The 72,089-nt window shown below is 33.8% G+C and overlaps 1 protein-coding gene and 1 long non-coding RNA gene across 5 annotated transcripts; both read right to left on the bottom strand.

Annotated features, from left to right (window-relative positions):
• Window positions 1–12,262: 12,262 nt before the first annotated feature.
• spin (lysolipid transporter protein spinster) lies at window positions 12,263–45,271 on the bottom strand. Of its 4 annotated transcripts, none has more exons than XM_073992374.1 (8): window positions 44,404–45,271; window positions 22,110–22,467; window positions 20,609–20,935; window positions 19,722–19,983; window positions 16,488–16,586; window positions 15,168–15,380; window positions 14,960–15,101; window positions 12,263–13,660 (listed from the first exon to the last, which is right to left on the bottom strand). In XM_073992374.1, exons 1-8 carry the CDS (start codon window positions 44,729–44,731, stop codon window positions 13,605–13,607), a joined length of 1,785 nt encoding a protein of 594 aa, XP_073848475.1. In that variant the 5' UTR covers window positions 44,732–45,271; the 3' UTR covers window positions 12,263–13,604. The 4 variants fall into 4 exon arrangements, with proteins under 4 accessions (XP_073848475.1, XP_073848476.1, XP_073848477.1 ...); XM_073992375.1 differs by lacking the exon at window positions 19,722–19,983 and adding an exon at window positions 20,252–20,513 and having other exon boundaries at window positions 44,404–45,269; XM_073992376.1 differs by lacking the exon at window positions 44,404–45,271 and adding an exon at window positions 43,667–43,935.
• LOC141406605 (uncharacterized) lies at window positions 27,954–41,037 on the bottom strand. The gene is made up of 2 exons (XR_012413446.1): window positions 39,236–41,037; window positions 27,954–37,616 (listed from the first exon to the last, which is right to left on the bottom strand). It is a non-coding gene; the product is annotated as an uncharacterized lncRNA (long non-coding RNA).
• Window positions 45,272–72,089: the final 26,818 nt, after the last annotated feature.

The raw sequence follows: 72,089 nt of genomic DNA on the forward strand, positions 1-72,089 counted from the left end.
ATAAGGCAAGAACATTTCAATCGGCTGGTAAGGTTATGGCAACGGTTTTTTGGGACTTCAAAGGTATTTTATTGATTGACTATCTGCAAAAGGGTAAAACAATAAATTCAAAGTACTATAGCAACCTTTTGGATCAATTAAATGTACAAATTCGAGAAAAACGTCCTGGCTTACAACACAAAAAAATAATTTTTCATCAAGACAACGCACAAGCGCACAAGAGTGTTTTAAAAATGGCTAAAATCAACGAATTAAAGTACGAGTTGCTTGACCACCCACCTTATTCTCCTGATTTAGCTACCAGTGACTTTTACTTGTTCCCAAATCTAAAAAAATTCCTTGCTGGCAAGCGTTTTACCTCAAATGAAGATGCAATTACAGTTGTAAACCACTATTTTGAAGACCTTGAGGAAAACTATTTTAATCAAGGGGTAGAATTGATAGAAAAGCGTTGGACTAAGTGTATTGAAGTTTCAGGAGATTATATTGAAAAATTAAAATATTTTTGAAAAACTAACTATTCTTTCATTGGTAGGCTAAGAAGTTTCCGAACCACCCTCGTATACTGAAGAATGGTACAATGACATAAGGTAGACTCATGGTAAAATAAAGTAGAGGTAGGCCAGGTATGAAAATCACTGAGAAATGCTACCCTGCAGCCATGGCTTAAAACGTCAAATGGCATGGTACAATAATAATGGTAGATGTACCTGCATAGCTATCCCGTATTACAAAAACATATGGAACATAGAGCTCCACTTTTTATATGTTAAAAGTGCCATATAGTGCAAAAACATTTCTTTAGCTAAGCTCCAGAATATTCTTGTTGGAAAAGTGTTCTAAAAATAGCAAAAGTTATTCCCAAACTTATGACAGTGAAAAAATGTCATTCACTTATTTTCTACTTGACAAGTTTCGCTAATCTGACATCGTGATTGCTGGTATCCGATTTGCAGATAAATGTCAGCAGAATTTTTACAAAAATTGTATTTTTTACATTCCCGTACTTTTGGAGCAAATTTAAATTAATATCAATATTTGATAAATTGTTCATTCGTAAGTTTTGCTAAAAAATCAACAATTTTATTTTGCCACGCGAATACACATGTTTTGTCCTTGTTTTCAATTTTAAGATATAGTGTTACAGCAGAAGTTTTTTGTTGGAACAATTCAGCGATACATCTACCTTTATGATTGCATAATGTCAAAAACAGTACAAAATGTCAACCCTGATTTTGACAGATTAGGCCATAAAAAGAAAAAATTGTAATCAGCTGTTAGATGTGGCCTACCTTTACTTTATTCTACCATGGGTAGACTCATGGCACAATTACCCAGGTAGTGGCATCGTAAAATTTTGAATATGTTATGTCAAAACTTTCTTTATGTTGTTGGAACATTCCAACAAAAATAATTTTTTTTTTATAAAAGGATTTGACTTTTCATATTCGATCAGCTGGTGTGATACCACTACCTGATAGTTCTGCCATGGGTAGACTCTAGGTATATGAAACCGTACCGTAGACCATTGATGCTCGCGCCTTTACGCTACCGTAAATGCAAGATTCTCTTAAGTATTGTTAATCAATCGACACATAGAATCGGTTGAATTTTTTGTAAATAATTTATTTTAGAAAATAATAAAGATTACGTTAAGGTTTTAAAAATGTAAAATAACTTTTGAAAACTCAAGAAAAATGGCATTGCAGGTTTCTCTTAAATACAATTGTGAGCACCCCTGCCGTAGACCAGCTGATGGCAATATGAGACGTCAGAACAATTATTAAGAAATATAGGCCAACGTACATGTTCCACTGAGAACATGTATAAATGTATCCAAGTCCCGCTCCACACTAGAGTGATATCATTGAAAAATCATGAAATTATGCGTCCTTACAGGGATCTATAGATCGAGGTCCATAGTAGAGTAAGTCCCGGTCCACACTAGAGTGAATTTCATTAAAAATTAGTTTTTACAATTTTTACGACTTGTACACATTTTAACCGAAAACCCGTTCCCATACACAAAAAAGTTGTAAAATGTTCGCTTCCCTTTAAACAAAGAAGGCGCTGAATGACACTCTCTTTAAAAAGTTTTTACTCGAAGAATTTGAGCGTGTAAAAAATAGTAAAGTCGTTGCCGGCGTCTGATTGGCTTATACTTTGACATTTTTTCCAGTTATTTTGACATATTTTCAGTTCCCGAACTATTTAAAAAAACTTTTATGTGAGAAGATTTTTATGCTTGGTTTACATTCGGCGTCGTTTCGTGATTTCGAATGCGGGCGGAATCAAGTTAAATTTATCATGATTTCGCATACAAAAATGAAATCATCTCATTTCGTGATTAGAGATGTACAAACTGATTTATGTACATGTAGGGATCTCTAACAACTGCTAATAACATGTGCCGAACGGAGTGCCTTTTTCACGACTCCGTTTGGACTGCATCCGGATGCTGTTAAATTGTGAGGAATTGGAGTGCCTTTTTCACGACTCCGCTGAACTGCATCCGGATGTTGGTAAAATGTGACAAGTGGATGTGATTCTTTGGATTGCATCCAAATGCGGTTAAAATGTGAGGACTGGAGTGCCTTTTTCACGACTCCGGTTGAACTGCATCAAAACATGCCGTGACAGAACTAGTCCACATTGCACTACTTCCAATTTATTTTGCTGGGTAGGTTTTTTTCTGAACAAAAACCGGGTAAATGTCAAAAAAGACAATGAAAACGTGACAATATCGATTAGTTGTCAATGAGAACCGTACCTAAAATTCTCTGAGCAACATTTTTGTGGAATATTTGGATGCTGTAAAATCTCATCTTGTGGTACTTTTACTACGGTTCAAGAAAGAAAGGACGAAAGGGACATGAAAGGAATTGAGTTAGAAGAATGAAATGTTCTACAAAAAGATTCGCCAAAAGATTGACTGACGACGTGTAATCTTAAAACGAAGCTACAATAACCGCAAACAGAGATATAAAGCTATTTTCTCAAGAATAATAGGCGAAAATTCAAAAAATTCATCGCGCGATATCTCAGAAACTTGACCTATGGGGAAATTTTCCTTTTGGGTTCTTAATATACTCACTAAGGGCTTTCATCTCCAAAAGGAATTTTCCACCGCACAGAAACCTTGTTGCACAGTGTAATTGGACCTTTTAAGTAATTTAATCTTAAGTAATTTTCTGTTAACCGTGACTCTAGAATGGCTGCAGTATTACTGCCCAGTAAAAATTTGGATCCGGTAGTCATTACGTAACCCTTTACAAAGTAATGTAAACAAGCTTCTTTTCGCATTACAGGTAATCTGAAAAGTAATGGGTTACTTCTTAAAAATGTACAAGGTAAACCTACTTACTTTACTCCTCCCTAAGTCCCAATTTACATTAGGCGAGTTTACTTGCGGCAATTGTCAGTTTGTAGGTGAGAGAGGGTGCTGAGAGGCAAAGGGTTACCATATGCCTTACCTCTCTCTCCTACAAAATGACAATTGCCGCAAGTAAACTCGCCCAATGTAAATTGGGACTAAGTAATGACGACGGTGGCACAGTGAGTGTGTGTCCGACTATAAATCCTAGGGTTGTGTGTTTAACGCTCACCGTCGGCACGCGAGTTTTTTATTAAAAAATAACAGTTCGGTGAACATGTGCACTGCACATTTAAGTTCTTAAGTCGATGGTCAGACTAGCACGATTTCAACATGGCGACGTCAAGTTTATAGGCGAGGGGTATGAAGTAGTGAAACCCATGTACATGGTTTTCTGTGTTTGTTGTGTTGCCTCTTCTTGTTCTTCGTTGCAATATTTTTTCTTCAATTTTCTTTCATTTTTATTTTCTCAAGCAAACGTTAACAACAAAACAAACATAAATATATTTAATAAAAACATTTAATAAATGAAATAGTGAAAATTTAACTGTTAATATTAATTTAATTATTAATGTTAATTATTTTGTGTTGTTTTTTGGTTTATTTATGTCTTTTTTTGTTTTTATTAGTATGAGAAACACAACAAACGCGAATGGTAAAATAAAGAGGACACGCAAAGATCTTAAATTTCACGTTAACCTGTGTGGACATTAACGAAATTTGAAAAGAAACTTTAACGAAATTGGTTTCATGAAACCTTGCTAGTCTGACCATCGACTAAGCAACCCTTAATAATCGTGTGCCTGGCATAGTGTGTAGTGTCTTTGGCTAGAAATCAGAGGGTTCGTGGGTTCAATTCGGGCAGACAGCGAAATAAAATAAAGTAAAATAAAAGTAAGATGTGTGATGAAATTAAAAACAAATTCTCTACATCAACTGTCTAAAAATAGAATTTCTTTTCACCTTACTTTTGAACTTCTTGTGGCCACAGAATAACTAGTTATTCTAGTGGTCATAAAATATCTACAAACTGAGGGCGACATGCCCTTGTAAAAATAATGGGGAAGAAAGGGGGTTTGAGAGTATTTAGTCGATGGTCAGACTAGCACGATTTCAACATGGCGACGTCAAGTTTATAGGCGAGGGGTATGAAGTAGTGAAACCCATGTACATGGTTTTCTGTGTTTGTTGTGTTGCCCCTTCTTGTTATTCGTTGCAAGATTTTTTTTCCATTTTCTTTCATTTTTATTTTCTTAAGAAAACGTTAACAACAGAACAAGCATAAAGAATTTAATAAAAGCATTTAATTAATGAAATAGTGAAAATTTTACTATTAATATTAATTTAATTATTAATGTTAATTATTTTGTTTTTTTTTTTAGTTTATTTATGTTTGTTTTGTTTTTATTGGTATGAGAAACACAACAAACGCGAATTGTAATATAAAGAGGACACGCAAAAGTCTTAAATTTCATGTTAACGTGTGTGGACACTAACGAAACTTGAAAAGAAACTTTAACGAAATGGGTTTCAAGAAACCTCGCTAGTCTGACCATCGACATACGGCTGCCAAAAATCCCTTACGAAATCCATGATTTTGGGATGACTTTTTTGCTGGGTGTCATCAGAACATTTTTTTTGGTTTTTGAGATTTTCAAATTTTTGGAAAATTGCTGAAGATAAAATGATTGCTTAACTTAAGCGGGGTGCACACGATCAGTTTTGACTGTCGATTTTTCGGAAATATCGAAAAATGTCAAACTGTCCAGCAACTTCAATATATTTTGTGGTTGCCTGACGACTGACAAAAGTTAGCTGCTACACTGACAAGCAACCGATTATTTGAGCAAAACTGACAGTCAAAACTGATCGTGTGTACCCCAATTTAAATAGCACCGATATTTTTTGCGAGAAAACGTTTTAACAAAAATAAAACGGAATCGCGACTTCCTTTGAAAATACTGAAAATTTTGGGGGGTAATATGTATAGGGGTATAGATTTGATCTAATCCCTTGGTTTTAAAGTAAATATTCTCTACGCTCGCAAGCAGTGCAGTTAAAAAATCGATTTTTCAAACTGCTTATGTTTTAGGCCAAATTCTTGGAAGTACAAAAGCCAAATGAAACTTTTAAGATAAGATATATTACTGTTACGAATGTAACTGATAGGTTTAAGTTAGTTTAGTTTAATTTCCGTTAATTTAAAAATTTCAATTGTAACGTAAAGTTTTTATTACGCAGTTACTTTATTTAAGCAACAACAACAACTACCATGTAGAACTCTCTTCATCATTCTAGTTGTTACTTTACCTTTCATTTGATGTGCTTTTGTTTTGCCATAATCATCTAATTGTCGTTTAAGTCCAATTTACATATTCACATTAAATGATTTCGTTTTACGAAATCCTAGAATCAAATGAAGTGTATTTACATCTGTTTTTTGCGTCATTTGCTTACACACACAATCGCACATACACACTTATACAATAACACAAACACACGCACACAATATATTTAGCCAGAAAAATAGGAATTTCACAACACAAATGTGTATCAAATAACTTAAATTAATTCCAAAAACAAAAAAACATAATTTTTGCAAGTTTTTTAACCATTTATTTTCACGTTTGTCATCGTTTGAGTATTTTTGTTTTTCTACAACACAAACAAACAAAGGCATCATAAAACAGTTGCATTTTTTGGTAGTTTATGACGAAAAAGCAGGGTTGCGTATAATAGTATGGTGTTTTCGTGCGTTGTTTAGAATAAATGTCGCAGCTATCGTCATTTATTTTTGTATGGCAAATGACGTAAAATGTTGCCTGTTTTAGCAAATAAATGACAAATCAGCTCTAAATGACGAAGAAGTTGCTAATGTAAATTGGACATTAGTTTGCTACTTCTTTATTTCTTGCATTTGTTTGTTGTTGTAATTACGTCATTACTGTGCTTGTCCACTTGTATGTATGTGAGAATGGTTGTTCGCTTAGTCTGTGTTTAGACACACAAATTTCTCGGGAAAGTAAATTGAGTTTTTTGGGAGAGAGCAGAGAGGAAAGAGCTCCTCATTACTCTTTCCTACCTCCTATTGCCTAAAAACTGAATTTACTTTTCCGAGAAATTTGTGTGTCTAAACACGGACTTAGTGCGAATGTGCGTCTGTGTGTTCGCTGCACAGATTCGAGGTGTTGCCAGATTTTCTGGATAATTCTAGACCAAGGAGATTTTGGGTATAAATAGCGGTAGGAACGGCAACATTGAGTTAGTTGTGTTTTAAGCGTTGAACTGAACAGATCGGTTAAAGAATTGCTGCGTGCTAACTAGATACTTGCTGTGTGCTTAGTAATTAAAGTCGGTTCCGAATAAGTGTAATAAAGTAAATAAAGCATTGTAGAAACGTAATCTAAAACGAAACCTGTTTTATTTGGTACAAATCGTATCGGGGAATAAAACAACGTCTACACGGAAATTAGTTAAATCTAATTCCGTAACAATACTATAAGAGGTTTGCATTCTCTTATAGTATTGTTACGGAATTAGATTTAACTAATCTACGTGTAGACGTTGTTTTATTCCCCGGTAAAAGACCAGTAAAAACGTTTTTCATTTATAAAAATTGCGAACTCTGCCATTCTGATGTTCACGTCACTCCTCTTTTTTAATACTTCCTTTTTTATTTTACGGATATTATATCTTATACTTTGTTCGCGCTCAGTATAGTCTCTCTGTATAAAGATATTTTTCCCATTTAAACTTCTTTTGGCAGCCAATAATTTTTGAGCTTGAACGCATGAACCCAAACTAAAAACAAATAGTCTTCCTGCTCCAATCATTCTTACGTTGGTTACATCTACTTCTACTTTGATGTCTTTAGTACATAATTCCATAAATGTCTTTCTTGCAGTTCCTATTGACGTACACGATAAGCCACTAACAACAACATTGGATAATCGGGATCTTCTGTCGATTGTTTCGAGACGTGTTGTTAGCTTATTCAGATCTTCTTTTAGTTTGACGTTTTCTTGCCGCAATTCACATATTTCTTTTTTCATTTCTATTAAATCATCCTTTTTTGCGACATCTTGAAGTTTTTCATCTAAAAGTTCTCGCAACTTATTCCACGAAAAAACATCAGGGGAATTTGAATCCATTTTGTTATGGAGTTTACGCTTTGTCTGGGTGTTAACTGTAATTTCTGGCGATGTAGATGAAAGTGATCTCTTCGTACTCATTTGTTCGCAATATAAAGCATACTTTCAGGCATTAAGCAATTAAACCAGTGTTGTAAAACGCACTGAATGTATTTCGATTAATCGTAATAATCGTCAGCTGTTCTAAATATTATCGACGAATTGCAATCATAACAAGTTCGCTAGAGGAGTCCAGCTGTTGTTTATTGTAAACATTCTTTGGTGTTGGTATAAATTTTGTTTTCCAGTGACTTATCAGGAATTATGTTGATATTTATTTATAAAAAACATAAAATATATATGGTCTGTTCCAGTACTGCAAGAATCTACTAATTTTTACTATTTTTTCCGATAACATAAAGGAAAAAATGTTATCGTAGTAAAAAATAGTAGCTTCTTGCAGGTTCTGGAACATAGCAATAGTCACCCTCACTGAGAACGAGATATACTCCTTTTTTCCCGATGGCAGTATAAGATTTGCAAGCAGGTAAAACCAGATTCAGGAAGCTGCACACAGTAAGTAACTATTACCGGCTATTAACTTTGGAGCTCTATAGAAACGCTTTCAGTCGCGGCAACAACACAACACTTTTTTATATAAAGGAAATATTGTAGCTGTCAAAATTCTCTACAAGATTGACATTAATGATATTTTCGTAGGTTTTACAACTTTTGAGATATAGAAGTTGAAATTGGGACAATACAAATTCAATTCAATTCTGTATCGTCTCCTTATAAAACAATGTCAGGACTGCAATTTCCCAACATAAACTTGTATATCTAAAAAAAATGGTACAACCTAGGAAAAATTACATAAGCCAGTCTTGTAGAGAATTTTCACAGCTATAAGATTTGCTCACGTCCCATGCCGATAAGACTTGCCGTATTCAAGCAAAATCGCGAAACCCTAACAAACAAAACCTAAAAATGTAAACTGAGCTTCTTTATCTCAAAAATGGTATAGAACAAATCATAAGCGTCAATCCTGTAGAGAATTTTCACAGCTACAAGATTGTCCTTAGCTCCATTTCTATTGGACTTGCGGTTTCCTAGCAAAATCGTGAAAACCTAAAAAACACCTAAAAATGTGAATTTTGACCGCGATTTATTTTAAAATCCCTACAGCGATTTTTTCTTCTTTTTGGATTTTTCTCATCTATGAACATTGCTGTTTCAGAATTCACAAAAACTTCCCCTGTGTAAGCGGTTTTCATTAAAAATTAGTTAAGGCGCCCCCTTCATTACATTGCTTTATAAGGTGGCGATACAGTCAGTGCATTGTCCCAATTTGAACTTCAATATCTCAAAAATGGTAAAACCTACGAAAATAACGTGAATGTCAATCTGGTAGAGAATTTTCATAGCTACAACATTTTCTTCAGTCTCATTTAGACAGGACTTGCGGTTTCTTAGCAATATCGTGAAAACCTAAACAACCCCTAAAAATTTCAAATTGAATCGCGATTTATTTAAAAAGCGCTCCGACGATTTTTTTTGTTTTTTGACTTTTCTCATCTATGAAGATTGTAGTTTCAGAATCCGCAAAAACTTCCCAGGTGTAAGCACCTTTCATTTAAATTTGATTCAAGAGCACCGTGATGAGTATTGTGTCTTACGCATAGGAATTTAGGAAGACAAACGAAAAAAAGGGCTGAAACAGATTATTTTGCCTCAAAATGTCAAAAAAATTTACATTGGGCAAATTTGTGTTCGTGGGTTTTTACTAAAAGAATTCTTACCACTGCTTAGTCGAAGGTCACACTATAGTGACTTCATTGAAATTTTTAGGTGGTCTCAAATCGAATTCCCCACTACAGCAACTTCATCATATTACTCTAGTATGGAACTCGAATTAGGAACCCTTGGTTTCATGAAATTATTTCAAGGAAACCCTTTTGTGTGGCCAAGGACTTAAGAGTTCTTTTATTTTCATATTTTCTATCATTCTTTTAAGAATTATTTATGAACCAAATAAAATTGAAACCACTTCTTAAGACAGTCATTTCACAAAACTAGTATTTATTTTTGCTCATAAAGAATTAATTTATTATCATATCTAGAAATAATAATATAAATTACAGAAAGCGCTCAATGTAGAAGATGAATAGCTTCCGGATTATTGAGGTAAAAAATTTGCGGATTACAGATCCTACAGTGTAAATATTTTTAAAAGACATCAAGACTGGTTGCCAGAATTTTCCTTGCTCCTGAACATTTTTGACAAGATGAACGATAGGAAACCAGAATTTCTCTGAGAGAAGATCAACGATTGGACACCAGAATTGGGTTTTTAGTCAGCATTAGTTCTCTGTCAACAAAATTGCTATTGGCCTTAAAAATTCTTTGGGATAAAATCCCCGATTGACCACCAACATTTCATTATGATTTCCAGGAATGGCCACCAAAATGACTTTATGCAAATAAATACAATTGGAAATAACAAAATATCCATGATAGTTCTCTATGAAAATAACCTGTTTGAGTCCCAGAATTGTCTGTTAAAAGAAACACGATTGGAAGTCACAATTTTTCTATTAACAGATTCACGTTTTGTCAGCAGAATGTGTCTACTTAAAATACAATATTGGAAGTCAGAAATTGTCTACTAATAACACATGTCTTGGCGCAAGAACTTTTATAATAACAGGTCCTAGTGTGGGAACCCTAATAACACTGTGTGTAATTTTTGAGTCATGGAAATTTAGCCATTTTCTGACACCACAACGTTATAAAAAAGAAGATGTCTCACCATTTTTTCCCATCATTTTTATAACTCCTGAATCCTGCCTGTCAATTAAAAAATAACATATATGTATGTTCATATATTACATCCAAATCTGAACCGATTTCAATATGCACAAATAAATAAATAAATATGTCGAAGCTAAAAAAACATTAGCTCTGTTCCAGAACTAAAAAGTTTTTACAATTTTTACCACTTTTACACATTTTGCGTTCCCGTACACAAAATTTATATGAAAATCGTTTACGACTTTTACAACTTTTACGACTTTTACCACTTTATGAAGTACGGGAACAGGCCAATTATTTTAAATATTTTAAGATATTCCTATGGTTTTATGATTGCATTCGCTTTCTTGAGTTTCGGTCATTAAACTACGTTGGTCTTACCGAAGTGAATGGTACTTATATCATCTCGATGTGAGTTATAGCCTATTCCTGAAATTTACCGACGGCCTCTAATTTGCTAAATGATATGCTCAAAAATATATGTGACTATTATTGAATTGAACATTCATATATTAAAACCGATTTATGATTTTGCAAAGTGTTCTAAAAATAAAAAGAAAAAATTGGTGAATATCGTCATACATCGTCAGCAATAAAAGTCTAAAACAAGGTTTACATCATTATTAAATAACAAATTTTTGCTAACATGAACTTCAAAAATGTTGGTCCGGTGGTCGAGTTCCAAATTAGAGTAATTTTATGAAATTCCAGTAGTGGGGAACTCGATCTAAGAACCCCTAGTTTCATGCACGAATACAAAGCAACTGACGTTTCGGAAGTCAACCAATTTATCAATTAAGGGGTCGATTATGCATTGCCACTAAACTTGAGTTGCGTTGTCAATTGTCAGCACAACTGAGAAGAAATGTTGTATTATTGATATCAACCCAACTGGGTGTCGATAAACGTGTTATCGATCAGTGTTTTTTCAAACTTGTGAACTCTATATTAATGCAAAAGACACAATTCGCCAAAAAAATACTTTTTTAAAATGATAAGTTCAGTGGAATTATTTTTTGATTATGAAGAAAGTGTAAAGGACATCACATCTATTACAAGAAATTTGAGGGACGAGCCGAATCCATTGGAATTACCATCTGCACTGTAAGTTGAAGCTCATGTTGGAAAGATCTGTATAATCAGTAAATTATTTTAGCTTTAAGGCGTATTTTCGATTGAAAAGGATGGCGTAGTTTACATTGTGGAAACGTAAGGATGACTTCAAAGTTACAGATCAGCAGCAATACCCCCACTTTTAAAGTGTGCGCTGCGTTGAGACTTTTTGCTGAGGGAAGTTTCCAAAAGTCCCATCAATCTATATTGTCGAACGTATTGAAGGAAGTTGTCCACTTGATAGAGGGTAAATTGTGCCAAAATTAGATCGTTTCGAAGTTGACAGAGGAGGAAAAAATACAAAATAAAAATCATTTATTCAAAAACGAAATTCCCTTAGATGGAACATGTGCACATTGAATTTGCACTCAATGGCTGAATTCCGAAGCGTCAGTTGCTTTGTTTTCTTGCATGCAACTAGGGGTTCTTAGATCGAGTTCCAAACTAGAGTAATTTTATGAAATTGCAGTAGTGGGGAACACGATCTAAGAACCCCTAGATTCATGCACGAATACAAAGCAACTGACGTTTCGGACCAACCAATTTATCAATTAATATTTCAAACTGTTGATGCAAAGAATCATCAATTGTTAAGAAAATGTTTATTTTCCTTTCTATTTTACTTCTTGTTTCTTCGAAAATGTTCACAGTAACTAAAAATAGCTGGTTGCTGAAAAATAGCCGCTTCGCCAACTGACATTCGCAAATTCAGTTGAAAGTTGTCATACATAAAGTAATTTTGGCAACTGTCAACGCCACTCAACGATAATTGCTATCGATAATCGACCCCTTTATATCAATACCACTTCCCAACCTTTTAAATAAAAGTCACTTGTTTTTTTATTTTAGAATTAGTTTTATTTCATAGTGGATAAAATTAAATCTGGGCAATCGTGTTTTACTTCTTTATATTCAATCAATTCACATATTTCTTTGTTTCTACTTTGCTTATAACAATTTTCAAAAGGTTACAGTCTTTTTGCAATTCTTAATTTGTCTACTATTCCGGATTTTTGTAAATACAATTATATACATATGTTAATATGTATGTATTTTTAATATATAAATTTCCGAATTAATCCCAAACATATGTATATCATGTTTTAAATAATACATTTTGTGGAAACAACCTTAGTAACTAATGACTTTTCATTTTATGCATTGGATCAATTGTAAATTTTTAAGTAAAACACAATGGATTCTTCTTCATGGACATCATAAATGTGATATGAATGAGCATGGGTTTTGTTTAAAAAATTGCTTTTGTTTCTTGCATTTCTGCTTTTCTTTTTGTTTCAAAATAAAATAAAAAACAACTAACTACTTGATTATACAAATTCTAGGCTACACATATTCCATAATTAATTTAGGATGATTTTTTTGTTTTGTTACTAAACTAATATTTACAAAATGAAATTGATGAAGTTTCCCTAATGAGCGTACATTATTTGTTTATTTTTACCACCAGTAAATGAAAGGTGCCAGCCAGAGAGTTCACTTATGTGTGTCATTTACATATTCCTATCGGCTAATGTGATGATTAATGTTTTGAAGGATGGATTGAGAATTCATATTGATAATGTTCATATGGTGGGGGTGAATGTAATTTAATTATAATTAAATGATAATAATAAAATAACAATACTAAACTGTTTTTGTTTTCCTTTCCGCACTACTCAATAAAACAAAATAGCATTAATAACAATTTAAAAAGATGCTAAAAATAATATTAGAATAAAATAAAAATTGAGATAAATTAATTTTTAGAGATATAATTTGATGCGATTTTTCAGCGGTGTGGAGTACATCGTAGTTGTCGTCTTGCTTGTGTTGTAGGAACCTCCTGTACCTCTGTAAAATAGGATGTGGTACATTTTACATGCAAACGTTATTTGCTGCTTCTTTCTCATTTCTCAGGAGAGCATAGCAGCTGTTCGTCGTTGGCAGAGAGATATGTATTTGCATACATCACTTAACGTTGCAGGCTTAATTTAACTTAACATAAAATGGAGAATAGTAATGATTGTTTTGTATTCTATGTTCATCAGTCTGTAGCAATATCAAATCAACCATACATTTACAATGTCTTGTGTAAGTATGATTGATAATGATAAACTCATAAAAAATATGATTTGAATTTTGGTTGTTGCAGCATTGCGGCGCGTTTGAGATGAAATTTATGAAATTTCATCAATATCGACAGGGGCATGATTTGGCACAGCTTGATGGCCATCTGGAAAAAGGAAAATAAGTGAAAATATTAGTACACCACTATAAATACCAATTGTGATAGAAAACTAGTTAAAAAAATAAATAGATAATTGGGCTAATTGGCAAATAAATTATTGATGCAAACACTGCAACAAAGACATATATACTAGTTCTTGATCAGAGATAAGCCTGGTTAAGTTTAATAAACATTATAAGCTATGTAATTATAATATGCATATTAGCAAAAATTACAATTAGTTTACACGGACAACTGCAACCTATTTTATCTAAACACCAAAGTTTTCAGAGTTTTTGGCTAGGAAAAACATATTATGGTTAATAGTCCGATCCGTAGCTTGCTACCCAATAGATTTTCTACCCAATTCTCTTGACACTTGAATCCTATTGTTAAGAGTACTTGAATTTTTTAATTCATTGGTTCAGGACCAAAAATAAACAAAATAAAGTCAATTGTACTACATATCAAAATTATTCTCACGTTAAAATTCTATGATAATGGTTTGAAAATCATGAGCAGATAATTGGAACTTTTTATTGTGGAACCCAAACGGAATGTCAAGCACAGGACGATATCACTTGGCTCAAATACTCAGCAAAAGCAAGTGAAACTGCGTTATGGCGTTAAGCCACAAATAAAAATTATACGTGTAGAAAATCTAACTTTTTGTAACTGATTAAAGATATTATTGATAATCTCGACAAACGATTTCATATATAGTGAACTAAAAATTATTTAAATGTATGTATATAAAAGCAAAAAAAAAAAAACTTCACTAACTAGTTATAAAAAAACAGTCGCATAGTGTTAAGAATACAGCGGGTCAAATAAAAGAAATAAGTATATAAGTGGGCAGAGTTGTTAGTTAAATTAAACAAAAAGGGAAAAAATGTAACAAACATAAAATAATTTTAACTCAACCCACCTAGAAAAATTTAAAATATTCTAAATAAGAAAAATATTTTTCTTTAAATGTCGATATTTTTAGAACAGTTTTAATCGTCTGTTTCTTCATTTGTATTGCAGTCGGTAATGTCTTTGAGTTCAAAAACTAAAGAGGAAATACATACTAATAGTTTGTAATAAATAAAGATTTTTTTTTAAATTGATATAATTTATAAAAAATCATAATGAAATTTTTATTACCATAAACTGCTTATATGCAATAGAAACCGAAAAAAGATATATACAATACACAAACTTTTTTACACATACACATGTTATATGTTTGTGTAAGGGAAATTTCATGATGATTTTTGTTGTTAAACTTCTTAATTAGAATATTTCTTAAAATAAACTTACCACGAATAGCCTGACTAGCTTTACGTTTATCACTAATAATAAAGGCAGCAGTTATTAAAAAGAATATACCACCCAACACTTCAACGAAGCAGGTTGAGAATAATGCATATTGCAGAGCCTCAAATTTGGTTAGATCAGTATCCTAAAAGAAAATGAAAATGGATGTTATAAGTGTTTAATTTAATGAGTGTACAACAGGTATATTTACATCGTTATGATTATAGCGTGAGATTATAGCTGCAGAAGTTGTTGTCGTTGGCACAGTTGTTGTGCTAGGCATAAGCGTTGTTGTTGCGTTTGCTATTGTTGAATTTACTGTCTCAACCACTGTTAAAGAAAGACTCTCCAGGCCGCCACTACTAACAAATTCCGTAGCTCTGTGGACATTTGTGCGTAAATGTTTCTTTATAGCTTCTGATAACTGAAAATGACGAGAAATATGATAACATTAGATATATTGTAAAGAGATTTTTTTTCAAATTTCTACAAATTAATTAAATAAAATTAGTATGGTTTAAATTATAATTTATGTAATTATTTATAACTAAATAAGGGAAAAAGAAAGTGTAATCTCAAAATACAATGAATTTCTTCGAATCTCATGTGCAAACTAACTAGAAATTTCGATAAAGCTCATACAACCTAATTAGATTGTATAATATGACACGGAGGATTCTCAACAATTATGTGTTTATGTGTGTGTAAAGATAATAAAAAATGAGTTACAAATTTCCACCACTGGTCCCTGTAATTTCTTGAATTTTCGAATTACTATGTCTTTAAAGAAGTTAAAAAGGCCTTAGGGCTATTATAAAAAGCGTCGTTGTGTTCTCTTTAAAATTAAACATACGCCTGAAAGTATGCTACATAAAGGATAAGAAACATTTATTACAATTTTCTTCAATTTCGATTTGTACTATTTTTTATACGCTTTAGCCATTTCTCATTAAAAGTTCTTTTTGACTTCTTGCCACCTTTGTAGGTACATATGTACATGGGGATTTCTCAATGAAATAGGACACTTTTTCAAAAAGTGATTTTTGATTTCCTTTATTTTCTGTTGTGCTGATGCTAATACTGAAATGTTTTGCTAAGAAGCATCAACACAACAAAAAATAAAGGAAATCAAAAATCATTTTTTGAAAAAGTGTCCGATTTCATTCAGAAATCCCCATATAATAAATATCCGTCGTTCTGAAGGAAATTTATGGAAATGAAAACAACACAACAAAAAATAAAGGAAATCAAAAATCATTTTTTGAAAAAGTGTCCGATTTCATTCAGAAATCCCCATATAATAAATATCCGTCGTTCTGAAGGAAATTTATGGAAATGAAAACATTTATCCTAATAACGATAATCTTTGTAAATATATGTACTACATACATACGAACAAACACATACATATATGGGGTATCATGAATGAAATTTCACCGTGAGTTTCGTCTTTCCGCCGTTGCAACTTAAGGGTGAAAGCGAAAAAATTCACGGGGAATTGCCGTTCATGATAACCCCCATAAATACTTACCACTCCAACTAAATAGGGACTGCCAGCATCACCCAAAGCATGTGAAATCAATATTTGGAATGCTTCAGCTGTTGACCTTCGCGTTGGAACAACAACGTACTGAAATAAATATTTTGGAAATATATTATTAACGTGTATGTGTGTGATTAGAGAAAATTTCCAAAGTGTACTTGTATATACTGGCCACTACTGTGCACAAATCAAAGACAATGTATAAAAGCTTATGCATATTATCCAATTCATGCACCAAAAACCAACAACATAAAACTAGTAACAAAAGTGTACAAGAGATGGAGCCACTAGAGCAAAAACAACAAACAAGTTCTCGACCCATCATAATAAAGACGACTGAGAACAATTTGCAACAGTACAGTTCATTAACGCCACCACCAGAACAATCGTCATGTTCGTAAAAGTACTGTACGGTAATAATAGAAAAATTTAATAGAAAAAATATACTCCATATTTTTAGGCGTTACTGTATTGTTTATGAATTGACAATTGCGCTGTTGTTGTATTTGCTCCTGCTTTCCCGTTTTTACTATATAATGATGATGTGCTACTTAAGTGTACGTACATTGCATCCTTTTCATGTATGTATGTGTTCTTTTCACCATGAGTTGTGTTGTTTAAATTTACTGTTATAAAATTGATGAGTTCATAGTTCAAAAGTTGGTATTGGTGCTGGTTGTTTGTTACTATAAAGCCAAGGTAGGTACTACATTATTACAGAATTTTAAAATTGCAACAATGAAAACAAAAAGTCACATAGAGAATGAAACCGAATAATTAATTAATATTCAAAGATCCTTGGGATTGTAGAAGTCTAAAATTATGACATTAAGCATTGTTTTATATGAAAAAAAAAAAACAAAATGAAAAATCAAAAAGGGGAAAGTGATTCAGTTGGGTTGTACCTGTAGGGACATTAGTGAAAAACAGAGATTATGTGTGATTTCCTCCATTAATCCACAAAAATAGAAATTTTTACTTTTTTCTTTGTAAATGTTAAAACATTTACATTTAATGAAAGTTAAAAATGGCCCACTCGTAAACATATAGAATTGGACTTTATAATTTTAAATCATTGTACTTTGCAAAACTATTAAAAGAAATATATCTCAAATCTTTAAATCCCAAAACTGATGACATATATGTATATTTAAGTATATAAACCGGTAGAATCACAATACGAAGTCAAAGAGAAACTACTAACAGCCAATCAACACATGTTTAGTATTTTTTAACTATTAAACAAGATTCAATAATTCAATCAAATCTAATAAAATATTCAATGTATTTACATTTAAAATTTTGAATCAATCTGTTTATAAAGAGAACATCGGCGTGGTATACTATGTAACCTATATGAGCTATATGCCGACAAAGACATATTTAAATACAATTATGTACACCAGCCGTTTGAATTAGAAACAATCGGCGATTCGAGTGAAGGAAAACCTCTTAAAAGCGATGTCTCACTTCGAGTGGTGATGAACGCCGCGGCTTTTCTAAGTCTATTCTGTTATAACCACCTTAGCATATTTCAAATATTAATTTCACCAGAAATTACAGGAAAATGCTTGTTTAATACATAATATAGCCTTACTACTACGTATTCATTGTCATATTGATAATGATTATCGCAAAATTTTAAGTGACAAATTTGAAGATATGATACTTGCAGACCACAATAAATAATTTAAAGATAAACATTTATATATTTTTTTAAAAAATATAAGGAGAAGCTATGGAGAATAGCTGTCCGCAATAGAGATAATAGAGATGAAAATAACACAACAAAATATGATGACGCTTAACATACTACATATGTACATACGTCATAAAAAATTAACACCTATCGGTGTGAATGCCATAGATTATTAAGAGAAATTATAAAAATAGAAACAGAAAAAAAAACAAGTAAAATTATATGCTAAATAAAGCTAATAGCTAGCAAATATTCGTTACATTTTATAGAAACTGTTAATCGAATGTTTCAATGCAAACTTGTAATAAAATTAAGGGAGTTTGATAACATTAATTACTTTGCCAATGGAAATGTGTGAACTAAAGGGTAAGGGGCATTTCTAATGTATTAATATACTTAACATGCCAAAAGTGGGGATGCTGATTCAAATAGCTTCCCGCTCAAATTCGACATGAGTGCCGAAAATGAAATTGTTAATTTATGCATGAAAAATGTCTGCTAAATGTATCATCATTTAGTTAATATCATTATGTTTTATTCATTTTTTGGGGATGAGTCACATAACATGTTTTCCATTTCTTCTTCTCCCCCAACAGAATAAACACTTCATACAAGGGTTCCACCCAACATCTACAAACAATTTGATTACACCTCCCCTCCACTAAGAACATTTGTGATGTGCTGAAACCTGTTTGACATAGTATCCTTGGGGAGTAATTGCAAACCTCTATTACAAAAGAGGAAACGTTTAGACGAATCGTAAAAAGGGGTGTATTTTATGTTTAAATAATGCAAAAAAATGAAAATATAACAAAAAGGGGGCCACAGAAGAAGCAGGAGGCATATACATGATTTTATTATATTTCATTATAAACCTGTTTATATGTATGAGTTCTTTGACGTAGCATATATTCTGAATAATTTGTACAATAAAAATAATGGTGTTAACCGTGTTATTGGGAGGGTGTGTATCGCCGCATATTGTTGTAAAAGCTTTTGTGTGGTGCAGCAATATTTGCTTTGCCTTCGTGTGCAAGTGTTTTGGGTGTTGTGGGGTGGGTGTGTTTGTGATATAAAAACGAGTGCATGTGGTAATGTGTAAATTACAAGAGGGGTAAGAAAACAAAATTAGTCAATAATTTACCAACACCAAAACAAATACAATTCAAGAACTTCCATAGAAATGAAGATGAAGAGGGCACTAATGATTCCCGCAGGAACACAAATCCTTAAGATTTATTGTTGTAATAATTTCATTGAGAAAACAATATAACAATAAACTGGTTATTGTCAATTCTTAGAAAGTTATGTTATGAATTGTATTTGTTGTTTAGTAAACAAATATATCTAAATTTTCACTAGAAAAATTAAAAAAACCTCAAATCTCCAATTACACTCACAATATATGATGGTTAATTTTTATAACAGTAAATATTAAACAAAAATCTATTAAAACAACATATACATGAATTTTTACAATGTTCGCAAAAAAGGTTCAATGTACGAATAGAGAAATATCTTACCAGTAAAATATCAGCAACAATTGCCCAATTCATATTCAATGACAGTTGGCCGAAAAATATTAGAATATAGGTAGCAACAGTGTTGTCAGAGACAAGTATCATGGCACCCGTCATTAAGGGCACACTCAATATTAATCCAAAGGCACAAATCAAGGGGTCAGCAGTAGGAAAACTTTTAACCAATTTGGTGGATAAAACTGAACCTAATGGTACGCCTATTATTCCCGCAATCATTGTTATAGCACCAAATTTGAAAGACACGCTGTTTTTGGCAGAAACAATATAACAATGCAAAACGTATAGAAAAGAGAGGTAAAAAATACAATTGTTTTAATATAATTTTGAAATTAGTCGAAATATAAAAAAGACCTTCTCTTTTTGTTAAAAGAAAAACAAATGTTTAGCGTTCGTACAAGTAGGTTGTAGATTGAAGATGGTTCTGGTGGAGACATTATTCTTGTTGTTGATGCATTGTAGCTCAAAAACATTCTTAACTATCTAAAAGAGAAAATATCAATGAAATATCTTACCAATAGTATATCTGCCACAATGGACCAGCATAGATTCAATGCCAATTGAGCTCCAAAAATAAAGAAGAAACACCATGCAGCACTAGATCGTGACAAGTACAATGCTAGATAAGCCATAGGGGCAGAACTCAATAGACCAGCAGCACAAATATACGGATCACAATTCTCAACTTGACGTCTAAAGCGTGTTGCCATTATAGATCCCAAGGGTACGCCAATTAGGCCAGCAATCATTGTTATCATTCCAAACTTGTACGATACGCTAATTACATATTTATAGTGTGGGTTGTATGTGTGTGTGTGATGAGTTTCACTCAAGGGAAAAAATTCATTTCATTTATATTGATCAATACTTACTCATTTTGAATTAAATTCTCATTGCCCGGTTGCATTTTCAAACCAAGGAAAATGAATTTTGGTCCCCACCAAGCCAATGCACCAGCAACAAAGGCTACACAGGTGAAACCAGCTGTGGACAACATAAATGAACGATTTTTCACCAAATATTTGACATCTTCTGTATATGTGGTGGTTGAGAGATTGTGAGAGCCTTCGCTTTCACCACGTTCTGGATCTTTAATGAGTAAAATTAAAGCGACAGCAGCAATACCCAATATGGGTGTGACACGTAGCGCCCAGCGCCAATTTCCAGCCAAATGAGCTGTTTCAGAACCAACAATGTAACTGTAAATTAGAAAACGATTGAACAATGTTAATAATGAAAGCTTTTGCATTTAAAAACGGTTTATTTAGATCATAAGTATCAATGTGATTTAATGAACCCAAGTAGGAACTAAAAGCAAACAATTTCCAGCACTGTTGTTTTATTGAGGAATGTAATTTATACTAACAATCATAAGATTGGCGGTTTAATTATTATTAGTTCGTCCCTCAATTTGTTAATGATTTAAGTCAAATGCCTAATAAAAAAGATAAACAATATAGAATGCAAGTATCCAGATTTTGTTTGTTTTGTTTTTTCCTTTGCATATAAACATGTTAGATATAATTCGTGAACAATAGCCATACGCCAATTTCCCTGTTTATATATTACTGCGATGTTTTTAAAAATGTATTGCATCATATATAATATAAACGTATATGTGCCTAAAACGAGAGATGCCAGCAAAAGCACACACTCTTTTTATTTGGTACATATATGAAAAATGAATAATTTCAATTGAAAATTATTACAAGTCAAAGGTTTCAGAACCAGTTACTAATTTAAAGACTCAAAATCAGTGAGTACATACATATGTACATAACCAACGTACATGGTCTGATAAAGTCAATTGATTTATTTCATGCTAATTTAATTATCCCGACCAATATCAATTGTTGCAATCTTAACATGATGTTTGATAAAAAAATACACACGCAAGAACAAAATTTCACAATTTGAACATAAAGTTCAATTATCTGATCGATAAATAATGTATTCTTTTATCACAACTATGTATATTTTTACGGCGAGTGTCGGTAGGTAGAACGATAGCAACCATTAGTCCAACTATAAAAAATTGAACCGTTTCCAAATGAACATGCGATATTTCAACAAATTGTTATATTTATATATGCATGGCGATCATTGTCTGTCATTGAACCCTGGGTGAAAATTACGATTCCTTCTTTTTTTGTATTTAAATTGACATTTAAAGTTAGTTGTCAAGAGATACAATTTCAATATATGTAAATACATGAGATGTTTATTTTTTGCACTGAACTTGAACTTGATGAAATTTTGCCAAATGGCATAAAATCGTAGCAAGTAAATATACAATTCGAATAGATATACTATATGCATTAATGCATAGGTATGCATTAATGTATATTTGTATATGTTTTCTGTCGAACTTACCCAAAACCAGAACCAACTGGTATGGCAAAATAAAAAACGGCCAGCATTTTTGAGCGTAGATCATGTACAAATAAATCCGATATTATTGTTGGTGCTATGGTACTGTATGATGCCTCTCCAATACCCACCAAAGCACGGAATGTCATAAACCAGCCGGAACTTGTCATAAATGATCCCACCAATGTCGTTGTAGACCATAAAAGAACACCAATAGCCATGATCCATCGTCTCGAATATCGATCTCCCAAATAGCCGAAAATTGGCGCACACACCATATAAGATAGTACAAAGACTGTTTGCAGCAGACCCGCATCATCATCGGGCATTTTAAAATCACTTTGGATATCCTCTAAAACACCTGCAATAGAAAGAAAACACAAGAAATTTATTAAAGCGTACATTGTAAATTTTAAATGCGTAAGTAAAGCGTTCTAAAAATGCTTAACAATAAATATATTCCATAATTTGGAACAATGCCGATATACAAAAACAACACAGACTAAATTTTACGACATTCCAATTATACGTAGATATTCTAGACATTAATTTGAATTTTGTGGGTTCAAATTCGTAGCCTTGAATTATATAAAATAAATTTTACAAGAAGCTACATTTTGGATATTTGTATTTTTAATTGTAATATACTAACTAAATATACGTATTTTAAAATATAGAATTTTAAATTTAAGGAAGAAATTCCATGGGATGTCCTAGGAATAACATAAGTTATACATGTCAGAAATACCCAACATTAAGCTGTGGGGTATTTTTGAAGCCGTTAAAATGTGATGTAAATTGGTAATTGTGGACGTGGCATGATAGCATTTGTAATAGTATTTGTAAATATCGAAGTATTTGATTTAAAAAATGAAATCCATTCTTCCGGAAAATGTTGTTTACTTTTCCAATTTTATAAAATAACTAATCTTATTTGAGAAGAAATAACAGGTTTGAAAACTTTAACTCAAAATTATATTTTTTTGAAATGACAGTAGGGTTGAACAGCAGTAGCAATTTGGAAGTATGATGCATTGACTACATCATTTCGCATGCAATTCGTATTCCATTTGAATTTGTAACATTTTACTTTTGAAAATAAAAATTGTATTGAATTGTATAAAATGGTTAACCCGGTAACCAATTGTAGTAATTGAAAAATAAAAACGAATAATTGAAATTTCAAATAAATATAATTCTGCTCTGATTTACAAATGAACTAACTCAAAATTGATGATTACTTTTTTATATTTGTATTCTTGCCTAATATGTTTAATATTTTCAGTTTGTAAATAGCAATTACAGTTTGAACTAAATAAATATAGCAACCTAGAGATTCGAAATTAAATAAATTTATGCAATTTAATCTATCCGACAGATATAATTTGTATGTACTTCCATTAGGCTGCAAGTGAAAGCTATGTATGTACAGCTATGTTCAAAATATTGGATACACAAAATGGAATGGTCCGAAAAAACATGGCTAAACTTCTCCATTTTGGCCTATTTTGTATTTGTTTAACATTGTTGACATCCCAACTGTTAATTTATTAACAGAAATGTGACGATTTTATTTAAACTATTTACTGTTTACACCTATATTATAAATCTGCTCCAAATTTTGAGGACCACAAAATATTATTAGGTCGAGGAATGAATGCCTTATAGATACGCTTCTTTGATCTACATAAAGGGCTAATGGAAATTGGCTTAACCTGTGCTCAAGAATCCAAGAAGAATATATTGTTCGAGGTAACAGCCAAGTGTTAAACAACTCTAATCACCAAAGGTTTTGTGTTTAAAATTCATTGAATTACCTAATAATTGCTCAATTTATTGGAAAAATAGCTACAAGGACAATATTATTGTTCTGGCTACTACCAAAGGACTTTTGTTTTCAAACAAACTTCAAATCTATTGGATTTACTACTATCAATTAAAATATATACACTTTTGGTGGTAAATTCAACTAAAGATATTGGGTAAGTGCACCTAATGTCGGCATGTACCAGTAGTCGGCACCTTTTGAATTTGAACTCAAATAACTGAAAATTAAGAAAACAAAATAGGAAAATAATCTTAAAAATACTTTAACAATATTGTCAGCTAACTTTATATAAAATTTCATTGAGCTAGGACCAATTTTTATATCGAAATTTAAGTTTTTGTCAGTGAAGGGTTTTCACCACAACCGAAAATGCATGTTTCTTAAGAAAAAAATTGTGGAGATGTTAACCTTATAAGCTCTGTAATTATATTAAAATGAAGAAATTTTCCACAACATTTTTGTTATAAAGGTAGAGAACAGTTAAAAGAACACTTAAGGAAAAGACATTTTTAAAAAATATTTATAATTGTGCAATTTTTGCTGATGCCGACTTAAGGGACAAAAAAATATAAAATTTGCCTGAAGTCGGCATGGGGTTATAAACATTGGTTTTTATCGATTAATTTTAGCTAAAAATTATAAAAAATACTAAAGAAATACTTTAAAGGCTAATTAATAAAAAAATTGTTTCAATTTGAAAGGAACTTTAGCGATTTAAAGCAATATTAGCCATGATTTGAAGAACGTACGTTGTGGGGTGCCGACAACTGGGTCATATCATGCCGACTATTGGTACGACCTAATTTATTTAAACAATATGTTTAAATTTCCTTATTTTTTGAAGTAAAATCAGTAGAAATGTATATAATAAACTAGAAATGTATAAATAACAAATGCTTAAGCTATTGTTCTTTCAAATATTTAAGAAAAAATATAAAGTATGAATTTTTTCTTTATTTAAATTTAACATGCCGACTACTCGATCATATCATGCCGACTATTGGGTAATGGTGCCGACTACTGGTGAAAAAACAGTATTTCACTAAAATTGTAATTTTTGCATGTTGAACAGAAATAATCAAAAAAATTGTTTATATAATCTAAAACTACACAAAATAACGAATCATAACAACTTAAATTCAATTTGATTGGACATTTAGACTCGGAATTACATACGGCTAAAGATACGAGAATCCTTAAAGTGCCGACTACTGGTGCACTTACCCTTTGTATCGTCCTTTTTCTTACACACTCCTATTTTTGAACAAAACATTTGGAAACAATTTTTAATGTTGGTGTAAACAGTAAATAATTTAAATCAAATTGCCACATTTCTGTTAATGAATTAACAGTTGGGATATCAACAATGTCAAACAAATACAAAATACATAGATCAAAATCGAGAAGTTTAATCATGTTTTTTGGACCATTCCATTTTATGTATGGGCACTCCTATTATTTTGAACATATTGTTTGGAAGCTGTTGGATAATACGTTACAGGTATATGTCCTGTTTCACTTATGGTTACTTAACACGATGTTTTTTACGTATGTGTTGTCATTTAGCATATACATTTTGTATATATTCGAAGACAAATTTGTTCAAAATAATACCAAAATTCTACTTTTTTTCAAAAAACAAAAAATGTGATTTGTTTTCAGTTAAACAAAAATTTTTATAATAACAGGAATTTTGTAGTAATGTGATCTAACGTTTTAGAGAAACCGGCCAATCGTTAGATACATTTTTTGACAACATGTTTGGCTAATACGCATACATTTTGGGTTTCAAATGTCAAACCATTGCGCATACGTCAAAATAAGTCCTCATAAAGAAAGCTCTAATGCAAACGACGTTTTATTCTGAACGTAAATTTCCCGTGAGTTTTCTTAAAAAATATCTCATCACATGTTTGCATGCTGCAAATATGTTAAATATTGTATAAGAATTGGTTCGAAGAGATCGTACTTCATTTTCAATGTATTTCGAATAAAAAAATATTTTCAACTTAAAGCCTACTTCGACAATAATACGTACATATTAATTGAATTGCAGCTTTAGCAAATACGCACGGAGAATACTAACAATTTGCAAATTATTAAAAATACAAAAACCCCAACATTTCTAACCTTCAGCGTGATAACACATCGCAAGGAAATAGTAAACAATTTAGCAATGTAGCTACAACGCAAAGAATTAAATGTGAAGAAAGAAATAACAAAGAAAAATAAAATACAAATTTGACATATTTTGGCCAAAACTGAAAACCCCAATCGACCACTACCGATGTACACATGTCTATCAGAGTGTGTGGTGGACTAGCCGATTCGGCGGTATGAAGGAAAAGCGAAAACATAAAACACAACAGAGAATTCGTATTTGTGCATTTTTATTTGGCTAAAATAGAGGTTTCGCCAGCACCATTACACTCCAAATGAGAACACCAGCAACAAGTTGAAGCTTCGTACATATAATTAAGTAGATATTTAAATTAAAAAAAAAAAAAAAAAAACATTCCTATCTGGCATTGGCGGCATCTGAGGGGGAGACGATGACATCAATGCAATCTTCGCATTGTTGAGAGCGAAATGTTAACTAATGATCCATCCACATTGACTGTGACGTGTTCGCTGCTCTCGAACTAGTTATGGGCAAGCGATTGTATCAAACAACGACGACAAGTTGAATGAGTTTTTGCAGGGAGTTGATTCATTGTACTTTTATTATTAATTTTGGTTAATAAGCTTGCTTCTGGTACCGCTGTACCTACTACCAACAGCAAAAAGTAAGCAATCAGTCTGCCAGCAATTGAATGTGATGTGGGCTGCTTTTGGTTTTCAATGAAAATATTTTATCGTACGATATTTTTCAACCAATCAGAGCTCGATGCGGTTGCTAAAAATGACGTAAGGTTCAAAACAAACGACTGACGACGCAACGCGTCGTACGTAAACGAACGCGAATGTATTGTCATGTTTACGTAGCCAATATTAACACCAAATGTCAGTAGAAAGCCAAAATGGTAAAATAAATTTTGAATTGTATACAAAAAAAGCAAACAACACCATCACACACAACTCGTTCGCGCTGAGCAGCACCAGTCATATCTTTTGCTGCCAGCCTTGCGATAAACTTTGCAAAGTTTGCCGGCAGTTTTTTTTTCGTTCGAAAATTATTGTAAAGCGGACAGAGAAAACGCGAAAGCGAATATGTGACTAAAGCAAAGACGATGAACATGCGATATAAAATAAACAAAACGCGGCTATGGCATTGGAAGGCTTGGCACACTCGCATGGATACGTCAAAATGTATATTTATGCATGATATTGCCAACGTTGCAAAATCCAACACAAATTGGTTGGCGTTAGTCGTTCGTCCCTTCACTACCATGAAACATATTGAGAGATGGGAACTTTTTGTCTTTGTGCAGATAGTGATGGGTATAAGGGGGAGAATATGAATGCTTGTACCAACAAGTAAATACATTTGAAATTATATTCGCAAAATGCATGTTTATATTGTTTATAATGCATTGGTGGATATATAGTAGAAAGATCGAGATATAAAATGAGAAGTGGAAGCTGCTATTGAACTACTAAAGCTGCTTTTCATATGCATAAACGTATTTTGGACTTCAGACAGACGTTTCCTCTATCAGCTGAGTTTAAATAAACCAGTTACCAAGTCATTCGATTTTGTTCCGTTGCGATGACCACCAAACAGACTTAGTGACAGACATAATAAAAGCAATATAATTGCAAATCATATAAAAAATAAAAGTTTCAAAACCAGTTTTCAGTATGAAACACGCAAGCAACAGCAACGAAGTTAAAAGCCGGTTAAAATATTTGCCATAATGTAGAAAATGGGGGAGAATAAAAAAACAAATCGGAAAGAAAAAAAAACTAAAATCGGAATTTATACGGAAAGTTTAATAACAACAATCGACAAAACTTGATATCTAGAACATTCATAAACTTTATATCATACAGCCGCTTAGCGCTGTTAACAATATGTATTTGTTTTTTTTTCAGTTTATAGGCATTTAATTAGGAAGTGGGACAGGATGTTAAACCAAAAATAAGCTTATTATTTTCAATTAAATATATGAAAAGAAAACTCTTGCAAAACATGAAGACCTTAAAATATAACACCTCATACTTTATATAAGCTCTGTAAATATTTCATACAAATGTATACACACTCACCCACTTAAAATACAAATTTAAAAACATCATACTACTAACAAACAGGTGCATATGATCTAGTTATCCGGCACCTTTTAAACTATACTTTGTAAATTTATTTACAAAATATATAATAAATAAATAAATATATGAAAAGAAAATTAAAAGCGTCTTGATTTAGAATAAATACATTTTTAATTAAAATCTGTGACATTCTAAATCGTTGTTTCGATTTCGAACCCAAAAACCTATAAACGTGCAAAACGTCGAATTAAGTTTAATCTAATGTTATCGACAAGTCGACGTCTTTGCTTATGTTTTATTAAATCCTAATTATGGAAAAAAGGTTCTAAGTCAGATATTTGTAGTATTTCCAGAACCGGCGCACGCACTATGGTTTCATTCAGGATTTTTTGGCCAAAACTATTTTTTTGTAGTTTCAAAATTTTAATTTATTTTTACGCAGAGTAATAAAAACACTTCAAATCAACCGAAAATAATTAGTTTTTGTAAATAACGTTAGTTGCCGTAAGTTGGCGCAGTGCCAATTGACACTTTTTGGTATAAAAATAAAACAGACTTTGTGCTGTAAAATATATACTTCTTGTTGTGTTGTATCGTTGCATAAATATGCAGAAGTGAGACCAAATTTATTATTAATCGGGAATCTTTGGTTTAGACCCCATACAACAGGCCACCCTGTTCAATGAATGTTGACAGTTGTACACATAATATAAATTAATTATTCCACAAACATCCCATACGGGACAAGGGAGACTTCTCTCATAATAATGATTGCACCCCGATTCAAATTAGGGACCTACTGTTTATTGCCGAGTCCGAACGTCTTGTCATTAAAACACCACTTGAAGAGAAGTTTTACACGGCTGAAATACTCAGGAAATGTCGCCAACATCACTGAAGGGTATTCTGTCATCGTTGAAATTTTTTGATGTTGCCTGGCCGGGGAATAGAACCCACAACCTTCAGCGTGCAAGGCGGGTGTGCATACACACCATTGCACTACGGTGGCTCATCTCTCGCCGCAGAAAGGGTTGTTCGCATCCCTAATTGCGAAGCCAAACAAGTAGTCTTGAAATAATGGCCAGAAAATTTGGATTTCAAACCATAGTGCAGTGAATAAACAATTTTTTGTTTCCCACAAAATGCCTAAAGATGTTGATGCATATCAACCTATTTAGGATATTCTTGGAATTGGAATTTCTCAGTAATTGTGTGATGCCCCCAATTCCGGAATATACAATAGACAAACATTTTTTCGAAATACCACAATACCGCAAAACCTATTACCTATGTATATATTTATTGGTGGTTCAGACTTTTCCTTTGGCAGTTACAACTAATAATCACTAGCAAAGAACACACAGCAAAGCCAAGCTAAAATTAACAGAGGGAGCTTTGATTGTTATTGGGAAAACTGTTGCAATTTAATTTTTTTCAAAATTGTCGGGTTTAATCCCATTGTTGTTGCCGTAGATATTTCAAAACCCTTATAAATCAATATCAGAAGGTTTAAAATCATATAAATACAAATCGTTAAATTTTTACTTAACTGTATTGATATGATATCGATGGCTAAGTGCAACAGCGGCATAAGTTTAACAGCTTCTATTGGAGTCCATAGTGAGCTGACACGAAACGAATAGAATAACAGAAAAATATGCGGTGTAGAGGCTGACAAATTGATTGGGAACAAACGCTTTGAAATTAAGTATGTGAGTGTATGGCAGTTTTATTTGTGGTAAATTGCAATTTGCAACACTACACATACATACATATATGTATAACAGTTTCAGCACCAACAACATATGTCGTTTAAAGTTTAAATGCAAAACAAATGCGGTCATTGGCATAGAAAAATAAAACTACGATAAGGAAATAATATAAGATTTCTAATATGCAATTGAAAATAGAGATATTAGATTTTATAGAAGAATATGCAATAAAAGGTTAAAGAATTCTAATTTAATTGTTTATGTTGTTTATGAAAGAACTTCAGTTTGTACACTTTATTTTGTTAAACAGGCATTGTATGTAATTATTCAAGAAAAAAACGTTTCCACTTGTCCAAAATACCTGATACATGGAGATCGTGACAGTCTTATCTCCTTTATTATTTTAAAAAATATTTTAATCATTATATGTTGTTGGAAGCGCTTCTTCGAGATAATGTGACTTTTTCTAATTCTAATTTATGTTTATTTTATTATTTTTTATTGTCTACAAAAATAATAACGCACGTTCGAATTGAACCGTTCAAATAAAGTACCTTTCTATGAATCACTGACCCAGCGCATTAAAATAAAATACATCACTACTACACCATTAACGACTTTACAGACAAATAAAAAAACATTCCATTTTCTTCCATTTGTTTTTTTTTTTTTTTGTAGCAAAGAGATGGGTAATAGTGCAACAACATTGGCATACAATGACAAAAAACTATAAAGTTAATAAAAAAGGTAAGTTGAGGAACTAACTGTTGAGAGCCGTCATACCCACAAGTAAATAGAAAGTAATAGTTTGTGCGTCAACAACATTTGAATAGTATGTTTTCACATGGCAAACAAAACAGATGATTGGCTGGCTGGTGGTGGACAACCATAAATAGCTTCAAAAAATTATTTCCAGACAAAAGAAAAAAGATTTTACAAAACATTATTATAACCAAATTTATTTTTATTCATATTCACATTCCTCCAAAATATTTTTTATTTGTTTTAGGAAAGGTATGAATGAATTAACGAGCACAAGTTTTGCAAGGGATTACATTTTAAAAGACTGCTGTTGTCTATCAACCATAATATATATATTTTTAGGAATGTACCAGAAAAAAGATTGTAAAAAATAATATGTTTTAATTTGGATCACAAACACTTAAAAGGTATTACAAATTCCGCCACACACCAATGATGATATGATATCAATATTGAACAGTATTCATAAATAAATTTTTAAATTTAGAAATGAAAATGAAATCAAATAAATAATGAATGAATTATATAGAAGAAGTCAATGCCAATTAGCACTGGCAAATACGTTTACATTTCTAGAATTTGAAATAAGCCAGACCAATTGTCCAGAACAAGGGGTGTTAATTTATGTTAATTGTGTGTTTGAAGTTTAAAAAGATTAACAATTTCTAACGCATTCCTAATATTTGTTTTGTTCCTTAATGATGACCAAATTGAAATGTTTATCTCGCGCTTACTTTTAAGGATATGATCAAAATCATAACGTGGTCTAAGTCATGCACAGTTACTCCTAGCTTATTTGATGTAGGTACAATTTATTATAAAAATTGCAATATTTCGACTTGTTTTTAAACGAGAGTGAAATAAATTGATTTTTTACAAAAAGACAGGCTTGCAGTTGAAACAAATATCGGAATATGTTAAAAAATCTACACCCTTTCGAAATGAAAATTAAAAGATTCGTACTTCCCAAAAAATCCTACTCACAGCTTAAATGATGCACCGCATAAACTAGGTTTGGTAAAATTTTGACAAAAAATGGGGTTAACCACCCTTTTAAGATGAAATTACGATATATTCATTAAGTGCGAATTGATTTGTCCGCAACATTCCATCATGCGTTAGCGCAGCGTCGGTGAATTGGGGAAAATTTAAAATTTGGCAACATTATTATGAAAAACATCAATGATGAATGTAGGGACTTTTTAATTGAGGTAGTTAGAGGGCTAATGAAATCATTTAAAGAAAAATGATAAATAAATAGCTGAAAATCGGGATAGAAACGCCCCAAAATAACATCTTATGGCGCAGAAATGCGCGGGCTCATGGAACAAATCCAAGATAAAGCTGATCTTTGGTCAACGATATCTGCAGTTATGGTTGCGAAATGGATGCAAAAGTCAGGTTATACCGTAATCATAAACATTAACTTGCGAAATGCAATATTTCGTGTTGGTACTACTTATAATATGCCTTTGGTAAATCCCAAAAGTACCAAAATCGTGAACTCTGTTTTCTGACGAGAATAAAGGCAAAGACAGTTTCTCTTGGGAGACTTTTTTATATTAAAATTGCTGATATTTATCGTTGTTTAAGTACAATAGGCAATTCCTGTTACGGAAGACGCCCCAACACAGGTATGAGTCCGTAAAATATGACAAGCTTTGTTACACGGTTTTGACAGCAACATTTTTTAGAGCCTCTGGTCTAAAGCATAGGCATTAAATTTTTTACTCATTTATGGAAATATAGAAGGAAATGTAATTTTTGATTCGTTTAGGTATAATATAATGGGTTTATAAAAAAATTGGGCATTATAAACTCAATAAAATATTATCCCGATGTTGATTCCAACCAGGCACCGGGCGTTGTGAAGTTCTGGATACTTAACACTGTTGGGAAGTTCCACAAACTGATCCAGATTTTAATTTTATTGAACATAGATGGTCCACGCGATAACTTAATATAAAAAACTCGCGCTATTTTACATCCCCTAAACCTTAATAGTGCACTTCTTGGGGTATGGGGCCATATGTACTATTATAGACCTATTCCTCACGTATCTATACTATTAAGTCCATATATCATGCCTTATTGTCATTCTGATTTAAAAATGGAGACCCCATTAAGTTCTAAATAGGATTAATATAATAAAATATGGTATTATTTACAATTATGTACTAATTTAAATAGGGTGCATCATTTAAGCTGTGAGTAGGATTTTCGGGGTAGTACCAATCTTTAGATTTTTATTCCCAAGGGTGTATATTTTTTAACATACTCCGATATAAGTTTCAACTGTATGTCCAATATTTTATAAAACATCAGTTTATTTCACTCTCAGTTGAAAACAAGCTGAAATATTGCAGCTTTACTTAATAAATTGTAAATGCATCAAATAAGCTGGGAGTAACTGTACATATACCAACTTCAGAATTTCTAGCCTTAGCTTAGGATGAAACAGAAATAAATTAAATTAACTACTTTTAATAAATATTTATTTAAAACTTGTGGAATATTCCTACTGATTTTTTGCAAACCTTTCGTAATTGCTTATCACAGTGTAAACAAAATAATTTCTTCATTCACCAATCATATTTTTATCTACATATATGACATGGTAATCATATTGATTCATTTCTACATTCATAGAATTTTTACTATCTCAGTTTGTAATTAAGTTATTTAAAGTGTTTTTTATTTGTTTGTGATATAAATGTAATAAGCCTTAGGGTATTTTTCATAATGATAAACAATTTAATTGGAAAATAATATTTTTCACAAGACAATAATTTCAATATAAGACTTTTTAAACGAATAAAAAATTTTAGTTTTTCTTTTTTACAAAAGGACTATTTATTTAATTATTAATTTGTAATTATATGGTAGATGTATCAGATATCAAAAAGTCAGCTGAATGTCATTTCTATCTTCTTTTATATATAGCTTGAATTTGGCATAATTTTTTATACATAAAAATTGTACTTTTGTTGTTATATAAAAATGCTTAGAAATTTGAATACAGTGAAACCTTTAAATGCAGCACACCAAAAATGTTTATCTTATTTAGAGACATTTGTGGCGAAAATACGCATTTTATTGGTTTCACTGTAGATAAATAAATACGTATGAGTATTTTCTTGACGTATGCTTTTAAATATATTTATCGTCATTTTTCACTCGACAACCAAAAATGTTTTTTTTTTCACACACTTTTTGTTCAAAGTTCATAAAAATTCACACAACAAACTTTGGCGGTTGATGTGTTGTATAGAACAAGTGTATTTAGGAAAAATAATGAAAAATATGTCAGAAGAAAATAACGAAAAAAGTTATATGGACTTGATCGTCTTTTCTACACACAGAATAAGTAGCTATTTTAAAATTTTGTACATCGTATTCTTTTTAATTACAAATGCACATAAGATTTTTGAAATTTCATATTATTTCAGTATTTGGAAATTTCATATTCACCACAAATGCAAATTAGTACATTCACCTGATGAAACATGACGCGATGGAATATTTCAAAGTGATTAATTATGCTAAACGATAAAATATCGTACGATATTTTTAATTGCCTTTGATTGTGTTATCAAGCCGAAATATGGAATGTGCTTAATAATTGAAAAAAAAAAAAACATTTATGTAATACTGTTTTATTACGAATAGTATCCCGTGAAAAATGCTAGTCAGAATTATTAACTAGAAAGTTTAAACATATTCCAGCGTTGAAGTCCTTTTTAGTTTAAAAATAGTATATTCTCTATTACACTTTGCCTTAAGTTTCTTCTTTTTGCAACTAACTTTCACTACTGGACAAAAACTTACATTTGCTTTTGTCATCGTAACCTTGTCCCATATAAAAACTATATCAAAACCATCAGAACAGTCTTATAGAAAGCCTAGCAAAATTTAGTACATACATATATTTGTGATAATTTTGTTCACATCCACTTCTTCTATGTTTTTATGAATGGAATTTTATTGGCAAAGAATATTTCACAACTAAGAAAAGGTATTTTTGGCAAATGTATGTGTTTCCATTTCCATGTCTGTTTTTGTCATCTTTTTTATTTTGTTTAAAAATAATTCCCATAAAAAATACCGCCAGATAACATCGGTTATTATTCAATGTGTAACTTGGCCTTGTGACTTTCTTATTGCATACACGTGCTGATTTTTTCTTGGGTATGTTGATATCAGAATCTACTGACAAACTACGGGATACTAATGGGAACGAGAATTTACTATAAGTGATTCTGCAGCCCAAGCTTACAATAATACAACATTTCTCACGTTTAGAAAAAGTTGTGTACTTGACACAGTTTTCCATGTACCTACAAAAATGCATGTTATTATAATGAAAAAGTTCATGAAAACTTTTTCCGATGACACAGCTGATTTTATTGTAATATTGTCGAATCATCTTTTAAGGCGTATCATATAAATAACACTTCTCACGGCATCAGAGAAGCTGTCCATAATTTTACAGAACATAACATGTCAAATTCGTCAGTTCATTAAAAATAAGATGAAGGCTCTAAAAAAAAGGACAAATGTTGTTATTACTTTATGGTTCGTAGCAATTTATATTGCATTACAGTTCCTGTAGCACCTCATCCTTTAATTATGTTAGAATAAAACAATTTTTCATAAATTTTAGTCAAATATGAAAAAGACGTGAACAATATCCAGTTCATTGGGCGGAGCAGGTTGAATGTTTGGACTGGATTTGGATCGATTTGAAATTTTTACCGCAGGTAGGCCACACCACTATATTATGGGCAGGAAGTCCATACTTATCGATATATAGGCTCCGAAAGTCCAAAAATCACCTTGGTTTTGTTCAAAGTTTCGTTTAAATCCAAAATTTTTCATAAATAGCCGGCCTTCAGCTGGAACAAATCTCGTTTAAATCGAATTTTTTATCATTGTTCCAAATACAGTCCAAACATTCAACTTATGCCCATTGGGCTTATCTTATCCTTTAACCGCACCTGTCTATAATTTTAGCAAATGTGTCTCTTTTTATTCTGATGCCAACGATATACAGCTTTTGTGACGGAACTGTTTCAGTACAAGTTTTAGGTAAAAATGTTTATTCGTAGCCAAGATTGGCATCTGTCGATAGTCGTAAATTGAAGACTTAAGTTTAAGGGTAATTTTTCCGCCAGGTGCCTTTAAACGAATCTTGTTACATTTTTGTATAAGATTTAGCTTACCGGTATTGTGATTTATTTATATATTTTTTCTTTTTTTTTGTTGATTCATGCCAGACTTTTTTATATACCTATATTTTTTTTGCAAAGCTTGGGGATGGTTTGCTTTCATACAAAAATATTATGAATTATTACGTGTCTCCATTATCAGCATCCGTACCCTGAGCTGACATCATTTAAAAAATCAAAAAATAGTAGCATCCACCAAAAAGAAAACACCCAATGTCGTTACAACAGAAACGTAAGTATAAAAGCGTCTTATTCAGAATTAAAAATATTCTTCGGATATATCATCATCAAGCTTTGCAATAACTACAAGCGATTTTACTAACCATGCTTGCAAACATATTCTCTGCTGTTTCACGAGAATTCAAAACCAGATAAAAATGACCAAACAATAAAGTACCAACAAACAGAGAACATCACGCCACTTTTATCGTGTTTTTGGGTTTTTATACATCGTCGTTGTTGCTCAGTGTAAGTATGTCCATTCATACATATGTTAAGATAAATATATAGTAGGTACTAATTAAATTCCATTATGACTTTTCGAAAATAAAATGCTCCCATGACTCAGCTCATCACCAGGCAGTATCATCCGACAAAAACGGAATGTAAATAAAAAAACAACAACTAAAATTGAAAACAATTCAAAATATTTTGTCGGTTTGTGGGAAGAGGAGAAAGTGCTTGTAAACAAAATATTGATTCGGTTAGGAATATTGTTTACCAAAAACGACCTAGTCATTTTAACAAAACAATAATAATATTATGGCCTTATCAAGCAAATGCCCAAAAGCTGCGTCCACGTCCAATGATGACGTCTAATCATCATTTTTAAACCAGCCTGTAGATTAAGCAGTCATAAAACATAAATCTTAGCACATAATTGCTACAAATTGCAAAGGAATACTACAAATTCTATGAATGAAATGCCTGAACCCAATTTGTGGCAGGCGGTATGTACTTGTCTTAGAACTCTACGCAACACACCAATTGCTGAATATTTGTGGGAAATTCTATGTCACGAGACTCAATACTACTTGGCACAGACATTTTTTATTATAATACAACGGCTATTCTTAGTATGGTGGTAGTGTTAGCTGATAGCTTGATAAGAGAAAATAACAACAAAGCATTGACGCGCAACAATAACAACAACCCCCTGATATAAGTGTTGGGTGGCGATGGTGGCGTGATGTATAAATGATAGATTTGTCCAACAAATAAACAAACTGAGGGGAACTGTTACCACATTCATTAGCGATTTGTAATACGATCAAATAATAACCAGCATATGACTGGTGGAGGGCTTTCTCACTGGCCGTCCGGTGAGGTGATTTGATTGTTGTGATCGATTACTGTTAATTGGAATTTAATGAAATTTTAAGGTACTCTTATTTCACTAGATGGCTTTGTTTGATTTAAAAAATGGGGAAAAACTAAAGATAAGAATGCGTAGGAATGTTTTGCACCCACCAAAAATCAATGACGAGACTCTGAGATTGCAAAAAAACACAACCATAGCACTGCCATTAATGATAAGCACAACGAACTTATGACCATTTCAAGGTTGGACTTTATATTCGCTTACTTTTTTGCCAATTTCGAAGGTAAAACACAACACACGAATAAACAGGCAGACAGCTCATAACATAAACAAAACAAACTTGACAAAGAAGATGTGCAAAAATATTATTATTAAAAGTTGAAATTAGAAACCAAAACAATGTCAAAGCTATAGATAGAAGAGAAATACAATAATTTTAATAAATTTCTTGAAATTTCTTAGAAAAGTTTACCCGTTTCTCTCCCGCCATTTTTTGCATATTGTGAATACAATTTTGATAACTTCAGTTTATCCAGATGATTGGAAGATATCGAAAATTGTTCCAATCAGGAAGAAAGGATCATGTTCTAATGATTTTCGCCCTATTTCAATGCTTCCAATCTTATCTAAAGTAGTAGAACATGTCATAAAAATGCAGATTCTGTTGTATTTGGACTCTAATAAGTTGTTGGATGATGCTCAATGTGGTTTTCGGAAAAATAGGAGTACGACCTCATTACTTTTAGGTTTGACGGATTCTATTCGTGGCAGTTGTTCTAGTACCAAGTTCTCTGTTTTACTCTCGTTGGACCTAGAAAAGGCGTTTGATAGAGTAGACCATACATTGTTGTTGAGTAAAATTGGTTCCATCTATAAGTTCTCTGATAGTGCATGTTCTCTGCTTCGGTCATATTTGATGGATCGGAGCCAAATTGTTTGCGTTGGTGGCAGATACAGTGGCATGTTGCCAGTTGTGAGTGGAGTCCCACAAGGCTCTGTCTTGGGTCCACTACTTTTCATCATTTTTATGAATGATCTTTTTCCTAAGCTAAGTGGTTGGTGCTCGCTCTATGCATATGCTGATGATATACAGATGCTTTTCAAAGGTGACACTCGGTATTCTCAAGTTGCTCAATCCAAAATAGACCTTGTGATGGATATGTTAGTGTCTTGGATGTTGAGGAATAACCTTAGAGTTAATCCCAGCAAAACTAAAGCATTATATTTTTCCAGTAATAATCATACTGATATTAGTATTTCTTATGATGGTACGAATGTTCAGTTTGTAAATGATTTGGAATGTCTGGGTGTTGTTTTGGATAGCCGGCTTTCCTTTGAAAAACATGTTTGTTCCTTGGTGTCGAAAGTTAATTTCAGTTTGAGGTGTCTTTACAATACTGATATGCACTTGCCTTTGGAAGTTAGGATGAGACTTGCACGTGCTATTATTTTGCCAACAGTTATGTATGGTTTGGAGGTTTATTCTGGGACCACGCAAGGAATATTGGACTTTATTCAACTGGCAGTCAATAGATCCGTTCGTTATGTTTACAGGTTGAATCGTCGTACGCATATTACACCCTATGTTGTTCAATTCCTTGGCCTTTCTTTTAATAATTTTGTCAAAACACGTTTGTTGTTGTTGCTTTTCAAGTGTATTAAGAACCAAACTCCCCTATTTCTTTTACAGACGTTCTGTTTTTTGCACTCTATGCGTCTGAATCAGTTGACTATGCCGAATGCTTCTCTTCTTATGTCGAATTCTTTTGTTGTTAGAGTAATCCGTATTTTTAATGCATTGCCTGACCAATTAAGAAATTTTAGTGTATCGGTTAATTCGTTTACTAAATTACTTATCCGGCATTTCACTTCGGTACGTGCTGTTGCCGTACCTTGGAACAGATAGTGACATTAATATTGTATTCTTCCAGTATATTACTTTTTCATCTGTTTTGTGTATTTGCTTATTTGGTTAAGCAATTCTTATGCATTTTGTAATTTACATTGATGGGCCGGTTGGCTTTGAATTACAAGTTAAATAAATTGAATTGAATTGAATTGAAAACAAAGAAAATTGGAAAAAATTTAGTTCAAATTAAAAATGATTTTGTTATATTGCGTTATCTTGTGTCAAATCTACACATACCTATATGTATCTAATCTATCTGATACTGTATGTCGCAAAATTATTTTTTAATAATTAGATTTATGTAATGGAAATTGTATATTGTTAAGGAATCTTATCCCCTGTTTTTGTAAGGAAAATTTTTTTCGTTTATTTTCGTAACAATTTAGGTATCGATTTCTCAGTCTCTAGGTAACGTAGAAACCACATCCTTCCTAGACATGGTCCAAGTATAGCTAACAATGCCTCATTTAAAAATCAGCGACCTATATTTTGTAATGAGCGAATAAATTGAGATGTAAAATTGGACAAATCGTTTAATACGAATAACATTATTTTTACAAAAACTGGGGGTTAATAGATTTTGAGGGGTTATCCCCAGTTGTGTAGACAAAAAAAAAAAAAAAAAACTCATTTTTCATAATTTTTTTCAAAGAAACTACCAATATTTTAAGTCTTTCTTTCTTTCATCTGAAAGAGTAGTTGAAAAATATTCCATAGTCTGCGAAAAAAAAACTTTTTTTGTAAAAGCGTTTTGCGGTGCCAACGATAGCTCGAAATCGTATGGGCCGATCTTCGTATTTTTTTGTAAAAGCGTTTTGCGGTGCCAACGATAGCTCGAAATCGTATGGGCCGATCTTTGTGGGCGTTTTAAGAAACTAATAATCTTTTCTTTAAGCGAAACAGAATTTTTAAAAATCGATTTAAAAAAATTGTAAAAATTCCGATTTTAACGAAAAAATTGACCTTTTTTGTCAAAAAAACAAAATCGGAAAAAAATTTTAAAAATATCTGTCTCGCTTAAAGACAAGGTTTTTAATGTATTTAATAAGCTCACCAAACCATATGAAGATCGTTCATTTCATTTTCGAGCTGTCGTTGGCACCGACTTCAAAAATGTTATTTCGAGAAACACGCGTCTTAAGTTTTTCAATGCTCATATCTCAGCCAATTTTGCTCCGATTACGGCATACTCTAGATTATCTGTGCTTTAAAAAAGGTAACCCGATAAACAATACTGGTTGCTTATAAATTAAAAAGATACATCCAGATAGGTGATAAATAACAAAACACAGCCAAACTTGTCTATAACGTAGCAATTAGGATGTGACGAATTACCACGTTATAGAGAGACCAGGCCAAATTGTTTATTTTGACCTGCACACACGAATAAACAGAAATTGTATTTTTAGTTGGAAGTGAAATAAGTTGTGAATTTTATATGTTTCTGATTTTGCGCCTTCTCATTATCAGCAAGTCCTTCACTTCTATGAAAAAGGGACATTGTTTCTACACCCAAAAAACTTCTTACCATTTTAGACGATGTTTTAGTGTGAACTTCAATGAAAGATGTTTTAGAAAAATTCATTATACGGAGATTATTCTTTGTGGGAATTCCCAATTGTGCAACTAAATTAGAGAAGTAATCGTTATTGGGAAGTTCGTTACAGAGAGTTTAAAATAAGCAAAAATGGGTGGAAACAATTTTCCAATTTTTATTCGCTATTGAGAAAAAATCTTTCTTTATAGATTTTGGCACTTTTCAAAAGCCTTTCGTCATTGCTTAAATAAATAAATATTGCGTTTTGTTAAACACCGTCTACGTCAATACACTGTTAATTTAAAAAAGAATTCAGTTTTGTGTAATTATTTGGATATGTTCTGAGACACACTTCACCTCTCACTTCACACCTCAAGCATTTGTTAACCCCATTTTTCAAGTATTTTATTGGCGGGCTAGGGTGTAGTCTTCTTTTTTAATAACCTAATGAATCTTAGCCCCAAGAAATTCGCAAAAATAGTAGTAAATGGGGTGAAGAAAATGCTTGAGAGGTGAAGTGAGATGTGAAGTGTGTCTCAGAACATATCCGATTTATTCTGCTTTACTCGCCTGGTGCTATTAAAAGTATGTAATAGGTACTGCATTACTCTCACAAATAGAACGTGATAAAATTGTAAAATTGACTATTGTAATTATTATTTCTACAACAAATGACTAATACACATCAAATATATGTACCCATGAATGTATCAGTAATAACGATGAATCTAACGGAAGTTGTTTCTGATTCAGGAAATGTTTACAAATGAAACGAAAATAAGTTTTCTTGAACCTCAATTATTGAGCATTTTAAAAAAGTATCTATGCATGATCTCTTGAGAACAAATATTAAAATGAATTTTGTGTTGACACCTTAGACTATGTGAATAAATTTAAAAACCCATAAAACAATATTTTTAATTAAGTTTAATGCGGGTCACATGTAAGGGTAGCGGGGTTGTGCTGTTCGTTTGTGAGCATAGATATATTTTGACTAAGAAGTGACTGAAGTGGTAAGTGGTGCCACGTGCAAGCGTTTAAGGCTTTCATTGAAGATTCAAAAAATAGTAAATTAATGGATCACAAATTAAAATAAATTAGTAACTACATTGACATAATTACATTTTAGTAGAATTTAACACAAATTTATGTTCTCTTAAATAATATCTTTCTTTATTTGAAACTACCCAGCAAACCAAATGTCGGATGTCCGACATATCGGAACAATTTCGGAAACAAAATCGTTCAGATTTCGTATCGATTTCTATACGATTTTTCGTAGGGGAATTCGTTCAGATTTCGTTCCGATATGTCGGAAACAAATTTCCCTTCGCACAACAACCACCTTTTGTATATATCTAACAAGCAACATTTTAGTTTGTTGTCGAAAAACAAAATTGTTGGTTATAAAATTCGCATATACATTTTTTAAATATTTTAAATATAAATGCAACATATAATAATTCAAGCTAGTGCTGATAGACTAAACATATTCGTACACAAAGTTTGCATTGTTCTACTATAAGTACAAAATGATAACAACAGTGAAAATCATTACATATCTTTGAAATTATAATCTTCCAATAAAAAACATAACAAACCAAATTTATCAATAAAAAAGAGGCATTAGAGAAAAATTTTTTCCTTCAATAATCATACGAAATTATCCCAAAATCGTTCAGAAATCTTTACGAAAGTTCGGAAGTTACCTCAGATTTTCATACGACATTATTCCGAAATCGTTCAGAAATCTGTACGAAAATTCGGAGGAAAAAATTCGAATTCCGAATTTCCCAAGGATTTTCTTCCGATTTCGTAGCGAATTCTGATCGAAATCGATCCGATTTCGCTCCGACATTTCGTTCCGAAATTATGTCAACCACTTCATACAACTTTCGTTAAGATATCGTTACGATTTCGGATCAGATATCGGACGTAACGTCCGAATTTTGTTCCGATTTCGTTACGATATCGGTACGATTGGTTTGCTGGGTATGTATTAATTACACTTACAAAAATATAGGGCATGTAATGAAAAGTTATATAGACAATAGTCTAGCCCAACGGAAACCATTTATGACTAGAAACAAATTTCCAATAGTAAATTTTCAGTTAAATCCTAACCATAAGCGTTTTGAATGCATGTATTTGAAATACCTAATCGTTTTTTATTAGAGGTAATACAAATGAAGATAAGAAAATCCCATTGGCAAAATAAATCAAACACTGATGTTATCAATAATAATAACCCACTTTAGTTATTTATATTATTTTTAGTTGCTGTTATTTAACAAACAATGGTATAACAATAGTATAATATTGAAGACCCTGGTAAAGATATGAAACGTTACAAAGAAATCGCGCAGTACACATTGTGATCCAGAATATTGTGGGGACCAAATGAGGAACTAATATAAGCCATGAAATATATTCCAACAACCAGTTACAATATATTACAAAAAATTTGGCAAATTCCAAGATGTATTTATGGAATTGAAATCGTCCAACAATCTACAGGAAATTGTAGCACAAAACGATAGTCTTTACTAGGTCTAATGGGAAAATTCATTGTAATATGTAGATGAGAAAGGAAAACATACTCCTTTAAAATGATACCCACATTGGTCATGTTAGAATAGAAAATATCAAGACCCTTATCCGCTAGGTATGAACTTCCCACGGAAACTATATTTTTTGCTCTGGATACCAAATTTATTTTAAAAATTCCAACCCGATATGAGGGTTGCCTCTAAGCAAATAATGTTATTAAAGACATTTTCCAAAAGTCAAGATCCCTCTATCTTGGGACAACGGGGTTTACGCCGGGAAAACAATGTATAGTTATTATCATAATAACAAGGACTACCTGAAGAACGTTCCAAGAGGTGTCACTAAACATAATTTAAGATAACATATATTTCGCTAGATCTAAGCAGTTTCGCACTGCTGCACATCATCTAAAGCGATTCGAAAAAGGAGTTTTTGCAGTTGTTTAAACAAACTCCTGCATGGATGGTTTTTAGTATTTATCTTGACAATGTATTTTCTCACCTGCTATTGTAAAACGATCCATATAATTGAATAAATTTACAAAACATAGTACACCCACTGTTAACCATTGGCTGCGGGTAACCAAATTAATGATGCTATTGTTCTGTCTCTGCCTTTCCATGTCATCAACACAACACTATCGAATGCTATCGGTGAATACCAAAAAAAGGTCGGAAAAAATACTTTTACATGACGTTAAACTATGCTAACTTCTAAATAATTATTATTGAAATAATTTGTTTTAAATTGTAGATCTGACAGCTATAGCATTGTTCTGAAAATTGTAGATTTATGATGATACACTTGTCACATTGTTCTCAGATCTACTACCTTCTTAGTAACGGTTATGGAAGAAAATAAGTTTTTTGATTTGATTGACTCTCTCCGCCCAACTCTAAAATGGCAAACATTTAAAAATCTCAACATATTGAAAAAAAAACTATCTTTTAAATGTTTACTTTACTTCCTCTATAAAAACAAGTAACAGAGATAAAAGTACAAAAGATTGAAACAAAATGATTCTCCTACTTTTTATTTACTTAAAACAATATGGTGTGTTGGCAAAACAGAACAGAAGAAGAAGCAATGACTAATTTTATCCGTTATAAAATATCGGATGTTCATATGAAATTGCGCAATGTTAAAGGTTATTTGGTTTACATCATCCCAAAGTGAGTTGAAACACCTCCGTGGATAGTTTTTTACATAGTAATTATTATCGTTTGTTTGTTTCTCACCTGCTATTGTAAAACGATCCATATAATTGATTAAATTTACAAAACATAGTACACCGACTGTAAACCACTGGCTGCGGGTAACACAACGGCGAGCACCAGGAGCACAGTTAATAGTCGAACTATTCTGCCTCTGCCTAGTGTCATCGACACTATCACTATCGGAGGGTGGCATCAGCTGCTGCGATGAATATGTAGAGGGTAGACCGCCAGCACCGGTCTGGTCGCCATCGTCGCTGCTTGTAGTGCTACGGGTCATGGCTGGATTATCCATGGTGACAGTAGTTGTGGGTATCGGTTGATACGTTGGATACTGTGATTTGCTAGACATTCACGTGGAAAACACAGTTAAGCGGTGATTAAAGTTTATTTCCTTCCAAGTTATTTATTCAGGTTTTCTTTTACACTTTCTCAATTTGTGTCGTTGCTGGGAATTTGCAAATTGCGTTTTGTCTGTGTTTGTGCTGCATAAAACACAGAAATGCACACGAATTAAAGCACAAAACAAAATAGCAACCAATGACGTACGTAAAAAAAATTCCTTTGCTCAACGTTGTTGCCGTTTCTCACTAATTCTTCTTTTTTTCGCAACCAACTTTCTCTTGTTGCAAATTTTTTTTTTTCAATTTTTTCTCAAATTAAATTTTTTAATTTTGTATTTGCATAACATCGGGGACTCAACAAATATATTTTGATATTTTATTCTTGTTGTTCTTTGCTTGTGTTCGCGCACTTTATATAAGAATACAAAAACAACTGCAATTCAGTTTGTACCAAACGAAACCCGACTAAATGACTGAACGCGACAAGGCAAAAATTTAAAATGGCCAGCAAAATTATTACAGTGTTGTTTTGATTTGTTTTTCTTGTTTCTTCTTCTTCCTTGATGAGTAGTTTTACTCTCTGATTATTCTCACTCTCCCACCGAATTCCGTGACAACATTGACAAAGTCGACTTTCGATTAGTCGACTTTTTGCTTTTAAAACGCTGAAAATCGTAGTCGACTTTCAACTTACAATACCCAGCAAAACAATTTGGAAGTTGTGCAGGTGGAGTTATGATTTCAATACATCCTTCGATGAAGTCCACACGGAGTTATGAAAAAACACTCCGTTGGATACATTTTATAAACAGTTGCTTTAGAGATCCCTACAAAACAAAACCAGTTGGTTGATCCCTACCCGCCGCTGCCGACATCATTTCTTCGAAAGAAAAACAAGAGTGTATATATTTCGAAGAATTTATTTATTTATTCTTGGTAATTTCAAAGTCCGAAGACCACATATAAGAAATTACAATCTACATAAACAATCAAACAAAATGCAGCATACAATTTTCTTATTATCAAAAATAGGGATATAGATTAATATCCACGATAGCACTAAAAATAGGCCATTACTAATAACACATCTATTGGTCTGTTCCAGAACTGCAAGAATCTACTAATTTGTACTATTTTTTCCGATAACATAAAGGGAAAATTGTTATCGTAGTAAAAATTAGTAGCTTCTTGCAGGTTCTGGAACAGAGCATATATTTCACTAACTGACAACTTGCAATTAATGAAATTAGTCTGTGTTTAGACACACAAATTTCTCGGGAAAGTAAATTGAGTTTTTTGGGAGAGAGCGGAGAGGAAAGAGCTACTCAATACTCTTTCCTACCCCCTATTGCCTAAAAATTTAATTTACTTTCCCGAGAAATTTGTGTGTCTAAACACGGACTTAGCTGTTAAATAGACAAGACCAACATGGTAGAACAAATACAAGGTAAAGTTAATACTACAACAAATACAACTCGAACAACAACCACAAAGGAATTTGTTTTTGTTTGGAACGTTAGTGTCAAATATAAATGTAAACAAAATAAGGAAATGTCTATAAATTATTGGAATTTAAAAAACTAATAATTTTTCACATTTGATTGAATATTTTGAAAAACATAAATGAAAACTCGTTAGATTTTCAGTTTGAATGTTTCCATATCATTCCACTAAATGCACAATATCACGCAGGAAGTAGAATTCTTGCAAAAATGTTTGGGGTCGCTCGTAATTCATTGAAAAAAAAGAAGCTGTTTCAATCTTTTGTTTTTTAAAACAAGAAGCACATGTTTATTAGGGCTTTATTATTTTCAAGTTTAACAAAATACCACACATATTAGCAAATATTGTACCGCCTCTATAAGTGGTGTTTTAGTGTGCGACATGTCGTTCGGACCTGGAGGAGGTTACATGTCAATGATATGAAGGAGTCTTTATGAGAAATTGTTTTTATTTCAGATGAATAATTTTTTTCTTCAAAAAATATATGTCCCTAATATACATCGAACATAGAAATAAATATATAAAATGTCGTATGGAATTTGACACTAACACTACAGCCCAGTTCAGTCAGCTGGGTATTGCTGCTACCTTTTCTTGTTCTACCATGCAAGACCAACATAAATGCTCTGTTCCAGAACCTGCAAGAAGCTACTACTTTTTACTACGATAACATTTTTTCCTTTATGTTATCGGAAAAAATAGTAAAAATTAGAAGATTCTTGCAGTACTGGAACAGACCAAAAATCTGTCTTCCGACTAAAAAGCTACTCGAAAGTTCGAGCAGAAATAGCTCATATCAACAGAACATTATTGCTCTGTTCCAGAACCTGCAAGAAGTTACTATTTTTTACTACGATAACATTTTTTCCTTTATGTTATCGGAAAAAATAGTAAAAATTAGTAGATTCTTGCAGTACTGGAACAGACCATATACAACGTTATCAAAATATACTAAATATCATATCGTGGATATTAAAGAACGAAAAATACAAAAAATGAAAAGTTTACAATTAAAAGTGCATGAGCATAAATTACTACTCAAAATTCAACGAAAAAAAACATTAATGGCATGTTCCCGTACTTTATAAAGTGTTAAAAGTCGTAAACGATTTTCATATAAATTTTGTGTACGGGAACAAATTTTAAAAACTTTTTAGTTCTGGAACAGGGCTGAAGGTAAATCATATAAAAAATTACAATTGTAGAAAAAATAAAAAAATAAGTAAAAATATAGTTAATAAATACATGTATGGTAAAAGTAAGTAAAATATAATTTAATTGAATTATGCCTACTCAAATATCTGCCAATGGCAGAATTACAGCTATACAATCAAAGACAGAATTATATAAAAAAGTATATTAGGTATAAAGTAAATTAGGTAGAATTTGCTAAAAAAATGTGCAAAGAGCCTTCGACGATAAATATTGGGTGATATACGAAAGTCTCTAAAATCAAGTGGCAATGAATTAAATGTTCTAGCTACCCTAACAGAAAATGCACGCTCCAAAGGTGGTGTTAGCTTAGGAATTCTAAGTTGAGGGTTCCTAATCGACCTAGAGAATGTAAAATGCTGCAAAAATGAGGGGAATTGATATCTAAAAACCTTATAAAAATGCAAAATACTTCGCCCAACTACAAAATCTTGAAATGGACAACCAACAAAAATCGCAAACATAAGCAATCACATGCTCACGAACATTGAGCGAGTATACATAACGGATGACACGATTAAATACCAATTGAATATTCTTAAAAACACCACCCAACGCCACAGAGTAGACTTCAATATAATACAATATCAAAGGCATTATCAAAGAATGTGCTAGCTTGTCATAAAATAAAAAATACAAACTAAGGCTGCGAACATTCTTGCGGTAATTCACGAGACGGAAATTTTTAATGGAGTGGAGTCCATGTCGAAACCTGTACCAGTAATTGGAATGCAACATAAAAAACCTTTAGGATGATGAAGAAAAATCAGATGCACTTTGAATAAATGGGGGAACGGAGGAAGTAAGCTCAAATGTGATTGCATTCAGTGGCATTGTGTTTATAAAATAAAGCTCTTTGTATTCTTGTTTTACACAAATACGGCAAAACGAATACAACTCTGTGAGCTGTGAGGATACCTTAGTCACTGAAAATTTGAAATGAAAAAGATTTCCTTTATAATTTTTTTTCATTTGACAGTTTTTTCCTTTATAAAAGTTTTCATTTCACAGTTTCATAGAAACAGAATTGAGCCCCTGCTCCAATATGAATTGTGACAGGACAGTTGAGTACATGTATTGATTGTCAAAACCCCAAAACTTGCCTGTGTGACGTAGGCTTCCAGACAACTGCAAAAACAGTTGTAAAATTATGAATGAAAATCGTCGATTTCTTTTTGTTTTCCGTTCACATATTTTGTTTTTGTTCATGTTCCTTTGTTGTCAACACATTTCAATTATTATCTCACTTATTTTTACAAAAATGCCAAAAATTTGTCTTCCCTACTGTCTGTGAAAAAATTATGGACAGCTGTGAGACAAACGACAAATTTATGTATGTGTTAGTAAATCTGAGTTGTATTTGAAGACAAACTGTCTAGTGTAAACGCCTAGTTATATGATTTCGTCAAGGCACATTTATGCTAGGTTTACATTTACGAAATCCACACGATTTCAACTGTCAATTCCATTGGTTAAACGTCAAATGAAATGCAATGGATTTCAGATGAGTTTGCACAAACTTTTACAAAATGCTCTTCGATAACAAACTTGCAAAGTAGAAGAGAGAGAATTTGGAGACAATTGTGAGAGAATATTGGAGAGTTTTGGAGACTTTTGCTTACAAGTTTTTGCAAGGAAAATTTTTCTTGTAAGAATTTGCAAGTTTGATCAGCTGATTAAAATTCGAATGTTTTGTGGCGGACTTCTTGGCAAAAACAAAAACAAACATTTGGCTATTAAAATAAATAGATATAAAAAGGGAAACAAATATTAAATAAATTATGGAAAACGCTAATGTAAGCAAAATAAATTATTTTGTAGTTTCTCGTGACTATTTTTTTTTTTTATTTTAAAGGTATCAAATTTCAGCAAAAAGCAGTGCATCCATGGAGTAGGAGAAACACAATGTAGACTACCTGGCCGTCTAACGATATCAATAACTATGTTTGCCAAACATCGCAATGCGTTACAGTATGTTTTATATTTGTGCATTTTAACGGGAATTATAGTTGTAAGCAACACTAAGGACCTCGTCACATAAGAGGCAGAAATGATTTCAGCCGGGTGGAACTCAGTTCCGGATCGTTGACGCAAGTCAACGGGGTTATGGACTTGACCACGGAAATCATAATATGGCTGTAAACAGGACCACAGCGAACTCTGCAGCCACTACATATGGCGCCATTGGGGTTTTTACACCTTTCGGGCTGTTTTCTCAAGAAGTATAGACTTGCCCTTGAAATAATTTTACTGTCGTAATAGAGGCAGCGAATGCAAGATGCTTCAACAAAAATCAGTGATTCGAGAGCAGGTCTTAAAGTGAACTTTTCCAAAATTGTGTGCGAGAGGTACCTGAAGGATTGGACAAATATTGTCCATTCCTGGAGAATACACGAGGTCTATTTTCCTCTTATTGCTCATATTTTTGTAATTTTAAATGGAAAATAAAAAAACTGCTAGACACCTTCAATTGTTAAATTTAATCTTTTTCGCCAACTTCTTCTTGTTTATTAAATCAGCTGACTACTTGCAAGTTTTTACAAATTGCTGTTCGATAACAATCTGCAAATTTTTTGCTTCGAGAGAGTAAAAATGGTGGAGAGAGGTTACTGAGAACTTGCTGAGTATTTGCAAGTACTTTTCACTTGCGAGGTTATCGTACAGACCTAATATGTGAACGAAAAACAAAAAGAAATCGACGATTTTCATTCATAATTTTACAACTGTTTTTGCAGTTGTGTGGACGCCTGCGTCACACAGACAAGTTTTGGGTTTTTGACAATCAATACATGTACTCAACTGTCTTGTCATGTGTAAACGCAGGGTAAAGTAATTTTTATTTTTTACTTTATTTGGTACTTTTAACATATAAACAGTGAAGCCCTAAGTTCCATATGCTTTTGTAAAACGGGCTTGCTATGCAGATACATCTACCATTATTATTGTACCATGCCGTTGACGTTTGACGTTTTAAGCCATGGCTGCAGGGTTTCATTTTTCAGTGATTTTCATACCTGGGGCTCAATTCTGTTTCTATGGAAATGTGAAATGAAAACTTTTATAAAGGAGAAAACTGTCAAATGAAAAAAAATTATAAAGGAAATATTTTTCATTTCAAATTTTCATAGAACAAGAATCCAGGGGCTGGCCTACCTCTACTTTATTGTACCATGGTAGAAGTGGCAATCAGCTGAATTTTTACTTTTTACACCCTCCACCATATTCCCAGCAAAAATTTTGCTACAAGTGTACAGTACAAGTGCCGTTGGAGTACATCTTTTTCTACCCAGCAAAAAGTTTGCATCCGCGGATGCAGTTGAATCACTACTAGTGTACAGTACAAGTGCCGTTGGAGTACATCTTTTTCTTTGAATTCACCTATGAATTTTACTCCATTTTGCTTCCACAGCACACAGCTAGGATGCACTCCATTTTCGATCCAAATCACAGCTTTTGATGTAGTGTTTTGGATTGAGTTTAAAGGCACTCTTCGGATTGCATTTTTAGTCAGTCTGAAGATGCAATAAAAATTAAAGCCATTGCGAAATATCCCAGAATAAATAAAATGCATTTATTATTTGTGTAAAACAATAATACAAAGAACTTTATTATATAAACACAAATTAAAAAAAGTTTCCATTAAATTTGATCACAATTGAGTGTACTTCCTCCGTTCTCCATTTAATCCAAGCGCAACTGATTTTGCTTCGTCATCCTAAAGGTTTTTTATGTTGCCTTCCCATCACTAGGTTAGCTTTCGACTCCAACTCCACTCCGATACCCACAACTACTGTCACCATGGATAATCCAGCCATGACCCGTAGCACTACAAGCAGCGACGATGGCGACCAGACCGGTGCTGGCGGTCTACCCTATACATATTCATCGCAGCAGCTAATGCCACCCTCCGATAGTGATAGTGTCGATGACACTAGGCAGAGGCAGAATAGTTCCACTATTAACTGTGCTCCTGGTGCACGCCGTTGTGTTACCCGCAGCCAGTGGTTTACAGTCGGTGTACTATGTTTTGTAAATTTAATCAATTATCTGGATCGTTTTACAATAGCAGGTGAGAAACAAATATATTGTGACGATAATAATTACTAAAAACTATCCACGGAGGTGTTTCAACTCACTTTGGGATGATGTAAACCAAAGCTGTGTTCCTTTACTAGGCGTTTACACTAGACAGTTTGTCTTCAAATACAACTCTGATTTACTAACACATGTATACATTTGTCGTTTGTCTCTCAGCTGTCCATCAGTTTTTCACAGACAGCCGGGTTGACAAATTTTTGACATTTTTGTGAAAAAGAAGTGAGATGATAATTCAAATGTGCTGAAAACAAAAGAATATGTACAAAACAAAATATGTGAACGGAAAACAAAAAGAAATCGATGATTTTCATTCATAATTTTACAACTGTTTTCGCAGTTGTCTGGACGCCTACGTCACACAGGCAAGTTGTGGGATTTTGACAGTCAATACATGAAGTCAACTGTCCTGTCATTTGTAAACGCAGGGTTAGGATGATGAAGAAAAATCAGATGCACTTTGAATAAATGGGGGAACGGAGGAAGTAAGCTCAAATGTGATTGCATTCAGTGGACACTTTCTAAATTTGTGTTTATAAAATAAAGCTCTTTGTATTCTTGTTTTACACAAATACGGCAAAACGAATACAACTCTGTGAGCTGTGAGGCTACCTTAGTCACTGAAAATTTGAAATGAAAAAGATTTCCTTTATAGTTTTTTTCATTTGATAGTTTTTTCCTTTATAAAAGTTTTCATTTCACAGTTTCATAGAAACAGAATTGAGCCGCTGCTCCAATATGAATTGTGACAGGACAGTTGAGTACATGTATTGATTGTCAAAAACCCAAAACTTGCCTGTATGACGTAGGCTTCCAGACAACTGCAAAAACAGTTGTAAAATTATGAATGAAAATCATCGATTTCTTTTTGTTTTCCGTTCACATATTTTGTTTTGTACATATTCTTTTGTTTTCAGCACATTTGAATTATCATCTCACTTCTTTTTCACAAAAATGTCAAAAATTTATTAACCCGACTTTCTGTGAAAAAATGATGGACAGCTGGAAGACAGGCGGCAAATGTATGTATGTGTTAGTAAATCAGAGTTGTATTTGAAGACAAACTGTCTGGTGTAAACGCCTAGTTATATGATTTCGCACATTTATGCTAGGTTTACATTTACGAAATCCACACGATTTAAACTGTCAATTCCATTGGTTAAACGTCAAATGAAATGCAATGGATTTCAGATGAGTTTTTTTTGACATTTGCGCAAAGGAATTGACAGTTGAAATCAAGTGGATTTCGTAAATGTAAACGTGTATATTATATAAGGTAGAACTCATGGTAGAATAAAGTAAAGGTAGGCCACAGTCAAAGCTGATTACAATTTTTTCTTTTTAATGGCCTAATCTGTCAAAAGCAGGGTGGAAATTTCTTACTGTTTTTGCATTATGCAATAATAAAGGTAGATGCATCGCTGAATTGTTCTAACAAAAAACTTCTGCTGTAACATTATATGTGTTCATTTACTTACCTGAGGTTACCATTTTTAACCTGCAAAGCGTTCCTTAACACCAAAAAGTGGTAAAACTGGCTACAATTTTTAAGACAGTGCACATACGCATTTCTCTTCTACCACAGGCTACCGGACAAATTTCTGCAGGTAAAAAATGGCAGAACTGATTTTTCGACTTTTGTTTGACGATTATTTCAAAATGAACGAAAAACAGAAGAAAAAGTCGATCGCTGACAAAACAAAATTAAAAACTGTCAAATCTATGTGAATCATGCAACACTATTGAATCAGACAACCACGTAATCTTCCAATGCAGCAAACATAATACCGCCAGGAACAACTTTTCCATCTTCAACAAATATACTAATCTCTCTGCGTTACTCCTCAACAGATCAACTACTGAAGTAGAAGAACTATGCAAATTCATACATCACGCCAAAATCACACTTTAAAACAGCTGTTCTATCAAACCAATCAAAACACACTTCATTCAGTACAAACAAACTTAAGAAGTTACTGAATAACCAGCCAGTGGATATGATTACTTCGGGTAATCGACCAACTACTTGACAACTGCTGCAGCAGACAAATCCAAAAAAAAAAAAAAAAACAAAAAACTGTGAAATAAAAGAAGAAAATTGACTTTTTGTTTTTTTGACATTGCTACCAGATCTACCATTTTTCCGTTCCTTTACTTTTCTGGTAAAAAATGTTCATGAGAGAGCAATTTAGACACTTTTCTCTTTTAACACTTTTACTATTAAAAAAGTAAAGGAAAAAGGTTATATCTTAAAATTGAAAAAAAGACAAACAAATTGTATTCGCGTGGCAAAATAAAATTGTTGATTTTTTAATAGCAAAACTTACGAAAGAACGATTTATTAAATATTGATATTAATTGAAATTTATTCCAGAAGTACGGGAATGTAAAACTTACAATTTGTGTAAAAATTCTAGCTGGAATTTATCTGCATATCGGATGCCAGCAATCACGATATTAGATCAGCCAAACTTGTCAAGTAGAAAATAAGAGAATGACATTTTTTCACTGTCATAAGTTTGGGTACAACTTTTGCTATTTTTGGAACACTTTTTTAGCAAGAATATTCTAGAGCCTAGCTAACTTGGCGTTTACACAAGACAGACTGTCTGCAAATACAACTCTGATTTACTTATATATACAAACATTTGGCTAGTTGCCTCGGCACCGTCTAGTAATTTTCGTAGGCAGTAAACATGGACATTTTTGAACAAATGAAAACAAACCGATTTTAAATAATAAAAAAGACAACAGAACTGGGATGCAACAAAACAAAAACAAAATATGTGAACGGAAAACAAAAAGAAATCGACGATTTTCATTCATAATTTTACAACTGTTTTTGCAGTTGTCTGGACGCCTGCGTCACACAGGCAAGTTTTGGGTTTTGACAATCAATACATGTACTCAACTGTCTTGTCAAGTGTAAACGCAGGGTAAATTAATTTTTATTTTTTACTTTATTTGGTACTTTTAACATATAAACAGTGAAGCCCTAAGTTCCATATGCTTTTGTAAAACGGGCTTGCTATGCAGATACATCTACCATTATTATTGTACCATGCCATTTGACGTTTCAATGCTAAGTTTACATTTACGAAATCCACTCGATTTCATCAGTCAATTCCATAGCTCAAACGTCAAATGAAATCTCATCTGAAATCCATTGGATTTCATTTGACGTTTAACCTATGGATTTGACAACCTAGTGTAAAAACGGAGGAGGATAAAGGGGAGCACAGGGGGAGGATTAACTTGACCCAACTATCTGATGGTGGTAGCGACCCTGATTCCGAATCCGATAGCTGCGGCAAAACAAACACCACCGTTGTGGAAAATCCCATGAAAGAGGAATTCCACAAGATGGTAGAGGAAGTGAGCGAGAGCATCGCTAAGCTCACGGCGAAAAGAGTGCAGTGGTCTGGGGCCCAAAGGAAGAAATATAAGAGGAACCAGGCTAAACAAAAGAAGGAACAACAGCTGGTTGCTTCAAAGGTTACCACAGACAGTCCCTCCACTTCTTCGGAAGCGGCGAAGAGGACAAAGTCTCCTGAGGAGCAGAACGTGCCAAAACCCAGTAAGAAGAAAAAGAGCTTCCCACCTTCAATTGCCCAGGACAAACCTCGTCAGGACAAAAACCAAGGAGACTGCCAAAAGTATCCTTCAAATGATACTGAAGAGGCGAGTTCTGACAAAAAGAAGGCCAAGGACTCAGTAAAGAAGTCTACCTCCACCCAGAAGAGGAAGATGGACGCTGAAACCGGAACGGAGCCGCCATCGACTTACGCCAAGGTAGCCAAGAGATACTACAAGGACGAGCTGTGCTACGCAGTAATCGATACTAGTAAAGGATCTGGAAGGCTACACAAAGAGTACTTATCGGAGATCGAAAAATCAATCAACGATAAAATATTGGAACAAATCCTGAAAGGACGAGTCCCAATAAAAATAAACTGCTGTGAGCCAAGGGGGGACCTCCTATTGTACCACCTGGACTCACACGCAAACTCTGCAGCTCTCGGGGAGGTAGTCAGCAGTATAGCAACTCCATGGGAAGGTGGCAGACTAAAACTGGTGAGGAAAGACGAAATTCCTCATCTAACCAAAGCATCGGTGTACATCAAGGGGTATGGCTGCAAGCTCGAGACGGAGCGCATGCTCGAGGTCTTTGGCGTACAAAACGAGGCCCTAAAGGTGGAAAGATGGGAGGTCTTCCACAGGGAGGAGAAGGAAGACGGCACTCTCCTTGTGATGGGGATCGATGACCTTTCGCTAGCCGGGCTCGTCAAAACCAAGGGCAAGGCATTCTTCGTCTCGAACAAAAAACTGTGAAATAAAAGAAGAAAATTGACTTTTTGTTTTTTTGACATTGCTACCAGATCTACCATTTTTCCGTTCCTTTACTTTTCTGGTAAAAAATTTTCATGAGAGAGCAATTTTGACACTTTTCTCTTTTAACACTTTTACTATTAAAAAAGTAAAGGAAAAAGGTTATATCTTAAAATTGAAAAAAAGACAAACAAATTGTATTCGCGTGGCAAAATAAAATTGTTGATTTTTTAATAGCAAAACTTACGAAAGAACGATTTATTAAATATTGATATTAATTGAAATTTATTCCAGAAGTACGGGAATGTAAAACTTACAATTTGTGTAAAAATTCTAGCTGGAATTTATCTGCATATCGGATGCCAGCAATCACGATATTAGATCAGCCAAAATCGACGATTTTCATTCATAATTTTACAACTGTTTTTGCAGTTGTCTGGACGCCTGCGTCACACAGGCAAGTTTTGGGTTTTGACAATCAATACATGTACTCAACTGTCTTGTCAAGTGTAAACGCAGGGTAAATTAATTTTTATTTTTTACTTTATTTGGTACTTTTAACATATAAACAGTGAAGCCCTAAGTTCCATATGCTTTTGTAAAACGGGCTTGCTATGCAGATACATCTACCATTATTATTGTACCATGCCATTTGACGTTTCAATGCTAAGTTTACATTTACGAAATCCACTCGATTTCATCAGTCAATTCCATAGCTCAAACGTCAAATGAAATCTCATCTGAAATCCATTGGATTTCATTTGACGTTTAACCTATGGATTTGACAACCTAGTGTAAAAACGGAGGAGGATAAAGGGGAGCACAGGGGGAGGATTAACTTGACCCAACTATCTGATGGTGGTAGCGACCCTGATTCCGAATCCGATAGCTGCGGCAAAACAAACACCACCGTTGTGGAAAATCCCATGAAAGAGGAATTCCACAAGATGGTAGAGGAAGTGAGCGAGAGCATCGCTAAGCTCACGGCGAAAAGAGTGCAGTGGTCTGGGGCCCAAAGGAAGAAATATAAGAGGAACCAGGCTAAACAAAAGAAGGAACAACAGCTGGTTGCTTCAAAGGTTACCACAGACAGTCCCTCCACTTCTTCGGAAGCGGCGAAGAGGACAAAGTCTCCTGAGGAGCAGAACGTGCCAAAACCCAGTAAGAAGAAAAAGAGCTTCCCACCTTCAATTGCCCAGGACAAACCTCGTCAGGACAAAAACCAAGGAGACTGCCAAAAGTATCCTTCAAATGATACTGAAGAGGCGAGTTCTGACAAAAAGAAGGCCAAGGACTCAGTAAAGAAGTCTACCTCCACCCAGAAGAGGAAGATGGACGCTGAAACCGGAACGGAGCCGCCATCGACTTACGCCAAGGTAGCCAAGAGATACTACAAGGACGAGCTGTGCTACGCAGTAATCGATACTAGTAAAGGATCTGGAAGGCTACACAAAGAGTACTTATCGGAGATCGAAAAATCAATCAACGATAAAATATTGGAACAAATCCTGAAAGGACGAGTCCCAATAAAAATAAACTGCTGTGAGCCAAGGGGGGACCTCCTATTGTACCACCTGGACTCACACGCAAACTCTGCAGCTCTCGGGGAGGTAGTCAGCAGTATAGCAACTCCATGGGAAGGTGGCAGACTAAAACTGGTGAGGAAAGACGAAATTCCTCATCTAACCAAAGCATCGGTGTACATCAAGGGGTATGGCTGCAAGCTCGAGACGGAGCGCATGCTCGAGGTCTTTGGCGTACAAAACGAGGCCCTAAAGGTGGAAAGATGGGAGGTCTTCCACAGGGAGGAGAAGGAAGACGGCACTCTCCTTGTGATGGGGATCGATGACCTTTCGCTAGCCGGGCTCGTCAAAACCAAGGGCAAGGCATTCTTCGTCTCGAACAAAAAACTGTGAAATAAAAGAAGAAAATTGACTTTTTGTTTTTTTGACATTGCTACCAGATCTACCATTTTTCCGTTCCTTTACTTTTCTGGTAAAAAATTTTCATGAGAGAGCAATTTTGACACTTTTCTCTTTTAACACTTTTACTATTAAAAAAGTAAAGGAAAAAGGTTATATCTTAAAATTGAAAAAAAGACAAACAAATTGTATTCGCGTGGCAAAATAAAATTGTTGATTTTTTAATAGCAAAACTTACGAAAGAACGATTTATTAAATATTGATATTAATTGAAATTTATTCCAGAAGTACGGGAATGTAAAACTTACAATTTGTGTAAAAATTCTAGCTGGAATTTATCTGCATATCGGATGCCAGCAATCACGATATTAGATCAGCCAAACTTGTCAAGTAGAAAATAAGAGAATGACATTTTTTCACTGTCATAAGTTTGGGTACAACTTTTGCTATTTTTGGAACACTTTTTTAGCAAGAATATTCTAGAGCCTAGCTAACTTGGCGTTTACACAAGACAGACTGTCTGCAAATACAACTCTGATTTACTTATATATACAAACATTTGGCTAGTTGCCTCGGCACCGTCTAGTAATTTTCGTAGGCAGTAAACATGGACATTTTTGAACAAATGAAAACAAACCGATTTTAAATAATAAAAAAGACAACAGAACTGGGATGCAACAAAACAAAAACAAAATATGTGAACGGAAAACAAAAAGAAATCGACGATTTTCATTCATAATTTTACAACTGTTTTTGCAGTTGTCTGGACGCCTGCGTCACACAGGCAAGTTTTGGGTTTTGACAATCAATACATGTACTCAACTGTCTTGTCAAGTGTAAACGCAGGGTAAATTAATTTTTATTTTTTACTTTATTTGGTACTTTTAACATATAAACAGTGAAGCCCTAAGTTCCATATGCTTTTGTAAAACGGGCTTGCTATGCAGATACATCTACCATTATTATTGTACCATGCCATTTGACGTTTCAATGCTAAGTTTACATTTACGAAATCCACTCGATTTCATCAGTCAATTCCATAGCTCAAACGTCAAATGAAATCTCATCTGAAATCCATTGGATTTCATTTGACGTTTAACCTATGGATTTGACAACCTAGTGTAAAAACGGAGGAGGATAAAGGGGAGCACAGGGGGAGGATTAACTTGACCCAACTATCTGATGGTGGTAGCGACCCTGATTCCGAATCCGATAGCTGCGGCAAAACAAACACCACCGTTGTGGAAAATCCCATGAAAGAGGAATTCCACAAGATGGTAGAGGAAGTGAGCGAGAGCATCGCTAAGCTCACGGCGAAAAGAGTGCAGTGGTCTGGGGCCCAAAGGAAGAAATATAAGAGGAACCAGGCTAAACAAAAGAAGGAACAACAGCTGGTTGCTTCAAAGGTTACCACAGACAGTCCCTCCACTTCTTCGGAAGCGGCGAAGAGGACAAAGTCTCCTGAGGAGCAGAACGTGCAAAACCCAGTAAGAAGAAAAAGAGCTTCCCACCTTCAATTGCCCAGGACAAACCTCGTCAGGACAAAAACCAAGGAGACTGCCAAAAGTATCCTTCAAATGATACTGAAGAGGCGAGTTCTGACAAAAAGAAGGCCAAGGACTCAGTAAAGAAGTCTACCTCCACCCAGAAGAGGAAGATGGACGCTGAAACCGGAACGGAGCCGCCATCGACTTACGCCAAGGTAGCCAAGAGATACTACAAGGACGAGCTGTGCTACGCAGTAATCGATACTAGTAAAGGATCTGGAAGGCTACACAAAGAGTACTTATCGGAGATCGAAAAATCAATCAACGATAAAATATTGGAACAAATCCTGAAAGGACGAGTCCCAATAAAAATAAACTGCTGTGAGCCAAGGGGGGACCTCCTATTGTACCACCTGGACTCACACGCAAACTCTGCAGCTCTCGGGGAGGTAGTCAGCAGTATAGCAACTCCATGGGAAGGTGGCAGACTAAAACTGGTGAGGAAAGACGAAATTCCTCATCTAACCAAAGCATCGGTGTACATCAAGGGGTATGGCTGCAAGCTCGAGACGGAGCGCATGCTCGAGGTCTTTGGCGTACAAAACGAGGCCCTAAAGGTGGAAAGATGGGAGGTCTTCCACAGGGAGGAGAAGGAAGACGGCACTCTCCTTGTGATGGGGATCGATGACCTTTCGCTAGCCGGGCTCGTCAAAACCAAGGGCAAGGCATTCTTCGTCTCGAACTCGGTCTTCTTCAAAATTGGAAAGGCAAGAGTTGGTGAGGAGGAGATTGCCAAACCAAACAACCAAGAGGTCAACTTACCAAAAGGCTTACAGGAGGGAGGAGCAGACGATATTAGCGACTCCCAAGAAGCCAACCTACTGGAGGACCAATGATTGAGGTCATCCAGATCAACCTCCATCGGAGCGAAACGGCAACACTAGCCCTGATGGACAAAATAACAAAAGGTAATATACATATTGGTTTAATCCAAGAACCTTGGACCATAAAAAACAAGGTTTCTGGACTTAACCATATAAATTATCAACTTTTTTACGCAAATACGGGATCCCGACCGAGGACATGCATTATATGCCACAAAAACTTATGCTTTCTTTTTTCTCCAGAGTTGTCATCGTCGGACGTCACAGTATTGAAGCAGGGGAATGGTAAAATATACCTAGCATCATAATACCTGCCGTTCGACTCCCCGACATTACCACCTTCGTCGGAATTGCAGCAACTGGTGAGAAGGATAAAGCAAACAGGCAACGAAGTACTAGTAGGTAGCGATGCTAACTCTCACCACATCTCGTGGGGTAGTACTAACATTAACAAAAGGGGTCAAACCCTTATAGATTACTTAAATACTAACGACCTGATTACACTTAACACCGGGAATACGCCAACCTTTGTTAATAGAATTAGGGAGGAAGTACTAGATATAACGATATGTTCAGAAAATTTAATAAACGAGGTACACGAGTGGAGGGTCCTGGAGGAACACTCCTTCTCAGACCATAAGTATATTAGATTTAAAATAGCTAGGCCATCGCCTAACCCGATAACCTTCCGAAACAAATCCAAAACAAATTGGACAAAGTTCGGAAAACGAGTAAAAGAAAGACTTTGGCAACCTGATGAGGAATGCCTAAGTAAGGAGGAAATAGAGAGAGATGTCCTAAAGTTAACTGAGGCACTAGTAAAGTCTTTCGAGGAAAGTTGTCCCCTTCGAGAGAGGAAATCCGCCTACGAAAAACCCTGGATGACAGGGGAAATTCGAAATAAAGGCAAGGAGGTCCGCAGACTTTATAATAGGGCCAAACGTAAAAAAGCAGCTGTATTCTGGGACAACTATCAGGCAAAATTAAAGGAATACAACAAAATTACAAGAAACGCCAAACGAAACTCCTGGAAGCTTTTCTGCGAACAGGTGGATAGTGTAAATGACGTTTCAAAGATTAAAAAGTTTCTATCTAAAACCCATACACAGACCGAGCAATTGGTCTATGGAAATGGAAAAAGGATTGAAACAACAGAAGAAACTCTAGGCCTTCTGATGAAAACGCACTTCCCGCAGAATACCATGGTTAACACTGAGGCATCGACGGAATGTATTAACACATCGGAAGAGGCACCAAAGATCGACAGCTTAATGGTCCAACAAGCCATTTTAAGCTTTTCACCATATAAAGCAGCTGGACCAGATCAGATCTTCCCGGCTTTACTACAGAGGGAAGTGGACTTTATTGCGTCCAAACTGGTCGGGATCTTCAATGCATGCTTAAAATTTGCATACACTCCTATAGCCTGGCAGGAGGCAAGGGTAGTCTTTATACCCAAACCTGGCAAGGCAAGTTATGCAACACCAAAATCTTATCGACCGATAAGTTTAACTTCATTCTTACTCAAAACAATGGAACGGACAGTCGACACCATGATAAAGAGTAAGATCCCCAACGATATGCTTAAATTCAAACAACATGCATACGTTAAAGGCAGATCAGTGGAAACCGCATTGCATGAGGTAGTACACCACATAGAAAGAACATTCGAAATGAAAATGTACACACTTGCTGTATGCATCGACATCGAAGGCGCTTTCAATAACGTAAGAACCGAGACACTTATCCGCTCCTTAGACGAGTTTCAGGTAGACAGGGCCTTAAGGAACTGGATAAACCACATGCTAAGGAATAGATGGATAAGCTGCGGGCTATACGACGTGAAAATAAGAGATAAAGTTGGACAAGGAACGCCACAGGGAGGGATACTTTCACCTCTGTTGTGGGTTACCACCATAAACAGTCTCTTGAGGACCCTAACCGAAGAAGGATTTGACCCAGTCTGCTACGCAGACGACGTTATAATACTTCTGAGGGGAAAGAATCCGAATCAACTCTGTCGAAGAGCAGAAACGGCTCTAAAAATTGCTTTTAACTGGGCCAGGCCGAGAGGTCTGAACGTCAACCCGGAAAAAAACAGAATTATGTCTATTCACTAGAAAAACGAAAATGGGACACTACGAGGAACCAGTTTTTCTAGATAAGACAATAAATATCTCCTGTACAGTTAAATATCTAGGAGTAATTCTGGATAGGAAACTTAAATGGAAAGACCATATACAAGAAAGGGCTAACAAGGCCCAAATATGTTGGTCAACCTGCAGAAGGGCGATAGGCTCAAAATGTAGGTTCAATCCTAGGATGATACACTGGCTATACAGAAGCGTAATTAGACCAATTCTAACGTACGCGTCTGTGGTATGGTGGACAGCCATGGACAAAAAATGCAATGTGGAAATATTGCAAAAGGTCCAAAGAACATGCTGCCTAAGCATTAGTGGAGCAAAGACGACCACACGGACTAGGGCTCTAGAAACAATTTTGTTTGTACACCCAATAGATATTCAGGTAAGGTATGAGGCAGCCATCGCAGCTGTAAGGCTAAAGTCGATGAGCGAGTGGATCGAAAAGAGCCACCAAACATACCACCAAAACATATTAAAGGTCACAACGGGTGAATCTATAAATCAGGTAGTATCGGACCGTATACCTGAAACTAGTGAAGTAGCCTTGTGTGAAGTGTCAATACCTGACAGAGACATGTGGATCGGGGGAGCTCTAGCACAGATTCCCGCTGGAAGCTGTGGGTTTACGGATGGGGCTGTGCTAGGGGGGAGAACCGGACTGGGTCTTTATATAATGGAACCGGAAACGGAAATCTCCCTCCGTCTGCCGGATCATAACACGATCCTGCAGGCGGAACTCCGGGCGATAACAGAGTGTCTGCTTTGGTTTGATACTCACACAAGGCCTACCACTGTAAATGTCCTTACGGATAGCAAAGCAGCCATTAGAGCTATATCAACCAAGACAGTGAAATCTAGAACTGTCTTGGAATGTATTAAATCTATAAATAATTACTCCCAACACGGTAAGGTAAACTTTATATGGGTACCTGGGCACACCGGGATTAGGGGTAATGAAATAGCAAACTCCTTGGCAAAACAAGCCAAGGAGCAACCCACGGTAAGTCTAGAAAACGCTAAGCCGTTTAAAGCTACGCGACTAGAACTAAAGACATGGGCAAAAAATGCACATGTATCTCTCTGGAGTAGTGAAGAGAAGGGAAAAAACACAAAAATCCTATGGGGAAACCCAGACGAGGACAAAACAAAAGAATTACTTTTACTAAGTAAAAAAGATATTAGTAGACTGACAGGAATCCTTACAGGTCACCTAGGTCTAAAAGCGCATCTGCACAAAATAGGTTGTGCAGAAAACAGTGAATGCAGAGCATGCGGAGAGGACGACGAAACGTTGGAACATTACCTCTGCCATTGTCAAGCCTTCACAAATCTGAGAACCCAGTTACTAGGGAATGACGTTATACCAGGACTCGATCAAATTAGGACAACCGAGTTCAAAAAGATCAGAGACTATGTAAATAGGACAGAGATCCTAGACTAAGTAAAAAAAAAGATAATCCTCCATAATCCAAAAAAAAAATTAGAGCGCACAACAGGCCTACTTATGGCTTAAGTGTATGTCCACATGGGCATGTGGTGATCTAGGATCACCCCTCTTATCAACCTAACCTAACCATGCATTTGACAGATGAAATCGAGTGGATTTCGCAAATGTAAACATAGCATAAGCCATGGCTGCACGGTTTCATTTTTCAGTGATTTTCATACCTGGGCTCAATTCTGGTTCTATGAAAATGTGAAATGAAAACTTTTATAAAGGAGAAAACTGTCAAATGAAAAAAATTATAAAGGAAATATTTTTCACTTCAAATTTTCATAGAACAAGAATCCAGGGGCTGACCTACCTCTACTTTATTGTACCATGGTAGAAGTGACAATCAGCTGAATTTTTACTTTTTATACCCTCCACCATATTCCCAGCAAAAATTTTGCTACAAGTGTACAGTACAAGTGCCGTTGGAGTACATCTTCTTCTATCCAGCAAAAAGTTTGCATCCGCGGATGCAGCTGAATCACTACTAATGTACAGTACAAGTGCCGTTGCAGTACATCTTTTTCTATGAATTCACCTATGAATTTTACTCCATTTTGCTTCCACAGCACACAGCTAGGATGCACTCCATTTTCGATCCAAATCACAGCTTTTGATGTAGTGTTTTGGATTGAGCTTAAAGGCACTCTTCGGATTGCATTTTTAGTCAGTCTGAAGATGCAATAAAAATGAAAGCCATTGCGAAATATCCCAGAATAAATAAAATGCATTTACTATTTGTGTAAAACAATAATACAAAGAACTTTATTATATAAACACAAATTAAAAAAAGTTTCCATTAAATTCAATCACAATTGAGTGTACTTCCTCCGTTCTCCATTTAATCCAAGCGCCACTGATTTTGCTTCGTCATCCTAAATGTTTTTTATGTTGCCTTCCCATCACTAGTTCAGCTTTCGACTCCAACTCCACTCCATTAAAAATGTCCGTCTCGTAAATTACCACAAAAATGTTCGCTTAACTGTGTTTTTCCACGTGAATGTCTAGCAAATCACAGTATCCAACGTATCAACCGATACCCACTACTGTCACCATGGATAATCCAGCCATGACCCGTAGCACTACAAGTAGCGACGATGGCGACCAGACCGGTGCTGGCGGTCTACCCTCTACATATTCATCGCAGCAGCTGATGCCACCCTCAGTGTCGATGACACTAGGCAGAGGCAGAATAGTTCCACTATTAACTGTGCTCCTGGTGCTCGCCGTTGTGTTACCCGCAGCCAGTGGTTTACAGTCGCTGTACTATGTTTTGTAAATTTGATCAATTATATGGATGCTATTGTAAGCAGGTGAGAAACAAATATATTGTGACGATAATAATTACTAAAAACTATCCACGAAGGTGTTTCAACTCACTTTGGGATGATGTAAACCAAAGCTGTGTTCCTTTACTAGGCGTTTACACTAGACAGTTTGTCTTCAAATACAACTCTGATTTACTAACACATACATACATTTGTCGTTTGGCTACCAGCTGTCCACCATTCTTTCACAGACAGCTGGGTTAACAAAACTTTGACATTTTTTGTAAAAATGTGTGAGATAATAATTGAAATGTGTTGAAAACAAAAGAACATGAACAAAAACAAAATATGTGAACGGAAAACAAAAGGAATTCGATGATTTTCATTAATAATTTTACAACTGTTTTTGTAGTTGTCTGGACGCCTACGTCACAAAGGCAAGTTTTGGGATTTTGACAACCAATACATTAAGTCAACTGTCCTGTCATTTGTAAACGCAGGGTTACTTACCTGAGGTTACCATTTGTTACAATTTTTTAACCTGCAAAGCGTTCCTTATCCCCGAAAAGTGGCAAAACTGGAAGCAATTTTTAAATTAAAAACTGTGAAATTAAAGACGAAAGTTCATTTTTTATGTTTCTTTTTGACATTGCTGCCAGATCTACCATTTTTCCGTTCCTTTACTTTTCTGGTAAAAATGTTCATGAGAGAGCAATTTTGAGCAATTCTGACACTTTTCTCTTTTACCACCCTTACCATTAAAAAAGTAAAGGAACAAAGCTCAAATAACTTTTAACATTGCGCAATTTCATATTTACATCCGATATTTTATAACGGATAAAATTAGTCATTGCTTCTTCTTCTGTTTTGCCAACACACCATATTGTTTTAAGTAAATAAAAAGTAGGAGAATCATTTTGTTTCAATCTTTTGTACTTTTATCTCTGTTACTTGTTTTTATAGAGGAAGTAAAGTAAAAAATTAAAAAGATCGTTTTTTTTCAATATGTTGAGATTTTTAAATGTTTGCCATTTTAGAGTTGGGCGGAGAGAGTCAATCAAATCAAAAACCTTATTTTCCTCCATAGGTAGTAGATCTGAGAACAATGTGACAAGTGTATCATCATAAATCTACAATTTTCAGAACAATGCTATAGCTGTCAGATCTACAATTTAAAACAAATTATTTCAATAATAATTATTTAGAAGTTAGCATAGTTTAACGTCATGTAAAAGTATTTTTTCCGACCTTTTTTTGGTATTCACCGATAGCATTCGATAGTGTTGTGTTGATGACATGGAAAGGCAGAGACAGAACAATAGCATCATTAATTTGGTTACCCGCAGCCAATGGTTAACAGTGGGTGTACTATGTTTTGTAAATTTATTCAATTATATGGATCGCAGGTGAGAAAATACATTGTCAAGATAAATACTAAAAACCATCCATGCAGGAGTTTGTTTAAACAACTGCAAAAACTCTCTTTCGAATCGCTTTAGATGATGTGCAGCAGTGCGAAACTGCTTAGATCTAGCGAAATATATGTTATCTCAAATTATGTTCAGTGACACATCTTGGAATGTTTTTCTGTAGTGCGATTCTCTAACACATTTATTATTTGTGTAAAACAAGAATACAAAGAACTTTATTATATAAACACAAATTAAAAAAAGTTTCCATTAAATTCAATCACAATTGAGTTTACTTCCTCCGTTCTCCATTTAATCCAAGGTTTTTTTCTAAAGGTTTTTTATGTTATCTTCCCATCACTCCACTCCATTAAAAATTTTCGTCTCGTGAACTATCGCAAGTTTTTATTTCTTTATTTTATAACAAATTCTTAGAAATGAATACACTTCCTCTTATTTTTAGAACAAATGATTCCGCCAACTTCGGGTAGGGATCAACCAACTGTTTTTTTTTATAGGGATCTCTAAAGCAACTGCTTATAAATTGTATCCAACGGAGGGCATTTTTCATAACTCCGTGTGGACTGCATCGAAGGATGTTGTGAAATCATAACTCCACATGCAAAACTTCCAAAAATTTTTGCTGGGAAGTTAAATTCACAAAAACTTGTTTTGAAAATTCATGTTCGATCAGCTGGACATATGTATCCACCTTAATTATTGTGATATGTTTGAAATCAACAAAAAATAAGTGTAAACAACGGGGTGTATTTCCAGTAGATTCCGGAGCATAAATGTAAACCAGTTATTAATTCAAAAACAAAAAACATAATTTTTGCAAAATTTTAAACCATTTATTTTCACTTTTGTTTTGTTTAGTTTTTCTCAAGGCAAATTTACCAAGGTAGATGCATCAGACAACAAAAACCAGTTGAGTACTGTGAAATGCGGGTACCTGTATGATTGTACCATTGTTTTTCTCCATCGTAAACAACAACCTAATGTCATGTTCACACGAGCGTTTCAATTACGTTGTTCGCCTGACGAACGACGTACACGAATTAACCCGTTTCCACGACACTATTCGTAATTAACAGAAACATAAACAAAATTTCCTTCATTTTTGTTTCCTTGTTTTTACGAAAATTTGAACCGAAAACACATAAAATATACAATATATGAACAGGAAAAGCAATAGACTTTCCTTCAAATGTATCTTCTATATTTAACTACACACATTTCATTCATTTTTTCCATCAATTCCGAATAATTTTGTATTTTCAATGTATTTTTATATTTTTCTATTTTCAAAATTAAAGTGAGAGAGACATGTCAAAACAATGTTTGTGTATACAGACTTTCAGTTATTTGTTTCCTTTTTGTTTCTGATTTTTTACGCGATTTTGAACTAATGGACAAGAAATGTGTGTGGAATTAAGAAGGAAACACAACCATCTCCCTTCTGCTTCTTTATAAAATGTTTAGTTCATTAATTTTCATTCATCTTTTTCCTTTTTTCTAAAAAATTTTGTGTTTTCAACAAATTTTTCAATTTTGAATTTAGACATGTCATAATTAATTTATTTCGATAAATGCTCTCATTTGTTAGAGATGGGACATATTTTATCGTTGTTCGGAGAGTATTTCTACTTGAACAACGTAGAAAAATCGTCGTTCGTTCTTAGAATTTTGTATGGGGAATCAAGTAATTTATTCGTATTTGAGGGTCGAACAACGAATAGAGAACGAACGACGTACCGTGGAAACGGGATATAAAACAGTTGCATTTTTCGGTAGGTTACATGGTACAATTAGAAAGGTAAATGCCTCAGCCCAGCTGATCGAATCTAAAACGTCAAAAAACTATGAATTCGCCATCTCATCTGGATTTCATTTGACGTTTAACCTATGGATTTGACAGTTGAAATCGAGTGGATTTCGTAAATGTAAACTTATGCTAATCTGGATTTCATTTGACGTTTAACCTATGGATTTGACAGTTGAAATCGAGTGGATTTCGTAAATGTAAACCAAGCATAAAGAAAAAGTATGTTATGCATTTTGTAAAAGTTTGTGCAAATTTGTACAAACTTTTGTGTTATCGAACAGACCTAATATTATTATTCATTTTAATAAATGCGAAGAGAAACTTTGTTCCAGTGTGTACAAATTTAATATTTAAAAGCAAAGTAGTATAATTTGGCCCCAAGGAAAAACGCTATTCTAAAAAGGAGACAACTGGCTATATCTAATTATAAAAGCGGCAGAAATAAAATGAAATTTATGCTTATGTTTGGTTTACATTCGGCGTCGTTTCGTGATTTCGAAGGCGTTTCGTGATTTCGCGCGGAATCAAGCTAAATTTATCATGATTTCGCATACAAAAATGAAATCATCTCATTTCGTGATTTCAGCGAAATCAACATCGAAATCACAGTACACATGATATACAACCCTGGTTTTGCCTAAAAAAGTACCAAAAGTTGCAACACTTTTCACGTATCATAATAAATAAGGTAGATGGTCAATTGCTGCAACAAAAAATGTTAGTATAAACATTTGTAAACAATGTGACAAAATTATTAAATTACTTTGTTACAATCATGCATGGTACAATTAAAAAGGTAGATGCCTCAGCCCAGCTGATCGAATCTAAAACGTCAAAAAACTACGAATTCGCCATGAAAAATCAAAACAAAAAACCATATGATTCGGTAAGTAATGTTTGGTTTACATTCGGCGTCTTTTCGTGATTTCGAAGGCGTTTCGTGATTTCGCGCGGAATCATGCAAAATTTATCATGATTTCGCATACAAAAATGAAATCATCTTATTTCGTGATTTCAGCGAAATCAACATCGAAATCACAGTACACATGATATACAACCCTGGTTTTGCCTAAAAAGTACCAAAAGTTGCAACACTTTTCACGTATCACAATAAACAAGGTAGATGGTCAATTGCTGCAACAAAAAAAAAATAATTTGTATCAAAATTTGTAAACAATGTGAAAAAATATTAAATTACTTTGTTACAATGCTATTTTTCATTGTGTTCCCGTACTTTTTAATGGTAATGTTAAAAAAAAAGAGCGAATTGTAAAAAATTGCTTCCCCATACAAATTTCTTAAAAAATACGGGATCGAAAAAATGACGGAAATTGCAAAAACTGCAGCAGAAATGTCAAAATCAACGTATCAGCTATCGTATCTAGATACCAATTAACATGCAGCTAGTTTATACTAGGCCAAAATTGTATTGCCAAAAACAGGAGAATAGGGTTTTATTCGGCGCTATTTTTGTTCAAAGAGAAGTGCAAATCTTGCTAGATTTCGGAGTACGGGAACACATTTTTAGCACTAAACGGGAAAACTGCTGCAAATATTAATATTTTGCAAGTTCTGAACACAAATTTTATCTATCAAAATTTATTATTATTATTATGTCTCAACTATAAAATCATTTTGTATTTTTTTTCATTTGTTAATACTATACACAATTTATACGATATATAGATAATTGTACGATAATTTTCGAAATAAAGTTGCAAAGTTCTATATTGTCGTATATTTTGATGCCTAATTCAATTTACAACAACTCGTTTTGAAAATTCATGTTCGATCAGCTGCGCATATGCATCTACCTTGATTATTGTGATATGTTCGAAATCAACAAAAAAATAAGTGTAAACACCGGGGTGTATTTCAGGATTTCGTGAAATCCAGTGGATTTTGGAGCGCAAGTATAAACTTGGCATAAGAGATATGCTATCTCTGTTCACTTTATAGACAAACACAAGCGATAAAAAGAGACAACAAGAGATCATTTGGCGAAAATTTTGACATTTTACATTACAAAAAAAGTTGCTTTGTTGTAGCAATTCGCCGTTGTTTCTACTTTTTTAATTGTACCATGCAATCATGGCAGAACTACCAGGTAGTGGTATCACATTAGCTGATCGAATATGAAAAGTCAAATCCCTTTATAAAAAAAATTATTTTTGTTGTAATTTCCCCAACAACATAAAGAAAGTTTTGACATAACATATTCAAAATTTTACGATGCCACTGCCTGGGTAATTGTTCCATGGTTACAATTCTATTTTTTATTGTGTTCCCGTACTTTTTAATGGCAATGTTAGAAAAAAGAGCGAATTGTCAAAAATTGCTTCCTCATACAAATTTCTTAAAAAATTCGGGAACGGAAAAATGACGGAAATTGCAGAAACTCCTGCATAAATGTCAAAATCAACGTATCAGCTATCATATTAGATGCAAATGAAAATACTTGCTGCTAGTTTCTACTAGGCCAAAATTGTATGGCAGAAAACAGGACAAGAAGGTGTTATTCGGCGCTATTTTTGTTTAAAGAGAAGTGCAAGTCTTGCTAGATTTCGGAGTACGGGAACGCATTTTTAGCACTAAACGGGAAAACTACTGCATAAGAACAAGAATAATGTATTTGGAAACATAATGAACACGAATAATCCCATTTATTGGTTCTGAGCACAACTTTTATCTATCAAAATTTATTATTATGATGTATCAACGATAAAATCATTTTTTTATTTTTCATTTGTTAGAATTAATACAATATATAGATAATTTTACGATAATTTTCCAAATATAGTTGTAAAGTTCTATATTTTTATATTTTTGATGATTAATTCAATTTACAACAACTTGTGAAAATTCATGTTCGATCAGCTGCGCATATGCATCTACCTTGATCATTGTGATATGTTTGAAATCAACAAAAAATGAGTGTGAACACCGGGGTGTATTTCAGGATTTCGTGAAATTCAGTGGATTTTGGAGCGCTAGTGTAAACTTGGCATTAGTTCACATTTGGCGTCGTTTCGTGATTCCGAAGGCGTTTCGTGATTTTGCGCGGAATCAAGCAAAATTTTTCATGATTTCGCATACAAAAATGAAATCATCTCATTTCGTGATTTCAGCGAAATCAACATCGAAATGACAGTACAAATGATATACAACCCTGTTTTTGCCTACAAAAGTACTAAAAGTTGCAACACTTTTCACGTATCACAGTAAACAAGGTAGATGGTCAATTGCTGCAACAAAAAATTTTAGCGTCAAAATTTGTAAAGAATGTGAAAAAAAAAATATTAAATTACTTTGTAAAGGCCTCCGTACATAAGCTGCTCTGCCTGATTGCCTTGCTTTCCTGCTTCATTTTTGACATAATAAAAATAAAAGAATAAAGAAGGCCGAGGAAATTTCGAACTGGGTTGCTCTTTTCTTTTTTATTCTTTTATCAGAAGTAAGCAAGGTAAGTCCCAATTTACATTAGGCGAGTTTACTTGCGGCAATTGTCAGTTTCTAGGTGAGAGAGGGTGCTGAGAGGCAAAGGGTTACCATATGCCTCACCTCTCTCTCCTACAAAATGACAATTTCCGCAAGTAAACTCGCCCAATGTAAATTGGGACTAAGCAGGAAAGGCAGCTTATGTACGCAGGCCTTTACAATGCTATTTTTCATTGTGTTCCCGTACTTTTTTAATGGTAATGTTAGAAAAAGAGCGAATTGTCAAAAATTGCTTCCCAATACAAATTTCTTAAAAAATACGGGAACGAAAAAATGACGGAAATTGCAAAAA

Source organism: Musca autumnalis, unplaced genomic scaffold, assembly GCF_047663935.1.
Source record: "Musca autumnalis isolate F117 unplaced genomic scaffold, ASM4766393v1 scaffold_5, whole genome shotgun sequence".
NCBI lineage: Eukaryota > Metazoa > Arthropoda > Insecta > Diptera > Muscidae > Musca > Musca autumnalis.

Excerpts from the sequence above, each read along its gene's own strand:
- spin (XM_073992374.1), bottom strand. The coding sequence starts at position 44,731 with ATGTCTAGCAAATCACAGTATCCAACGTATCAACCGATACCCACAACT. Across the intron at positions 20,936-22,109 it reads CCAGTTGGTTCTGGTTTTGG|TTACATTGTTGGTTCTGAAA; the intron begins GTAAGTTCGACA and ends TCTAATTTACAG. Across the intron at positions 19,984-20,608 it reads GAGAATTTAATTCAAAATGA|CGTGTCTTTCAAATTTGGTG; the intron begins GTAAGTATTGAT and ends TGCCAAAAACAG.